General features: G+C 48.0%; 2 protein-coding genes across 2 annotated transcripts in view; one reads left to right on the top strand and one right to left on the bottom strand.

Moving 5' to 3' along the window:
* Positions 1–5,228, bottom strand: part of LOC120299595 (receptor expression-enhancing protein 6-like) — an 18,924-nt gene extending 13,696 nt beyond the window's left edge. Inside the window, exon 1 of the mRNA XM_039324553.1 lies at positions 5,035–5,228. Coding sequence (XP_039180487.1) covers positions 5,035–5,149 — 115 coding nt within the window. The 5' untranslated portion in view covers positions 5,150–5,228. The remainder of the gene's footprint in view (positions 1–5,034) is intronic.
* Positions 5,229–10,621: 5,393 nt separating this feature from the next.
* On the top strand, positions 10,622–52,222 carry PCSK4 (proprotein convertase subtilisin/kexin type 4). Its single transcript, XM_039324555.1, has 15 exons — positions 10,622–10,944; positions 13,532–13,636; positions 15,264–15,359; positions 17,780–17,908; positions 21,930–22,006; positions 23,893–23,981; positions 25,697–25,869; positions 29,233–29,445; positions 33,550–33,650; positions 36,767–36,870; positions 38,855–38,972; positions 40,756–40,944; positions 45,487–45,611; positions 47,856–47,975; positions 51,654–52,222. Exons 1-15 carry the CDS (start codon positions 10,789–10,791, stop codon positions 52,121–52,123), a joined length of 2,265 nt encoding a protein of 754 aa, XP_039180489.1. The 5' UTR covers positions 10,622–10,788; the 3' UTR covers positions 52,124–52,222.
* The last annotated feature ends 18,254 nt before the right edge of the window (positions 52,223–70,476 follow it).

The raw sequence follows: 70,476 nt of genomic DNA, 5'->3' as shown, positions 1-70,476 counted from the left end.
AAGGTTTCCTGCTAGAGCAGGGAGCTGGACTAGATGACCTCCAAGGTCCCTTCCAGCTCTGTTATTCTCTTACTACTCTGTTATTTTATTCTATTCTATTATGTTCCACGATAAACGATGTTGAGACTCTAGAACAGCGGTTCTCAACCTGTGGGTCGGGACCCCATTTGGGGTCGAACGACCATTTCACGGGGGTCGCCAAACAACGCAGTCCGCCATTTTTTCCCCCCTTTCCTTAGCTGTGTTACTCCCTTTTATTCTATTGGCTTTTGAAAGCCAATAGAATAGACTCTCTTGAATAGAGTCTAATTCTATTGGCTTTCCAAAGCCAATAGGAATTGTCCAGGCTGTCTCTGCCCTGCTGAGCCCGCCAAAATTTCCCATTCTGCAAACGGTGCTGCAAGTTGTCTGCAGCGAAGGCGAACTGTCTGGAAGCTTCCACCCCTCCCTGCTGAGCTACTACTAAAAATGTAAGCACAAGAGGGCCAGGGGTGGGAGGTGGGAGGCCGGCGGGCGCAAGGAGGGTTGCTGGCGCGCGTGGGGCCCGGCGGGTGCCTTACCTCCCTTGGGCTGGGCCAGCTGGTGGCCCAGCCGGTGGTCGGCCTGCGCCATAGCTGCCCCTTGCCAGCTATGCCTCGGCCGGCGCAGGGGGCGGTACCACGCATGCGCGGCACTCCCAGGCAGGGAAAGTCCTCGACTTACGACCAGTTGGGTAGTCCTTGACTTATGACCGGTTGGGGGTCGCGGCATTAAAAAGGTTGAGAACCACTGCTCTAGAAAGAGTACAGAGAAGAGCAACAAAGATGATCGGGGGACTGGAGGCTAAAACATATGAAGAACGGTGGCAGGAATTGGGTATGGCCAGTCTAGAGAAAAGAAGGACTGGGGGGTCATGATAGCAATTTTCCAGTATTTGAGGGGCTGCCCCAAAGAAGAGGGGGGGGCAATTTATTCCCCAAAGCACCAGAAGGCAAGACGAGGTGGGAACTAATCAAGGAGAGAAGCAACCTGGAACTAACCAGGAATTTCCTGACAGGGAGAACCGTCAGTGGAACAACCTGCCTACAGAAGTTGTGGGACGCTCCATTTTTTAAAAGAAAAAATTGGGCAGCCCTTTATCTGACCTGATAGGAGACCTGCTTGAGCAGGGGGTTGGACTAGAAGACCTCAAGGTCCCTTCCCAGCCCTAGCATTCATTTCCAGATATGTAACCAATACAATCTTATTCTTCCTTCTAGTTTAGACCATTAAAAAAAGGGAACTTAATGCCGGTTGATATACTTCGGAGAGCAAAGAGGATTATTGGCGTTCCTGTGGCGAGCCGGAGGGGCCTCGTTCGGCTCCAGGATTTTATTTATTCCCTAAATAAAAGAGGGTTTTATTTCTAAGCCATTCTGGAGGCACAAGAGATGGATGGGGTTAGCTCAGCGTAGCAAGGCCAATCCCACATTAAGGAACCTCCTGATGCCTTAAGGCAAGGGTAGGCAACCTTGGCTCTTTTATGACTCGTGGACTTCAACTCCCCGAATTATGCAGTGCCGAAGTTATGCTACTCCAAATAAAGATTCTTTAAGGCAGTGGTTCTCCACCTGTGGGTCGGGACCCCATTTGGAGTCGAACGACCATTTCATGGGGGTCGCCAAACAAGGCTGTCCGCCATTTTTCCCCCCTTTTCTTTGGCCACGCCCCTGGCACCTGGTGATGTATAAGTGGTTCGGGGTCACCACAACATGGGGAACTGTATTATGGGGTCGCGGCATTAGAAAGGTTGAGAACCATTGCTTTAAGGTAAACAATGCCTTGAAGTTCTTTTGAAGAGTTTGATAAATATGCATCAATATGATAAATCTTCAGAGTCAGTTAAACCTACAATACAATGGAAACTAATTGAATAGAAAAATACAGATGGTGAGAGTCAGGAAGAGATTTTATTTATTTATTTATTTATTTATTTATTTATTTATTTATTTATTTATGAGACTTATATACCGCTTTAAGTGCAAGCACTCTCTAAGCGGTGTACACCAGTAAGCAATGTATATATATATTTACATTGCCCCCAACAATCTGGGTCCTCCTTTGACCTACCCCGGAAGGATGGAAGGCTGAGTCAACCTTGAGCCGGTGAGATTTGAACTGCTGACCTGCTGAACACAGTCAGCTAAAGTGGCCTGCAGTACTTGCACTCTAACTGCTGCGCCACCTCGGCTCATATAACATATAATATAATATAAGATATATTATATATTATATAATATAATATAATATAAGAGATAACATTAAGGAAGTAAGATAAACCATATAGGCAAAAAATAACTGGGTCTGAGAAAGGAAGAGGGAAACCATACAATAGATATATAGTTTTTTTTTTTAAAGGAAATGGCTAGCCAGGAAGGACAGGTTAAATGGGAAAGTAGGAAACTATGCCAAATAAGATAAGAAGAGAGGCACACTGAATTGAAAAGCAGGAAAAGAACTTATTGTTTAAAATGGGGACATAAATATCTACTGAGTTTAAAATAACCATTTACATGTCTAATTTTTCTTATTCTTATTGTATATGTGAATGTGATTTAGTATGTTGTCAGGAAATGTGTATAGGTGGACGGAAAGAGTGTAACCTCATACCACCTCAGCCAATGGGGAAAGAGGAGGGCTGTAGCGGCCGGTGATGGGGATGAATAAAAGGAGGAGATATTTTGGGTTAAAAATTTGGAGAGAACCAAGCTTTGATAGCTTCTCTCCCCGCTTATTGCAATAAACAAAACAAAAGGCCTTCACTGTGTCTTGGCTGGTTATTGGTCAGGCGAGCTCGCCTCTGGTCACGAACGAAAGTAGCCAGGAGCACATAACAAGTTTCAACTGTCGGAACCATGACAGCCGTTGTAACTTGGGACGGTCACTAAGCGAACAGCGTTACTTGTACTTTATCAGGGTTACTTCTTGGTACACTTGATAACCAAGTTCTCTCTCTGTCTGGGTTTTCTCCACACCTGCTGGCCACAAAACCTGATCCATGTGGGGACAGGATTCCTCCCCCCCCCCAACCCCCCCCCACAATTGAACCTCTGAAGAAGGGGGGGCAGAGAAACGACACCCCTTCTTGGGGGAGGACAGGGGAGAGACTGAAGACCATGTCGGAGTGCCCCAAATACAAAACTTTGTTAGGTATTATTGAAGATTGTGATAGTAAAGAGATTATTTTAATGTTGAATTTTATTACGGCAGCAAGGTTATTGATTGGGCAATATTGGAGAAAAGACTCTTTGCCTACTATAGAGGAATGTTTTTCTAAAGTTTCTTATTTATCAGAAATGGCAAAAATACCGGCTTATCTGAAAGACCATTCACAAGAGAGATACAACTCTGTATGGAAAAGATGGGTAAATTTTGTTCAGAACAAATATGGGATTAGAAAGTATTATTTAGCTTTTGAATAACTTATTGTATAAAGTTGTTATGGTTAGATTTGTTGATTTTATTGTAATGGAGTTAAAGGGGTTTTAAATTTTTTAGGATTTATGTATAATTGATTGATCTTTAATTTTTTATGTTCTTTTTATGTTGTTTTTAGCTCTGTACTCAGCTCTGGGAAGGGGGGGAGGGCTAATGGGAGGGGGGAGGGAGAGAGGTGGGGAGGGATTTTATTGTAAAATGTTTATAAAAAAATTTAATAAAAAAAAAAACTCCAGGTGGAAGACACACACACACACAGCAGTAGAGTGAGGGAAGCCTAGCCAATTTTTTAACATTTCAAATTACAACTAATTCCTTTTTTTTTTTTTTCAATTTAATCAATTGTTCACTCTGAGTTTTTTAAAAGATCATTTCTCTTTTCCACGGTATTATGTTTCTATCACATTACCTGCCCACACAGCGGCTTTTGGAGCCGGATGGAACAGATGCCCGTAATTTAAAATAAAACAAGCATGGGAATTAATGATCTAAGACAGGGGTTCTCAACCTTGGCAACTTTAAGACTTGTGGACTTCAACTCCCAGAATTCCTCAGCCAGCAAAGCTGGCTGAGGAATTCTGGGAGTTGAAGTCCACAAGTCTTAAAGTTGCCAAGGTTGAGAACCCCTGATCTAAGAAGACCCCCCTTCCCTCCCAGAAGGAAAAGGGGGGTGGACACCTACTGCCCCCTCCCCCCAAATAGACAGATCAATGCCTGTTGAAACAAGCCAACTGCCAAGAAAAGTCACTTATCTGAAACGGTATAGGACAGGTTCTCTGGGTTGAGCAAAGGGGCTGGACTAGAAGACCTCCGAGGTCCCTTCCAGGTCTATTCTATTCTAAGGGAAAGCCCACTTGCAACTCTTCAGCACAGACAGAGGAAGAAGGCACTCAGGCACATGCTCAGAGGCCTTGGTTTCCAGCCCATCGGCGGGCAAAGCGACCATTGGCGGCGGCGGGGGAGGGGTCGTAGGGGCAGCCCCGCAGTTGCTCCCCTCCGCGCTCGGAGCCCGCAAATCCCTTGCTGCTCGCGGACTCGGCGGAGCGCGTAGCAAAACGGGAACCGATCCCGGATCGCGATACATCGAGAAAAGCTGTCCCCTCCCCGGGCAGTTTCCCTCCCCCTCCCCACTTAAAGAGGGGCTCCGCTACTCTCCTTGGGCCAGGCAGCCCCCTCCCCACTTAGAGGAGAAGGGCTCCGCTACTCTCCTTGGGCCAGGCAGCCCCCTCCCCACTTAGAGAGGAAGGGCTCCGTTACCCTCCACGGGGCTAGGCAGCCCCCTCCCCACTTAGAGAGGAAGGGCTCCGTTACCCTCCACGGGATAGGCAGCCCCCTCCCCACTTAAAGAGAGGGACTACCCTCCGCTACCCTCCACGGGGCCAGACAGCCCCCTCCCCACTTAGAGGAGAGGGGCTCCGCTACCTTCCTTGGGGCAGGGCAGCCCCCTCCCCACTTAGAGGAGAGGGGCTCCGCTACCCTCCACGGGGCCAGACAGCCCCCTCCCCGTATAGTTTCCCTCCCCCCCGCCAGCGGGCGGGGCCGGGAAGGAGCGCTGCTGCCGCCGCCCCCGCCGCTCACCTGTGACCAGGTAAGACCTCCTGACGCCGGTCTTGGCTTCCAGCGCCCCCAGCGCGTCGCCCAGCCAGCCGGGCTGGTTCAGGAAGGCTTCGAAGCGGCGCCGGGGGGTCCCCATGGCGGCCCAGGATCCGAGCGACGCCCGGGCGCGCACCTGCTGGCCGGCCGATCAGCCCCGAGAGATGGGCGGAGCTCTGGCCAGGTGGGGCCCGCCTCCAGCCGGCGCAGCCACTCGGGAGCGGGGAGGACAGGTGGCCCGCGGGGCTGAAGGGTGGGGGGAGTGCAAGGGTTGTGAGCCACGTGGATAAGCTCAAGGCTGGGAGCGGAGATTTAGCCCGCAGGTCCGGGTCATCCTCGACTTACGCCCACAACATTTCGGTTGCTAAGTGAGACATTTGTCAAGTGACCTTGGCCCCATTTTACCACCTTCCTTGCCACAATTAAGTGAACCACTGAGGTTGTTTAGTAACACAGTCATTAAGTGAATCTGGCATAATAGTAATAATAATAATAATAATAATAATAATAATAATAATAATAATAATAATAGTTGGAAGGGACCTTGGAGGTCATCTAGTCCAACCCCCTGCTCAGGCAGAAAACCCTCTACCATTTCAGACACTTCCAGTGTTGGAGCATTCACCGCTTCTGGAGGCAGGTTGTTCCACTGGTTAATTGTTATAACTGTCCCGAAATTTCTCCTTAGTTCCAGGTTGCTTCTCTCCTTGGTCAGTTTCCACCCGTTGCTCCTTGTCCTGCCTTCAGGGGCTTTGGAGAAGAGCTTGACTCCCTCTTCTTTGGGGCAGCCCCAGAAGGCTGCTATCATGTCAGCCCTGGTCCTTCTTTTCATTAAACTAGACCAGGGATGGGGGACCTTGGCTCTTTTATGACTCCTGGACTTCAACTCCCAGAATTCCTGAGCCAGCCATGCTGAGGGGAAAGGGAGAGGTTTCCAAGCTCAGCCCTGCTGGCTGAGGAATTCTGGGAGTTGAAGTCCAGAAGTATGAAGGGGCCATAGTTTCCCCTATGCTGGCTCAGGAATTCTGGGAGTTGAAGTCCAGAAGTATGAAGGGGCCATAGTTTCCCCTATGCTGGCTCAGGAATTCTGGGAGTTGAAGTCCACGAGTCATAAAAGAGCCAAGGTTGCCTACCCCTGGACTAGACAGACCCAATTCCAGCAACCATTCCTTATATGTTTTAGCCTCCAGTCCCCTGATCATCTTTGTTGCTCTTCTCTGCACTCTTTCTAGAGCAGTGTTTCTCAACCTTAACAATTTTAAGGCATGTGGACTTCAACTCCCAGAATTCCACAGCCAGCATTGCTGGCTGTGGAATTCTGGGAGTTGAAGTCCACATGCCTTAAAATTATCAAGGTTGAGAAACACTGTTCTAGAGTCTCAGCATCTTTTTTTTTTTTTTCCCTCCATGGACCTTGCTTTTCAGACTCGCAAAAGGGGATCACGTGACTTTGCGACACAGCGACATTCATAAAAATATGAACCAGCTGCCAAGCATCTGAATTTTGGTATCCCATGATGCTTGACAACTGGTTCATATTTATGACGGTCCCAGTGTCCCAGGATCGCATGATCCCCTTTTGCGACCAGCAAAGTCAGTGGGGAAGCAGTGATTCACTTTGTATGTATGGTCGTGAAAGGTCACAATATGGAGCAAGATTCACAACTGCCTCACTTAGCAACTGAATTTTGGGATTCTTAAAAAAAAAGCTTCTCCTTGGATGTTATCAAAAGCAACAAATTAGTGCTGAAGGAACAGGTGAATGGAGACTTACTCCATTGTTAAAAAGTTGGGTCCTTCTTGATGCGTTACTGAATTGTTTTGTTTTGTTTTTGAGGCTTACCGGCCAAAATCTCCTTGTCTTGATTGCAAGTCTCCTCAAATTCTTTGGGGCCTGTTTGTGAGCATCTAATGCTTGGCATCAGATTGTTGAAACTGGACATCACCTGGTGCTTATGAAGTTAAGAGTAACCCCCCCCCCCTAAAAAAAACCAACCTCTTCTAAACATCAAGGTTAAAACAGCCTACAGCTGTCAATAACCAGGATCGTTAGCCACTAAACTCAGCTGGAATTATTTTCAAATAGAATAAATTGATTGCATTATAGCAAGGGCCTTCAAACTTGGCCCTTTTATGACTTGTGGACTTCAACTCCCAGAATTCCTCAGCCAGGCACTGATGAATTCTGGGAGCTGAAGTCCACAAGTCATAAAAGGGCCAAGTTTGAAGATCCCCCTGCATTGTAGGATTGGAGCCAGTAATCTGGCTGCCGTTATATCTTATGATTGGTGATGAATGTATTCTTTATATTGATTGTGATTATGATTTATCCCTATTGCTTGTATGTACAATGAGAGCTTATGCACCGGAGACAAATTCCTTGTGTGTCCAATCACACTTGGCCAATAAAGAATTCTATTCTCTTCTATTGTCGAACAATGCAATTGTCTCAGGTTTTTCCCCTGTGTGTCATGTAAATCCAGGCTCTAAGCTGCAGCTGCCAAAAAAGCCAACTCAGTGCTGGGCTGCATTAACAGAGGGATAGAATCAAGATCACGTGAAGTGTTAATACCATTTTACAAGGCCTTGGTAAGACCACACTTGGAATATTGCATCCAGTTTTGGTCACCACGATGGAAAAAAGATGTTGAGACTCTAGAAACAATACAGAGAAGAGCAACAAAGATGATTAGGTGACTGGAGGCTAAAACATATAAGGAACGGTTGCTGGAATTGGGGATGTCTAGTTTAATGAAGAGAAGGACGAGGGGGGACATGATAGCCGTCTTCCAATATCTCAGGGGTTTCCCCAAAGAAGAGGGAGTCAAGCTATTCTCCAAAGCGCCTGAAGGCAGGACAAGAAGCAACGGGTGGAAACTAACCAAGGAGAGAAGCAACCTAGAACTAAGGAGAAACTTCCTGACAGTGAGAACAATTAACCGGTGGATCAACCTGCCTCCAGAAGCAGTGAATACTCCAACACTGGAAGTTTTTAAGAAGAAACTGGACAGCCATCTGTCCAAAATGGTATAGGGTTTCCTCCCTGAGCAGGGGGTTGGACTAGATGACCTCCAAGGTCCCTTCCAACTCTGTTATTATGATATTCTCTTATTAGGTCAGGATGTGATTTGAGCTGGACAAATAGGTTGAAAAGTTTTTTAAAAATACAAAATAAATAAAAACAAAACAAACAAAAAAATTAATTCCCCCCCCCCCCAGCATTCAAACATTATTTAAAAGAACAGGAGGCCCTTTGCCCTATTACCTCTTTGCTGCCGCTGACCCATTGGAAAAGGGGTTTCTGATTTCTCAGGTTAATTGGATTTTAAAAAAGCTTCATCTCACCGTGAGTTTGCAAGTTACGGCTTACACACACACACCTCTCTCTAAGCAGATGGGATTGAAGGCGGAGGTGCATCTTGATGTGGTTTTTCAGAGTTTCGCCTTTCCCAACAGTTGCGTAAAAATCCTCTACAATGAATAAATAGGTGTGTACGGGCAGCTTTTTTAGAGGGAAGAGCACACTATTTTCTGTTGAGCAGTGGGCCTTGCTCCAAGCCACGATCTCTGCAGCGCCCTCAAGGAAGTAAGCCAAGCCTCCCATCTGCACTTAGGCTCTCTTACCTATAATGGGGCCTCCCAGAATATCAATTAAAGTTGGCATTCTGCTTCTTGGAACCCAATTGCCACAGATCACCGGGTTTCCCTGAAGCTTAAGAAAACAAGCCTTGCAAATTAATTCTTTGTATGCTGGTTTAAGGGCAGAGGTTGGGAGATCAATTTCTAACTTGAAAAATACACACACACACACACACACACACACACACACACACACACGACCACCAGGAGGATCCAAGTAAGGAAATACTTTACTAAAACCAAGCTTTCGTTGGGAACTCCCAACATCATCAGGGCTAAAAGCCAGTTAACAAAGATGACTTAAATAGGTTTAGCTGACATTTGCACTCGGCTCTTAGACCATGTCACCGGCCCTATAAGGGTGCTATAAGGGTGTTGACAAACCCAAGTATTGACAATGAAAGAGCAGGTAAGAAGGTCTGAAAGAACGAGAGAAGAGAACGCAATACAAATATCAAGGAAACATCTGGAATACAAATTGACCGGCTAGGGCCGGTGACGCGGTCTAAGAGCCGAGTGCAAATGTCAGCTAAACCTATTTAAGTCATCTTTGTTAACTGGCTTTTAGCCCTGATGATGTTGAGAGTTCCCAACAAAAGCTTGGTTTTAGTAAAATATTTCCTTACTTGGATCCCCCTGGTGGTTGTATATTATTTATTTTTATTTATTTTATTTTATTTATAAATATGCCCAGGAGTTGTATTTTTACAGATATTATAAAATAAATATGGCCAAGGGTTCATTGGTTTTAGAACAGCACACCACTTTTTTCTTAAATAGAAAAGTGGGTAGGTTTTTTTTAATGTATTTTAAGTTATTTCCAATCTGAACAACCTAGATTTATCTAGAAAACTCTGTGCTACTTTACATGTGGGGAATAAACTATAAAATCTCTTTCCAAACGAATCCATGTGTTTCCTGGTCACTTTGAAAGGAACAGATTATTAATCAGAAATTTCTAATGAATCTAAAGGTCTATAGGAGAAGCCACCAGAAAGTCATAAACTCAAACAAGTTAACTATATACAAATAAAAAAAACAAGTTGCTAGCTAACTGAAACTGCAAGTAGGATAAGGTTTAGAGCTTAAGGTAGCAAAGGTATAACTGCAAACAAATATAGAGATAATTATAAGAATTGAGCTTTGTTAATAGAAAATTAGATGGTGATAGATAGGATGTGCACAAAGGGGCTTCCTGGAACATGGGAAGGACAGTGGTTTTAGGCTGTCTGGATAGTTTATCGATTGATTAGGGAAGGGGCGTTGAGTGCGATAGGAGAGGGGGGGGAATCTGCGTGTGGGGGGTTGGGATATAAAAATGTGTCAAACAGCTCTTTAAGGTGTGGCTGGACTCCTAAGTGTGCTTCAGCTCACCAAGCCTTTACAAATGCTTCTTTTCCAAATAAAACTGTGGCTGGAATTCCACGTGAGTTTGTTTGTTTTGGGCTCTTGAGCCACGTTCCAAACAACTTCATGGACAGTTTTTTGGCACACCCAGTTTATCTCTGCTTTTTCTGGGGTTGTTTCTAATCTAGTCTAGCGCTTCGGGATTTCTTCGTGGTCTCCCATCCCAAGGAGCTCCTCCCCTTTCAACTCATAAAGGAAGAGATGGGTGACGGTGGTGGTCCATTACAATGAAAGTCTATTAGGTCTCACTAAAATGGTGATTAAACTGGGCCTGGCCTTCCCTTGTTAGAACCCTTGGGCTTTTAGTGGATAACAGAAAAAAAATTAAGATAATCCCTTGTTAATTAAGCCTGGTTCTATCACAGAGGCATCTTTCAGCAGGAACCACAACTCCCAGGAGCCCTTGCGGCCAACCCTCCTTTTCCCCCCCCCCGCGCTCGTTTTCCCGCAGCGCCACCCGGCCCGATAATCCCCAATCTCCCGCCTTGGCTTCCCGTCGCCATGGCAACCAGGCGCCTCCGAACACATGGAGCGCGCCTGGCCGCTCCGCGTGTCCCGAAGGCAGCGCTGGTGTGCAAATCGAGGCCCAGGCTTCGAAGGGGCCCTAGGCCGCGTTGATGTATAAGGGGCCGGGCTCTCCCGCCGGCCCGGCCCGTGGCTCTTGAGCGGGGGGAAGACGTGCGGGGAGCCGAAATGGGCGTCTGGATGCTGCTGTTGCTGCTGCTGCTCTGCGGTGGAGCCTCCAGCGCCGCGAGCATCTACCTGAGCAGCTGGGCCGTGCGCGTCCCTAGCGGCGCCCAAGAGGCCCAGCGCCTGGCCCGCAGGCACGGGCTGCTCTACCTGGGCCAGGTGCGTCGCCCTTCCTGGTCCTGGGAAGGGCTGGCAAGGGCCTGCTTGAAGGCAGCGAGATAGCCTCTGAGCATACGTAGAGTGCAGAAAAAAACAGCAACTCCCCAGCCTTTCCCACTTACCCCTCACCTTGCCTCACGTTTTCTATGTCAGTGGGTAGACTGCCCCTGCTCTTGGAGGCTCCATCAAAGGAACATGGCTTGTTTTTTGGGGGGGGGGTTTGAGGCTTTTCTTAGGCGTCCGAAAAGGTCCTGGGTTCGTATTATGGAGCCAGACGGACATTATCAGGCCTCCTTCCGCCCTCCCCTAGCGGCCCCCCCACCCTTTGGACAGCCCCCCCCCCGTGTGCCAGCACTCCAAGATAGACTGCTCCTGAACGTGGAGGCTCCACTTAGTCAGGAAGCCTCTGATGGACTCTTCATTCTCTGTGGTTCCCCCCCTCCCAAAAAGGGTCGCACCTTCAGTTAGGAAAGCTTTTTTTGTTCTATTGGGGGGGCTTTAATTTAAATTTAATCTTTTGAGAGAAGGGGGAATTGGTACTGGGGGGGGCTGTAGCCCCGTTTCTAGCCTTCATGGGGGTTTATTTATTTATTTATGAGACTTATATACCGCTTTAAGTGCGAGCACTCTCTAAGCGGTGTACACCAGTAAGCAATGTATATATATATATTTACATTGCCCCCAACACTCTGGGTCCTCATTTGACCTACCCCGGAAGGAGGGAAGGCTGAGTCAACCTTGAGCCGGTGAGATTTGAACCGCTGACCTGCTGAACACAGTCAGCTAAAGTGGCCTGCAGTACTTGCACTCTAACTGCTGCGCCACCTCGGTTCTTTCTGAGTTGGGGGCAGGTGCCAGGGGGCTTTTCTGAAGCGCGGAGCCCCAGGATGGGACATGGAGACCCCCAACCCATCTTGCAACCAGCAGAAAAAGCAAACACTGCAAGAATTCCTTGCTTGCATGGAGCCTGTGGGTGTATGCATGCATGTATGCATTGTATAAGCTGTATGTATGTATGTATGTATGTATGTGTGTGTGTGTGGGGGGTCACATTAGGGGTCCCCCTGGCAAGGGAAGGTTTTTACTGAATGGATAAACCTGAAAATATTGTGAGACACCAATGCATCAAATGTTGTTTATTATTTTATTTTGGTTTGTCGCACAGTCCGCCAGGTGTTCAGACTGGATTTGGGGCATTCCTGTCTACCTATCAAGTCCAATATTATTATTATTTTTATTATTATTATTATTAAATTGATACGCTGCCCATCCTTTCTATTTCCAGAGGGTGAGAACCGAGTCTTGCAATGCAGAGGTCTTGCATCATTTCTGTTAAACTATTTGCTCCTCCTCCTCCTCCTTAAAAACCAGGCCATCTCCTGCTTAATCAGATTAATGGGATCTATTTTGAAAGATATGCAATCAGGCCTGGGAAAGCAGATCCCAGAGAGAGATGGTTTCGGGGGGGGGGGGGGGGGAAAAGAAGAGGAAGCAGATCCCAAGTGATTTTTCCTCTTATGATCCAAGAGGCTCTTTGCTTATTTTGCAGTCTGTAAGAGAAAGAGGGCTTTGGAAATCCAAAGGAATCAACTAGAGGCCTGGGGTGGGGTGGGGTGGGGTGGAAGGAAGCCATATTGCAGAAGATTGAGGAGAAGCCATTTTAGTTCTGCACAGGTGTTAATACCGTTCTGGCAGCAATTAGGCCATTTTTAAAAAATCTGTCCACCTTCATAACTTTCAGCTACGTGGACTTCAACTCACTGCTGGCTGGGGAATTCTGGGAATCGAAGTCCACTGTCTCAAAGTGGCCATGGATGAGATATGCTATCCTAGAGGCACATTTTAGCCAAGTTTTTCCTCCATCTCTCTGCTTCAGCAGGGGGCTGGACTAGAAGACCTCTAAGGTCCCTTCCAGCTACTATTCTATTCTATTCTATTCTATTCTATTCATTCTGAATTCTATTCTATTCTTTCTGAATTCTATTCTTTCTGAATTCTATATTCTATTCTATTCTGAATTCTATTCTATTCTATTCATTCTGAATTCTATTCATTCTGAATTCTATTCTATTCTTTCTGAATTCTATATTCTATTCTATTCATTCTGAATTCTATTCTATTCATTCTGAATTCTATTCATTCTGAATTCTATTCTATTCATTCTGAATTCTATATTCTATTCATTCTGAATTCTATTCTATTCATTCTGAATTCTATTCATTCTGAATTCTATTCATTCTGAATTCTATTCTATTCATTCTGAATTCTATATTCTATTCTATTCATTCTGAATTCTATTCTATTCATTCTAAATTCTATTCATTCTGAATTCTATTCTATTCTATTCATTCTGAATTCTATTCTATTCATTCTGAATTCTACACTATTCTATTCATTCTGAATTCTATTCTATTCTATTCATTCTGAATTCTATTCTATTCTATTCTGTATTTTTGTTTTCTCTATTCTATTCTATTCTATTCTATTCTATTCTGTTCTGTTCTATTCTATTCTATTCTATTCTGCATTCCTACTCTACTCCTTTTCCTGGCGAAGCTGGGATAAAACTCTGCCCTTCTGCATGCAGGTGATTGCTGGAGAGCCCTACTTCCATCTGAAACACAGAGGCATGGCTCAGAAATCTTTAACCAAGCACCGGGGGTGGCATCTCCGCCTGAACAGAGACCATCAGGTAAGCCCATAGACAAGAGGGTCTCCTGAAGGCCCTCTAGTCTGACCCCCCCCCGCCAATTGCATAATACTTAGACCAGGGGTAGGCCACCTTGGCTCTTTTATGACTGGTGGACTTCAACTCCCAGAATTCCTGAGCCAGCCACGCTGAGAGGAAAGGGAGAGGTTTCCAAGCTGAGCCAGGCTGGCTGAGGAATTCTGGGAGTTGAAGTCCACGAGTCATAAAAGAGCCAAGGTTGCCTACCCCTGACTTAGACCATATTGGATTGCTCTGGCTATTCACACTTTCAGAGTTTGCCCTCTCGCCTCTTTTCTGCTAGTATTGACCGCTCTGGCACAATCTAAAAAAATGCAACCTTACCTGTCCTCCCTCCCCACCTGTTTCTCATATCACTCGACCCCAGGTGACACATCTGTTTTCTTCCTCTTTTCATTGTGTGTGTGTGTGTGTGTGTGTGTGTGTGTGTGTGTGTGTTCCCCCCCCCCTTACTCTGTCAACCCCTTCCCTTCTTTTTGTCTATCACAAGGGTCTTCAAACTTGGCCCTTTTATGACTTGTGGACTTCAACTCCCAGAATTCCTCAGCCAGCATGGGGGAACTATGGCCAAGAAGTTTCCACCCGTTGCTTCTTGTCCTGCCTTCAGGTGCTTTGGAAAATAGCTTAATTCCCTCTTCTTTATGGCAGCCCCTGAGATATTGGAATACTGCTATCATGTCCCCCCTCGTCCTTCTCTTCGTTAAACTAGACATACCCAATCCCAGCAACCGTTCCTTGTATGTTTTAGCCTCCAGTCACCTAATCATCTTTGTTGCTCTTCCCTGTACTCTTTCTAGAGTCTCAACATCTTTTTTACATCGTGGTGACCAAAACTGGATGCCGTATTCCAAGTGTGGCCTTACCAAGGCCTTGTAAAGTGGTATTAGCACTCCACGTGATCTTGATTCTATCCCTCTGTTAATTGCAGCCTAGCACTGTGTTGGCCTTTTTGGCAGCTGCAGCACATGGCTGGCTCCTATTTAGGTGATTGTCCACTAGGACTCCGAGATCCCTCTCACAGTTACTACTATTGAGCATTGTGCCACCTATGCTGTACTTGTGCATTTGGTTTTTCTTGCCTAAATGTAGAACCTTGCTTTTTTCACCATTGAATTTCATTTTGTTAGTTAGTGCCCAGTGTTCAAGTCTGTCCAGATCCTTCTGTATCTTAAGCCTGTCTTCTGGAGTGTTGGCAATTCCTGCCAGCTTGGTGTCATCTGCAAATTTGATGAGTTCCCCATCTATCCCTTCGTCCAAATCGTTGATGAAGATGTTGAAGAGCACTGGGCCCAGAACAGAGCCCTGGGGCACCCCACTACACACTTCCCTCCATATAGATGCAGTTCCATTGAGGACCACTCGCTGAGTACGGTCAGTCAGCCAGCTACGGATCCATCTGGTGGTGGTTCTGTCTACCCCACATTTTTCTATCTTGTCAAGTAGTAGGTTGTGATCTACTTTATCAAATGCCTTACTGAAGTCCAAGTAAATTATGTCCACAGCACTCCTCTGATCCACTAATTTTGTCACTTGGTCAAAGAATGCAATAAGATTGTTTACTTTGATTTAACCTCAACGGTTTTGGCTCTAGATCCCGTGGTTTGAACAGCAGGTGCTGAAGAGGCGGACAAAGAGAACAGCCACCATTGTCCCCACCGATCCATGGTTCCATAAACAGTGGTACATGGTGAGTGGGACAAAGAAGGGGAGGACTGGACCCCCAGCTCCTTTCTAAAACTTGAAAACCTTGTGTGGTCCTTGGTGCTCTCTGAGTTTGGTTGTGTTCTTGCAGACGTTTTATCACCAGACTAGGTAACATCGTCAGTGTTAGAAGGAAGCGGGGTTTGTGGGGAGGAGGGAGGAGGAGGAGGAGGAGGAGGACTGTAAGGTTGTTGGTGCTCTCTGAGCTGGGTGGTTTTCTTGCAGATGTTTCCTACCTACGTCTTCAGTTCTAGAAGGGAGTGGGGTTTGGGGGTAGGAGGAGGAGAAGGAGAAGGAGGAGAGAAGGAAAGGGAGGAGGAGGAGAAGGAGAAGAAGGAGAAGAGAAGGGAGGAGGAAGAGGAGGAGGAGAAGGAGAAGGATGACAAAGAGAAGGAAATGAAGGAGGAGGAGAGAAGGAAAGGGAGGAGAAGGAGAGAAGGAAAGGGAGGAGGAGGAGGAGGAGGAGAAGAGAAGGAAAGGAAAGGGAGGAGGAAGAGGAGGAGGAGAGAAGGAAATGGAGGAGAAGGAGAAGAAGGAGAAGAGAAGGAAGGGGAGGAGGAGAAGAAGAAAGAAGAGAAGGAAAGGGAGGAGGAGGAGGAGGAGAAGAGAAGGAAAAGGAGGAGGAAGAGGAGGAGGAGAGAAGGAAATGGAGGAGAAGGAGGAGAAGAGAAGGAAGGGGAGGAGAAGGAGAAGAAGGAGAGAAGGAAAGGGAGGAGGAGGAGAAGAAGAAAGAAGAGGAAAGGGAGGAGGAGGAGGAGAAGAGAAGGAAAGGGAGGAGGAGAGAAGGAAATGGAGGAGAAGGAGAAGAAGGAGAAGAGAAGGAAGGGGAGGAGAAGGAGAAGGAAAGGGAGGAGGAAGAGGAGGAGAAGAAGGAGAAGGATGAGAAAGAAGGAAAGGGAGGAGGAAGAGAAGAAGGAGAAGGATGAGAAAGGGAGGAGAAGGAGAAGAAGGAGAAGAGAAGGAAGGGGAGGAGAAGGAGAGAAGGAAAGGGAGGAGGAGAAGAAGGAGAAGGAAAGTGAGGAAGAGGAGGAGAAGAAGGAGGATAAGAAAGAAGGAAAGGGAGGAGGAAGAGGAAGAGAAGGATGAGAAAGGAAAGGGAGGAGGAGAAGGAGGAGAAGGAGGAGAAGGAGAGAAGGAAAGGGAGGAGAAGGAGAAGAGAAGGAAGGGGAGGAGGAGAAGGAGGAGAGAAGGAAAGGGAGGAGGAGGAGAAGCAGGAGAAGAGAAGGAAAGGGAGGAGGAGAAGAAGAAAGAAGAGAAGGAGAAGAAGGAGAGAAGGAAAGAGGGAGGAGGAGGAGGACTGTAGGGTCATTGGTGCTCTCTGAGCTGGGTGGTCTTCTTGCAGATGTTTCATTACCCAACTACTAGATAACGGGAGTGGGGTTCGGGAGGAGGAGGAGGAGGCGGAGGAGGAGACTGGGGGGTCCTTGATGGTCTCTGAGCCGGGTCATTTTCTTGCAGACGTTTCATTAGCCAACTAGTCAACATCATCAGTGCCCTTGATAATGAAACATCTGCAAGAAAGCAACCAGGCTCAGAGAGCACCAAGGACCCCACAGTCTCCTCCTCCTCCTCCCGCTCTCCTTCGCCCCCACTCTTTAAGCCACCCTCCCTTCTAGCTCTGACGACCTTCCCTAACTGGGTCAAGAACCATCTGCAAGTGAAGAGTCAAACTCGGAGAGCACCAAAGGACCCTAAAGTTCAACTCCGAGCTACATATAATCTCTTCCACCGGTACGTGTAGACCTTGTCCTAGGACAGGGGTGGGGAGCCTTGGCTCTTTCATGACCAGAATTCCTGAGCCAGGGTAACCCCCTCCAATATATATTGCATAAACATCACACACACACACACACACAGGCCAGAGAAACGACAACAGTCTAATTTAGATGGCTATCTCATGGTTCCGACAGATGAAACTCCTCAAAAGAACTTTGAGGCGTTGTTTACCTTAAAGAATCTTTTATTCAGGAAACAAAGTATCGGCACTACATAGTCGAAGCCCAAAACTAAATCCCCCTCCCCTGGATACAAAGTAACAAAGCACAATTCCCTCCTCCCATAAACAGTCATAAATCACATTCCCCAATCAGCTTGAAGCGAGGGCTTCCTCCCCAGCTCTCCAGCCCGGCCCAAACACTATCAGGTCTGGGCCCGACGTCCTTGGGTTCCCACGGCTGAGCTATTATTGTGATGACTAGCTGGACTCTCATCCCCATTCCCCCTCCCAGCAGCAACTAACTCTAAAAGCAACAGAGAAAAATGGCTGCATTTCCATCTGTTGTCAAAGCAAGAGCGGCCTTGACAGGATACACATACCCGGCGAGAAAAACGAAGAAAGGATCATGGCGGTCAGAAAGCCCTCCTTGAACCCCAATCTCCCCCCAACCGTTCCCTTTTCCGTTGCAGAACAACGATGTCACCCCAGACCTCAACGTCCTCACGGCATGGAGCCAGGGCTACACCGGCTTAGGCGTAGTGGTGAGCATTCTGGACGACGGGGTCGAGAAGAACCATCCTGACCTTGTGGCAAACTACGTGAGTGTATCACACACACACACACACACACACACACCCCTGGTGGAGACAGATGGAGGAGGGAGACCACGGGGCGTGTGTAGAAATGAACTCAATACCACCTTGGGGCAACTTGCAGGCCGCCAAGCGTGCTGGGGGGGTCTGTCCAAGTGCTGTGGGTGGTCTTCAGGCTGATTGCAAGTTCTGGCAGGCCTAGGATGGGGAGGAGGGGGGGGCAGCGGCTGCAGATCGGTGAAGGGTGTTTAATGGAAACTGAGCAAGACTTGGGGGGCCTGCCCCCGAGAGAAGGGAGCCGACCCTCTTCTCCAAAGCCCCCCAAGGCAGGACAAGAAGCAACGGAGGGAAACTCACCAAGGAGAGAAGCAACCTAGAACTAAGGAGAAACTTCCTGACAGTGAGAACAATTAACCAGTGGAACAACCTGCCTCCAGAAGCTGTGGAGGCTCCATTACTGGGGTTTTTTAAGACTGGAGTGGACAGCCACTTGTCTGAAATGGTATAGGGTTTCCTGCCTGAGCAAGGGGGTTGGACTAGAAGACCTCCAAGGTCCCTTTCAAGTCTGTTATTCTGTTAAATGAGGAAGGAAGGAAAGGAAAGGAAAGGAAAGGAAAGAAGGAAGGAAGGAAGGAAGGAAGGAAGGAAGGAAGGAAGGAAGGAAGGAAGGAAGGAAGGAAGGAAGGAATTTCCTGACAGTGAGAACAATTAACCAGGGGAACAACCTGCCTCCAGAAGAAGTGAAGGCTCCAACACTGGAAGCTTTTAAGAAGAAACTGGACAGCCATCTGTCCAAAATGGTATAGGGTTTCCTGCCTGAGCAGGGGGTTGGACTAGATGACCTCCAAGGTCCCTTCCAACTCTATCATTCTGGTAATTAATCAGTGGAACCGCTTGCCACCAGTGTTCCAGCACCGGAGGTTTTTAAGAAGAGACTGGACAAGCGTTTGTCTGAAATGGTAATACGGTCTCCTGCTTGAGTAGGGGCTGGACTAAAAGACCTCCAAGGCCCCTTCCAGCTCTATCATTCTGGTAATTAATCAGTGGAACCGCTTGCCACCAGTGTACCAGCACCGGAGGTTTTTAAGAAGAGACTGGACAAGCGTTTGTCTGAAAGGGCATAGGGTCTCCTGCTTGAGCAGGGGGTTGGACTAGAAGTATTCCAATATCTCAGGGGCTGCCATAAAGAAGAGGGAATTAAGCTATTTTTCAAAGCACCTGAAGGCAGGACAAGAAGCAACGGATGGAAACTGATCAAGGAGAGAAGCAACCTAGAACTAAGGAGAAACTTCCTGACAGTGAGAACAATTAATCAGTGGAACAACCTGCCTCCAGAAGCGGTGAATGCTCCAACACTGGAAGTTTTTAAGAAGAGACTGGGCAGCCACTTGTCCGAAATGGTGTAGGGTTTCCTGCCCGAGCAGGGGGTTGGACTAGATGACCTCCAAGGTCCCTTCCAACTTTACTAATATGAACACCTCCAAATCACCAACTCTGTGATTTAATGAAAAGAAGGACTAGAGGTGACATCATAGCCGTCTTCCAGTATTTGAGGGGCTGGCACAAATTGGGAGGGGGGGTTGTTGTCAACCTCTTCTCCCAGCCACCCGGAAGCAGGACAAGAAACGACGGATGGAAACTAATCAAGCAACCTGAAGTTAGGGAGAAATTTCCTGACCGCGAGAACAATTAACCAGAGGAACAGCTTGCCACCAGAACGTGTGGGCGCTCCCTCACTGGAGGCTTTTAAGAAGAGACTGGACAGCCACAACTAAGGAGGAACTTCCTGACCGTGAGAACAATTAACCAGTGGAACGGCTTGCCACCAGAAATTGCAGGTGCTCCATCACTGGAATCCCAAAGAGGCTTTTTTTTTTTCCAAAAGGCAACTGGACTTTGTTTTTTTTCCTGGAAAACGTTTCGTTTCTCATCCAAGAAGCTTCTCCGGTTCTGACTGAATGGGGGAGGATGGAGATCCGTTCGTCCTCCCGCACCATTCGAAGGGGGTTCATCCCAAAGTGCACCGCTTAAATGTCTACGGAGATTCTCCCTCATCCAGGCCACGGTTGTCCCAAAGGGGCTTTTTTTTCCCAAAAGGCAACTGGATTTTTCTTGCTTTTTTCCTGCAAGACGTTTCGCTACTTGTCCAGGAAGCTTCTCCGGTTCTGACTGAACGGTGGAGAACGGAAGGATCTATGTGCCTTAGCACAGTGGTGGCGAACCTATGGCACGTGTGCCAGAAGCGGCACTCAGAGCCCTCTCTGTGGGCATGCGCACCATGCCCTGGCGATGGCAACTGTCCCTCTCCAATTAGCCGCCCGCTAACTCGCTGAGCTCCCACGTGGCTGGATGCATCCCAGCTGTCGGCCGGCCGTCCAGCTCAGAGGCGGCTTCTCTGAAGTGCTGGCGGTGGGCTGCGGAGCCCCAGAGCGCGCCAGTCGAGGGGCTGGCAGGCTGTGGCTGCTGACGGACACTGTCGGCCCCCATGCGCTCACCGGCTTGTGTGTGCAGGGGCCGATGGTGTCAGGGGCCGATGGTGTGTGCAGGGGCCGATGGTGTCAGGCAGCAGCCACCCCAGCCCGTGCCTCGCCTTGCCCTACAACAGTGGCACCTCCGCCCAGCCTGTATTGTGATTCTGTGCCAGCCTGTGCTCCCAACAGCTGAGTCTGAGGAATCTGAGGAGGAGGTGGAGGGGGCATTTGAAGGGCCATCAGGGGCAGAGGAAGGCTCTGATGAATTACAGGAATCACGGTTTGATGCAGAGCCTGGGCCCTCCAGTCGTGTTCCTGATGAAGCTCAGCTGTGTGAGGAGAATGAGTCAGACTCAAAGGACTCACACCTGATGGACATGCTAATTGATGCATGCACACGTCGTCAATTAGCGAGAGTAAATCAGCAGCAGTCAATACGGCAACTCCAGGGTCAAAGGAGAAGGCACTGAGAGGCAACGCCTTGGGACTGCTGTATAAAAAGGGAAGGTGTGGCGGTGCTGGTTGCTGAAGGCAACCGTTTGCAAAGTGCTTCTTTGGATCCTGGTCTGTTCGTCTTGCTTGTGACTACTCTTCTGTTTGCATCGTGTTTCCTGTGGACTATTTCCTTCCTTTGGACTTGAGTTTTAATCTTTGTGTTTTGGACTATTTGGCAGGTTTGTCACCCATATTAAAAGAGGTTTGTTTTGTTTTAAAGTCTCCAGCCTATTATATCAACAGGGGTTTGGTCCTTGTGCCTTTAACAAGGACGGCTGTAGGCTGGGATAGAACAACCTGCCAGAGCCCCCCCCCAAGCCTGCCCGACCCCCACAAGCAACATGAGGGGTGACTCACCTTGGCCACACCCAGCCAGTCTGTCCTGAGCACAGTCATGCCCGCCCAGCGAGCCCTTACGCCTAGACGTAGGTGCACACTGGGAGTTTATTCGCTTCCTGGCGGCTCCCAAAATGACCGAGGCGGTGATGCTAGGGCTAGCCTGGTTAGACAAATGGAAGCCGTTGATCTGGAATGAGAACCATGAGGCTACCTATAGGGCCTGATCCCCCCGTTGATTCAACAGTTGTTGCAGGGCATCTTAGGCCACCCAATGAGCGAGCGCACCTGGCCGACTCACCGCCTCCGGGCCGTGATAAATAAGTGGGTTTTGGGTTGCAGTTTGGGCACTCGGGCTCTAAAAGGTTCGCCACCCCTGCCTTAGCAGTCCTCTGGTCGTTTGTGCTCCCTCTGAGAGCCGTTGAGGTTGGTCTGCGCCCTCGGCGCCACCCGGGTGGGAGCAGGGTCCCCCCTGGGAGTTGAAGTCTGCCCCTCTTCCAAGTTGCTCAGGTTCACGGCTGGTGCTGTATGGTAGAACCACCCGTCTTCTCATCGGCCTCTCCCCCAGCCCCACCCCCAGCCCCCCCAAAAGGGGGCTCCCGAAACTCTCTGGTCCTCTGCATGTTATTTCTGCTCCTCCCAGAGTTCACCAGTCCCCAAACTCTCCCCCAAAGGCTGTTCGGAGCCTGGCTAGCCCCCCGTCCTTCTGCTCTCTCTCCCCCCAGGACCCTCTGGCCAGCTACGACTTCAACGACAACGATCCGGACCCTCAGCCGCGATACAACCGGTGGAATGAGAACAGGTAGGGGTGTGTGAGTGAGTGTGTGTGCGTGTGTGCTGGGGAGAGGGGGGTTGCGTGTTCGCCCACTCTCTTGGAGACTGGAGCTTCCCTTTTCTCCTGGCCGGCCTGGGAAAGCTGGCCAAGGATTGTGAGGGTTGTAGTCTGGAGTCCCAGTTTAGCTTGCCTGCCCCGATTTAGGAGACTTTTCAGAATAATAAGGTTGGGAGGGATTCTGTGTGGTCCACCCTTCCTTCCTTCCTTCCTTCCTTTCTGTCCTTCCTTCCTTCCTTCCTTCCTTCCTTCCTTCCTTCCTTCCTTCCTTCCTTCTTTCCTGTTTTCTTTCTTTCTTTCTTTCTTTCCTTCCTACCTTCCCTTTCTTTCTTTCTTTCTTTCTTTCTTTTCTTTCTTCCTTCTCTCCCTTCTTCCTTCCTTTCTTTCCTTCCTTCCCTTCCTCTTCTTTCTTTCTTTCTTTCGTTCTTTCTTTCTTTCTTTCTTTCTTCCTTCTCTCCCTTCTTTCCTTCCTTTCTTTTTCTTTCTTTCTTTCCTTCCTACCTTCCCTTCCTCTTCTTTCTTTCTTCTTTCTTCTCTCCCTTCTTTCCTTCCTTCCTTCCTTTTTCTTTCTTTCCTTCCTACCTTCCCTTCCTCTTTCTTTCTTTCTTTCTTTCTTCTTTCTTCCTTCTCTCCCTTCTTTCCTTCCTTCCTTTTTCTTTCTTTCCTTCCTACCTTCCCTTCCTCTTCTTTCTTTCTTTCTCTCCTTCCTACCTTCCCTTTCTTTCTCTTTCTTTCTTTCTTTCTTTTCTTTCTTCCTTCTCTCCTTTCCTTCCTTCCTTCCTTTCTTTCCTTCCTTCCCTTCTTCTTTCTTTCCTTCCTTCCTTCCTTTTTCTTTCTTTCCTTCCTACCTTCCCTTCCTCTTTCTTTCTTTCTTTCTTTCTTTCTTTCTTTCTTTCTTCTTTCTCTCCCTTCTTTCCTTCCTTTCTTTTTCTTTCTTTCTTTCCTTCCTACCTTCCCTTCCTCTTCTTTCTTTCTTCTTTCTTCTTTCTTCCTTCTCTCCCTTCTTTCCTTCCTTCCTTTCTTTTTCTTTCTTTCCTTCCTACCTTCCCTTCCTCTTCTTTCTTTCTTTCTCTCCTTCCTACCTTCCCTTTCTTTCTCTTTCTTTCTTTCTTTCTTTTCTTTTCTTTCTTCCTTCTCTCCCTTCCTTCCTTCCTTTCTTTCCTTCCTTCCCTTCTTTCTTTCCTTCCTTCCTTCCTTTTTCTTTCTTTCCTTCCTACCTTCCCTTCCTCTTTCTTTCTTTCTTTCTTTCTTCTTTCTTCCTTCTCTCCCTTCTTTCCTTCCTTCCTTTCTTTTTCTTTCTTTCCTTCCTACCTTCCCTTCCTCTTCTTTCTTTCTTTCTTTCTCTCCTTCCTACCTTCCCTTTCTTTCTCTTTCTTTCTTTCTTTCTTTCTTTCTTTCTTTCTTTCTTTTCTTTCTTCCTTCTCTCCCTTCCTTTCTTTCTTTCCTTCCTACCTTCCCTTCCTCTTTCTTTCTTTCTCTTTCTTTTTTCTTTCCTTCCTACCTTTTCTTTCTTTCTTTCTTCATTCCTTCTCTCCCTTCCTTCCTTTTTTTCTTTTCTTCCTACCTTCCCTTCCTCTTCTTTCTTTGTTTTTCTTTCTTTGTTTTTTTCTCTCCTTTCTTTTTTCCTCCTTTCCTTCTTTCTGTCTTTATTTTTTATTCTTTCTTTCTCTCATTCCTACCTTCCCTTCCTCTACTTCCTTCCTTCCTTCCTACTCCCTCCCTCCCTCCCTCCCAACTCTATTATTCTATGATTCTATAAGAGTCTCCTGCCTGAGCAAAGGGTTGGACTAGAAGATCCCTTAAGGTCCCTCCCAGCTCTGTGAGTCTGTTATTCTCTCTTTTGCCCTTTCTTTCAGACACGGCACACGCTGCGCCGGGGAGGTGGCTGCCACTGCTAACAACCACGTCTGTGGAGCCGGTATCGCCCACGGGGCCAAAATTGGGGGTATGTGGCCTCTTTGTGACTTTGCGTAGGTTGGAGCCGTGGGGGGCATCACAACAGGGACAAGGCAGGTCGCTGGACGTGCATGGAAAATTCTTGGCCGAGTAAAAATTCCAGATTCGCGTGGGAGAATCTGAATTCCTGAGCCTGGAGTCCAAAAGGGATGGTTTGCTTGCAACTGTCTCTCAACCTTGGCCATTTTTAAGATGGGCGGACTTCAATTCCCAGGATTCCTCTGGCCAGCCATGCATGGCTGGCCGGAGGAATCCTGGGAATTGAAGTCCGCCCATCTTAAAAATGGCCAAGGTTGAGAAACGCCGGTTTTAGAGACATCTATCTCACTTGCCTTTCTTCTCTGCTTTCTTCTGAATTTCAAGCCTTTTAATAAAAGTCGGAGTAGCCGACTGCAACATCCCCGTGGTCATGTGATCAAAATTCAGACACTTGGAAACTGGTCCATATTTATGACGGTTGCCATGTCCCGGGGTCACGTGATCCCTTTTGTGACCTTCTCACAAGCAAAGTCCATGGAGGAGCCAGACTGACTTAACAACCAGGCTACTAACTTAACAGCCGCAGTGATTCAAAGCTGTGGCAAGAAAAAAAAAATGGGGCAAAACTCACTTAACAAATGTCCTTTCGTGGTCGTGAAGTCGAGGATTACCTGTACGTCAACCCATATAGTGTGGCTGCAGTATTATTCTCTATCCTTCTTATTATCTTCTTCTCTTTCCCCATTTATCATTACTATTATCGTTATTATTGACCATCGCACAGTCAGCCAGATGTTCAGACTGGGTTTGGCCATTTTTTCTACCTATCGAGTCCTTACCCAGGACCTGGGATAGGCACATCTGGATGTTTGATGGTGTTACGGCTATCGTCACAGGATGATGATAGAAATAGACTTATATACCGCTTCACAGAGCTTTCACAGCCCCCTCTAAGCGGTTTACAGAGTCAGCATCTTTGCCCCCAACCATCTGGGTCCTCATTTTACCAACCTCGGAAGGACGGAAGGCTGAATCAACCTTGAGCCGGTCAGGATCGAACTGCTGGCAGTGGGCAGAATTAGACTGCAATGCTGCATTCTAACCACTGCACCACCATGGCTCGCCCTTCCTTCCTTCCTTCCTTCCTTTCTTCCTTCCTTCCTTCCTTCCTTCCACCCTCCCTCCCTCTCCCTTCCTTCCTTCCTTCCTTCCTTCCTTCTTCCCACTCTCCTTCCTTCCTTTCTTCCTTCCACCCTCCCTCCCTCTCTCCCTTCCTTCCTTCCTTCCTCCGTCCCTCCCTCCCCTCTCTCCCTTCCTTTCCTTCCTTCTTCCCTCTTCTTCCTTCCTTCCTTCCTCCCACCATTCCTCCCTCCCTCCTTCTTTCCTTCCTTCCTTCCTTCCACCCTTCCTCCCTCCCTCTCTCCCTTCCTTCCTTCCTTCTTCCCACTCTCCTTCCTTCCTTCCTCCCTCCCTCCCTCCCCTCTCTCCCTTCCTTCTTTCCTTCCTTCTTCCCTCTTCTTCCTTCCTTCCTTCCTCCCACCATTCCTCCCTCCCTCCTTCTTTCCTTCCTTCCTTCCTTCTTCCCACTCTCCTTCCTTCCTTCCTCCCTCCCACCATTCCTCCCTCCCTCCCTCCCTCCTTCCTTCCTTCTTCCAAAAACAAGTCAGCACAGACAAAGTACAGCTTCCCCAAATGTCTCCTGCTTCCTTCTCGTTCTCCCTCCAGGCGTGAGGATGCTGGATGGCGACGTGAACGACATCGTGGAGGCCCAGTCGCTGAGTCTCCAAACCCAGCACATCGACATCTACAGCGCCAGCTGGGGCCCCGAGGATGACGGGAAGACGGTGGACGGCCCGGGGGTCCTAGCCAGAGAGGCCTTCCGCAAGGGGGCAGCCAACGTGAGAGGGGGGGCCCCCTCTGTTTTGGGGGGGAGATTGAAGTGCTGTGTCTGTTCCGGAATGGGACAACTCGCCACGGCCATTGCTGCCAATTTGCCATACAGCCATTGGTGGCGCGGTGGTGAGAATGCAGCATTGCAGGCTAATTCTGCATTTCACTGCCAGCAGTTCGATCTTGACCGGCTCAAGTTTGACTCGGCCTTCCGTCCTTCCGAGATCGGTGAAAGGAGGACCCAGATGGTTGGGGGCAAATAGGCTGATTCTCTAAACCGCTTAGAGAGGGCTGTGAAAGCGCTGTGAAGCGGTATATAAGTCTAAGTGTTGTTGTTCTTCTCTCCTTCCTTCCCTTCTTCTTCTCCTGCTTGAGCAGGGGGCTGGACTAGAAGACCTCCAAGGTCCCTTCCAGCTCTATTCTGATTCTGATTCCCTCTCCTTCCTTCACGCCTTTTTCTTTCTACCTTTCTTTTCTTTCCTTCCCTCTACTCTCTCCTTCCTTCTCTTCTTTTTCTCCATTTTCTCCTTCTCTCCTGCTCCCTCCATCTCTTATTTCCCTTCTCTTTTTCTCTCCCTCTTCTTTCTTTCCTTACTCCCTCCTTTTTATTTCTCCTTTTTGTTCTTTCCCTCCCTTCCTTCCCTTCCTTCCTTCCTTCCTTCCTTCCTTCCTTCCTTCCTCTTATAAGAGTTGGGATGGTGCTGTGATTTGAATGCAACATTGCAGGCTAACTCACTGCCCACTGCCAGCAGTTCGATCCTGACCAGCTCAAGGTTGACTCAGCCTTCCATCCTTCCGAGAGCGGTAAAAGGAGGATCTCCTGCCTTGTGCAGGGGGTTGGTCTAGAAGACCTCCAAGGTCCCTTCCAGCTCTATTCAGATTCTGATTCCCTCTCCTTCCTTCACGCCTTTTTCTTTCTACCTTTCTTTTCTTTCCTTCCCTCTACTCTCTCCTTCCTTTCCTTCTTTTTCTCCATTTTTTCTTTCTCTTCTGCTATTTCCATCTCTTATTTCCCTTCTCTTTTTCTCTCCCTCTTCTTTCCACTCCTCCCTCCCTCCCTTTTTCTTTCTCCTTTTCTTTCATTCTCTTCCTTCCTTTCTCTTGTAAAGCGCCGTGGTGACGCAGTGGTTAGAAGGCAGAATTGCAAGCTGACTCTGCCCAGTGCCACCAGTTCGATCCTGACCGGCTCAAGGTTGACTCGGCCTTCCGTCCTTCCAAGGTCGGTAAAATGAGGACCCAGATTGTTGGGGGCCAATAGGCTGACTCAGAGAGGGCTGTAAAGGAGTACGAAGCGGAAGTGCTATTGCTATTCTCTCCCTCTTTCCCTCCCTCTCCTTTCATGCCCTTTTCCTTCTACCTTTCTTTTCTTTCCTTCCCTCTTCTCTCTCCTTCCTTCCCTTCTTTTTCGCCATTTTTTTTCTTTCTCTCCTGCTCCCTCCATCTCTTATTTCCCTTCTTTTTCTCTCCCTCTTCTTTCCTTACTTACTCCCTCCTTTTTATTTCTCCTTTTTGTTCTTTCCCTCCCTCCCTCCCTTCCTTTCTCTTGTAAAAAGCCATGATGGCGCCGTGGTTAGAATGCAGCATTGCAGGCTGACTCTGCCCACTGCCTGGAGTTCGATCCTAAAGACTCCAAGTCAAACTCAGCCTTCCGTCCTTCCGAGGTCGGTAAAATGAGGACCCAGATTGTTGGGGGCAAATAGGCTGACTCTGTAAACCGCTTAGGGCTGTAAAGGCAGCGTGAACTGGTATATAATTATTGCTATTTTCTCCCTCCTTCCCTCTGTCTCTCCTTCCTTCCCTTCTCTTTCTCCATTTTTCCTTTCCCTCCTCCCTCCATCTCTTATTTCCCTTCTCTTTTTCTCTCCCTCTTCTTTCCTCTCCTTTCTTTTTTCTTCCTTCCTTTCCTTCCTTCCTTCTCTTTCTTTCTCTTGTAAGAGCTGTGATGGCGCCGTGGTTAGAATGCAGCATGGTAGGTTGACTCTGCCCACTGCCAGCAGTTCGATCCTGACCAGCTTAAGGTCGAACTCAGCCTTCCGTCCTTCCAAGGTCGGTAAAATGAGGACCCAGGCTCTTGGGGGCAAATAGGCTGTAAACCGCTTAGAGAGGGACGTGAAAGCGCTGTGAAGTGGTATACAAGTCTAAGGGCTAGTGCTGTTCCTACAGCCAACTCACTGTGGCCAACCTGCCGTGGGACAACTTGCTGCAGGACAATTCAATCATTTTATTTAATTATTTAAAATAATTAAAACAATTATTTTAGCTTCTGTCCTTCCCACTTTATTTTATCCCTCTTCCTGCATCCTTTGTTTCATGCTTCTATTCTACCATCATCCGGGTCACGGTTGTCCCCAAAGGTGCTTTTTTTTTTTCAGAGGCAAATTGGACTTTCTTGTTTTTCCTTTGAAGACGTTTCGCTTCTCATCCCAGAAGTTTCTTCAGCCCTGTCTGGATGGTGGGGAAGGGAAGGATTTATACTTCTTGCAGACGGCTGGTCATTTGTCTTCTTTGAGAGAGTCGTTGAGGGCACTTGGAGGTTCACCTGTGTCCTCAGGGTCAGCTGAGTGGTGCAAATGGGGGTGCAGCCTCCTTGCAACTGCTGAAACACAGTCCTTTAACTCAGTTCCCAGAAGGCTGCTCACCCATTTCCACCACTCAGGTGACCCTCAGGACACAGACAAACCCCCAAGTGGCCTACGACTCTCTCAAAGAAGGCAAATGACCAGCTCTGTCTGCAAGGAGTATAAATCCTTCCACTCTCCACCATCCGGTCAGAGTTGAAGAAGCTTCTGGGAGGAGAAGCAAAATGTCTTCAAAGGAAAAACCCAAGAAAGTCCGGTTACATCTTTAAAAAGCACCTTTGGGGTTCACTTGGGTAGTTGGAAGCCCCCCGGGAACGTCACAAAGGGGGATCACGTGACCCCCCGGACGTGGTGAAGACCTGCCAGTTGTCCCGCGCCTGAATTTCGATCCCGTGGCATAAGGGCAGCGGCTACTCCGAAGTCAATTTTCTCAATGCTGTCCAGACTTCAAGCGGTTGTTAAACGGACGGTCGTACATAGCGGATTACCTCTACAGGCAGTCCTCAACTTACGACCATAATGGAGCCCAACGTTTCTGTTGTTACGTGGGAGATGCGTTGTGAATTTTACCCCATTTTACGAACCTTTCTTGCCACCGTTGCTAAGCGGATTGCTGCAATTGTTAAGTTCTCCATTGACTTCGCTTGCCGGAAAAGTCACAAAAAGAGGATCACATCACCCCGGGGACACGGCCACTGTCGTGGGGAACGCTGCAACGGCGATGAACGGTGTGAAAAACGGTGAAACTTGGGACGGTCACTAAATGAAACTCATTCCGCCTTCTCCCCGCAGGGACGCGGAGGGCTGGGCTCTCTCTTCGTCTGGGCCTCCGGGAACGGCGGCCTTCGGAAGGACAACTGCAATTGCGACGGCTACACCAACAGCATCTACACCTTATCCGTGGGCAGCAGCACCAAGAGCGGCCGGGTGCCTTGGTACAACGAGGCCTGTGCCTCCACCCTCACCACCACCTACAGCAGCGGGGCCAAGGGCGAGAAGCAGATTGTGAGACCCCCGGACGGGGTGGGAGGTGGGCAAGGGGATCACATCTCCCCTCCCCTCTGAAAGGCGAAGAGTATCTGAAAGACACAAGCCAGGAAAAAAAACCAAAGGGACAAGTACCAACTGGCTGGGGCATTCTGGGAGTTGAAGTCCAGCCCACCTTAAAGTCGCTTCGGTTGACGCGCGTTGAGGCCGAGGCTGGGAAAATTCCATCCTTCAAATTTAAGCTCATTATTTGGAACAGATAGAATATATCTAGAATATATTCACATGTATTCAGTTCATCTGAGCGTGCCTTTCGGCCTCAGATGCGACCTGGCCCACTTCTAGCTGAATTCAACGGAGGTAAACACGAGGGCAATTTGGAAATAAACCTCTGTTTGGTTATCAATGACAAGACGCTGGCAGATACAGAACTTTTATCATAAACATTAGACCAGTGGTTCTTAACCTTTTTGAACGAATCGCCCCCTTGAGCCAATGAGGAAGTTGTCATTGCCCCCCTCCCCCAACATAACCTCTCAATCACAACATAGGAAATAATTCTTCAATTTATGCAAACACTTTTTTTTTTCTTTAAAATTGTCATCAGGACATATCGATGCAAATAATTTATGTCCAGTCTTTTTCCCATATCTCAATTGTTTGAAAAATTTTGGTGCCACCCGTCACTTTATTCCCAAACTTCATGATACATGTATTTCATTATTATCTTATTTATTCAAGACACTTAAATGTAATGACCACTGAAAACAAAATTTAGTTGCAAGAAAGTAAAATGCCCGAAAAGAAAAACAGTAACATTTAATGATTGAATTACAAGTGAAATTTAAGACGCAAAAAGAAATATAAAAAGGGTAGAGGCGGCTGCGCAACGCGCATGAAGATAAGCGATGCGTATTCACATGTACGGCGTTCTGTACTGATGCTAGCTGGAGGAACATTTGAAAACACAATTCAATCCACTAATAGCGAGCGATCTGATATTTTTGTATGACAGATATGCAGCGATTCACTGTACGAAAAAGTCTCAAAAGTGTCCCCAAAACGTCTCGCTCCATCACCCCCGTATCGCCCCCTTTTCGTTCTATCGCCCCCCTGAAAAATGAAATCGCCCCCTGGGAAGCAATATCACCCAGGTTAAGAACCACTGCATTAGACAACTACAACATGACCTGACTTTTCGACATAATCGCCATTCCAGTGGAGGCCCTCGTCAACGTCTTACAAAGTTTGAAATTCCTGTCGTCATCGCTCAGTGCCAAATCTGGGCTATGGGTGTGTGTGTGATCAAAAACATCCCAATGGAACTGCTTCTGAACTTCTTGGGTGCGTCTAGCGGTGTGCGGGCGAGCATTGTTGTGAATCAACAACACCACACCGGAGGTCGTCAGGCGACGATGCTTGTCATGGGTGTCTTGTCTGAGTTTTTGTAACGTTTCACAGCAGACATTTGAACTGATGGTTGAACCAGACTCCGTGAACTTCACCAGTAGTTACTCCTTTGGCATCTTCGCATTTGGCGGGATTTTCTACGGCACCACGTCCGGTGTGGTGTTGTCGGTGCACGACAATGCTCGCCCACACACCGCTAGACGGACCCAAAAACTTCAGAAGCGGTTCCGCTGGGATGTTTTTGATCACACACTCCCCCTTATAGGACAGATTTGGCGCCGAGCAACGAAATCTTGTGAGACATGATGACGAGGGCCCCCACTGGAATGGCGATTGTGTCGAGAAGTCGCGTCATGTTATAGTTTTCTAATGTACCGTAAATGCCGGCGTACAAGGCGACCCGGCGTATAAGATGACCCCCATCTTTATAGCCGGGCCGCATTCCTAGAACGTCGTCTTATACGCCGGAAACTACCAGTATTTCCAGCGTATAAGACGACTCGGCGTATAAGACGACCCCCGTATTTGGCGCCGATTTCAGCGTTCGCGGAAGTCGTCTTATACGCCGGCATTTACGGTATATAATAAAAGTTCTGTATCTGCGAGTGTCTTTGTCATGGTTCCGACAGATGAAACTCTTCAAAAGAATTTTGAGGCATTGTTTACCTCAATAATCTTTTCAAATAATCTTTTATTCGAATAGCATAATATTGACACTACATAATCGAAGCCAAAAACTGAATTCATGCACATAGCATCAAAGCACAATTCCCTCCTCCAATTAACAGTCATAAATCACATTCCCCAATTAGCAGGAAGCAAGTTCTCCAGCCCAATTCTTTTTTTTTTCAAAGATAATTTTTATTAAATTTTTGAAATTTTACAAAAACAAAACAATCTTCCCCCCAACCTCCCCAACCCTCCCATTCCCTCCCCCGACCTTCCCAGAGCTGAATATAGGCTTAATTAAAATTTCATCAAAAAATCTTTAAAAAAAATATAAACCATAAATGAATCTAACGTTAGTTAGAAATCTAAATACATTAATTAGAAAAATTATAAAATAATTAACAATAGTATATATATAAAAAAACATGAATACAAAAAATAAATGTTTAGAAAGGAAAAGAATAAAAAAAAAAAGAAAAAAAGAAGATCCAGCCCAATTCTTTATCACCTCTGGGCTCAATAACCTTGACTCTCACGCTAAGTTTAGTGTTGTTATGGCTAGCTAGACCAGTGGTTCTCAACCTTTTTAATGCCACGACTCCCAACCGGTTGTAAGTCGAGGACTACCCAATCGGTCGTAAGTCGAGGACTTTTCCTGCCTGGGAGCGCCGCGCATGCGTGGTGCCGCCCCCTGCGCCGGCCAAGGCGTAGCTGGCAAGCGGCAGAGATGGCGCAGGCCAACCACCGGCTAGGCCACCAGCTGGCCCAGCCCAAGGGAGGTAAGGCACCCGCCGGGCCCCACGCACGCCAGCAACCCTCCCTGCGCCTGCCGGCCTCCCACCTCCCACCCTTGGCCCTCTTTTACTTACACTTTTAGTAGTTGCTCAGCAGGGAGGGGTGGAAGCTTCCAGACAGCTCGCCTTCGCTGCAGACCACTTGCAGCACCGTTTGCAGAATGGGACGTTTGGCGGGCTCAGCAGGGCAGAGACAGCCTGGACAATTCCTATTGGCTTTGGAAAGCCAATAGAATTAGATCTATTCAAGAGAGTCTATTCTATTGGCTTTCAAAAGCCAATAGAATAAAAGGGAGTAGCACAGCTAAGGAAAAGGGGGGAAAAAATGGTGGACTGCGTTGTTTGGCGACCCCCGTGAAATGGTCGTTCGACCCCAAATGGGGTCCCGACCCACAGGTTGAGAACCGCTGAGCTAGACTCGCATTCACATGCCCCCTCCCAGCGTCATATAATTCTAAAAGCGAAAGGGAAAAAAGATGGCTACATTTCCATCTGTTGTCAATGCAAAACATCCGATGTTAGCAGCATTGACAGTCTTGTCATTGATAACCAAACGGGTTTATTTCTGAAATTGCCCTCGTATTTGTCCAGAGCAGTGGTTCTCCACCTGTGGGTCGGGACCCCATTTGGGGTCGAACGACCATTTCACGGGGGTCGCCAAACAACGCAGTCCGCCATTTTTTCCCCCCTTTTCCTTAGCTGTGCTACTCCCTTTTATTCTATTGGCTTTTGAAAGCCAATAGAATAGACTCTCTTGAACAGAGTCTAATTCTATTGGCTTTCTAAAGCCAATAGGAATTGTCCAGGCTGTCTCTGCCCTGCTGAGCCCGCCAAAAGTCGCATTCTGCAAATGGGGCTGCACCAGTTGAGTAGTCCTCGACTTACGACCGGTTGAGTAGTCCTCGACTTACAACCGGTTGGGGATCACGGCATTAAAAAGGTTGAGAACCACTGGTCCAGAGAGACAGGCCCAGAAATTGGACCTTCCACCAATCGGTTTTCGAATAAAAGCTGCCAACAACCCTGGTGGTCAATCCTCCTTCTTCCAGCCCTTGGCAGCCCTGGGAAAGTCACCGTCGGAAGAGGAACGGTGGGAGGAAGAGCGGGATGGGAGCCCAGCCGCCGACCAGGCGGGGGAGAGAGATGTAGTCAGAGCCCTGAGGACTAGGCGCTTAAGCGGCGTGAGGCTTTGCAAAGAGGAGGAGGGCTTAAGGTTGCTCCTTCAGTGCTGTTCCACTCTTTTTTCCAGGTGACCACGGATCTGCGACACGCCTGTACCAGCAGCCACACGGGCACCTCCGCCTCGGCCCCCCTGGCGGCCGGCCTGATTGCCCTCGCTCTGGAGGCCAAGTAGGTGCCTTGGGTGGGGCCTTTCCCACAGAATGGGGAATTCTGGGAATTTAAGTGGCCGAGCTTGAAAACCACGCGCCTAAACTGGCCTTCTGGAAGGAATAAGTGGGAAGGAGTGGAGACCATCCCAAATGTTGGCTTCTTAGCTGAGCCCAGATTTTATTTTACTTTTTATTATCCTATCCTATCCTATCCTATCCTATCCTATCTTATTCTAATTCTATCCTATCCTATCCTATCCTATCCTATCCTATTCTAATTCTATCCTATCCTATCCTATTCTAATTCTATCCTATCCTATCCTATCCTAATTCTATCCTATCCTATTCTAATTCTATCCTATCCTATCCTATCCTATTCTAATTCTATCCTATCCTATCCTATCCTAATTCTATCCTATCCTATCCTATCGTATCCTAATTCTATCCTATCCTATCCTATTCTAATCCTATCCTATCCTATTCTAATCCTATCCTATCCTATCCTATCGTATCCTAATTCTATCCTATCCTATCCTATTCTAATCCTATCCTATCCTATTCTAATCCTATCCTATCCTATCCTATCCTATTCTAATTCTATCCTATCCTATCCTATTCTAATCCTATCCTATCCTATCCTATCCTAATTCTATCCTATCCTATCCTATCCTAATTCTATCCTATCCTATTCTAATTCTATCCTATCCTATCCTATTCTAATTCTATCCTATCCTATTCTAATTCTATCCTATCCTATCCTATCGTATCCTAATTCTATCCTATCCTATCCTATTCTAATTCTATCCTATCCTATCCTATTCTAATCCTATCCTATCCTATCCTATCTTATTCTAATTCTATCCTATCCTATCCTATCCTATCCTATTCTAATTCTATCCTATCCTATCCTATCCTATCCTATTCTAATCCTATCCTATCCTATTCTAATTCTATCCTATTCTAATCCTATCCTATCCTAATTCTATCCTATCCTATCCTAGGGCCACAGCATGTATCCTTTCCACCTCAATAAATCTTGTTAAAGAAAACTTTGCAAGAGCAATGTTGGGGGGGAGAAGTCATTTTTTCCTGTTTAGGGGATCGCCAAAGAACTGCACAGTCAAAGACTAAACAGACCCAGATTTTATGAGTTGCGTGTGCCCTTTTTGCAGCTGCTGTGAATTATAGTGATAGGCCTCAAGGAAAGAATGTGGGGGGGGGGAGAAACATAGACTTGCAATTGTGGCTGGACATCCCAGCCTGTCTGCTTTTGCTACTCTGACAGGTAGCCAATGAAATGGGAAATCTGTCGGTCTTGCCTTGCCTTGCCTTGCCTTATCTTACTTACCTTACCTTAATTATTTTTTATTTTAATATTTTATTTTTTATTTTAACTTATTTTATTTTATTATTTATTTTATTATTTTATTTTATTATTTATTTTATTATTTTATTTTATTATTTATTTTATTTTATTTATTTTACTTTACTTTATTATTTTTTCCCCACCTTTATTTTTTTTTGACAAATAAGATGACGAGCATATCCAACACCCTTCCTCCTCTTCTCTTTTCCCCACAACGACAACAACAACCTGGTGAGGTGGGCTGGGCTGAGAGGGTGACTGGCCCAAGGTCACCCAGCCAACTTTCGTGTCTAAGGCGGGACTGGAACTCACCGTCTCCTGGTGATTGGCCCAAAGTCACCCAGCTGGCTTTTGTGGCTAAGACGGGACTAGAACTCAAGATCTCCGGCTTTCTAGCCTGGTGCCTCAACCACTAGTCTAGGGGTAGGCAACCTTGGCTCTTTTATGACTGGTGGACTTCAACTCCCAGAATTCCTGAGCCAGCTGTGCTGAGGAGAAATGGAGGTTTCCAAGCTGAGCCCTGCTGGCTCAGGAATTCTGGGAGTTGAAGTCCACGAGTCATGAGGGGGCCAGTTTCCCCATGCTGGCTCAGGAATTCTGGGAGTTGAAGTCCACCAGTCACGAAGGGGCCATAGTTCCCCCATGCTGACTGAGGAATTCTGGGAGTTGAAGTCCATGAGTCATGAAGGGGGCCCTAGTTCCCCCATGCTGGCTCAGGAATTCTGGGAGTTGAAGTCCACGAGTCATGAGGGGGCCATAGTTCCGTCATGCTGGCCCAGGAATTCTGGGAGATGAAGTCCACGAGTCATGAGGGGGCCATAGTTCCTCCATGCTGGCTGAGGAATTCTGGGAGTTGAAGTCCACGAGTCATGAAGAGGCCATAGTTCCTCCATGCTGGCTGAGGAATTCTGGGAGTTGAAGTCCATGAGTCATGAAGGGGGCCATAGTTCCCCCATGCTGGCTGAGGAATTCTGGGAGTTGAAGTCCACCAGTCATGAGGGGGCCATAGTTCCTCCATGCTGGCTGAGGAATTCTGGGAGTTGAAGTCCACGAGTCATGAAGAGGCCATAGTTCCTCCATGCTGGCTGAGGAATTCTGGGAGTTGAAGTCCACAAGCCATGAGGGGGCCCTAGTTTTCCCATGCTGGCTGAGGAATTCTGGGAGTTGAAGTCCCCGAGTCATGAGGGGGCCATAGTTCCCCCATGTTGGCTGAGGAATTCTGGGAGTTGAAGTCCACGAGTCATGAAGGGGCCATAGTTCCCCCATGCTGGCTGAGGAATTCTGGGAGTTGAAGTCCACGAGTCATGAGGGGGCCCTAGTTCCCCCATGCTGGCTGAGGAATTCTGGGAGTTGAATCCAGGAGTCATGAGGGGGCCATAGTTCCCCCATGCTGGCTGAGGAATTCTGGGAGTTGAATCCAGGAGTCATAAAAGAGCCAAGGTTGCCCACCCCTGCACTAGACCCAGCTGCCTATCCTTATCCCTGATCCGGAGAGGAACTGAAGCTGGACACAGGGATAGCTTCTTTTCTTGGGAGGGGGCTCTCTCAGAGACTCTTCCTGCAGGGCTTTCCCCCCCCCCCGAGTCAGGCTGGTATGGGTCTTCTCTGCCTCCCCCCCACACTTTTGGGGAGGAAAGCCCCCTCATTCTGTGCAATGGCATCGGAGCTCAAAGACCTGTGGACCTGCACCCCCCCCCCTCCTTCCCACCTCACAGGGCACATAGCGAAACTCTGAATGGTTCTCTCTCCCCCCCCCTTTGTGTTTCCAGCCCAGCTCTCACCTGGAGGGACATGCAGCACCTGGTGGTGAGAGCCTCCAGTCCAGCTCACCTGCAGGCGGACGACTGGGCGGTGAATGGAGCCGGGCGCAAAGGTGAGGCCGGGAGCCCGGCGGTTCTCCGGGCACGGCCCTCCCGCTTTCAGGGGGCAGAGGCTGCGTCCTCACAGCCTGCCACGGGAGACCCCCGTGGGGCCATGACAACGAAAGAATCAAGATGGCAGCCACGAATTTTCCGTTGAACTGGGCTTTTTCTGCATCCTCCCGTGGGAGGTCAGAAGAGCCCCAAGCCCGTCAGACTTTCCCACGGCCCCGGAAAACCTGGCTGTGTTCCTGAGAGGAGAGAGGGGGGGGGGGGAACAGAAGGAGTGGGGGAGAGAAATATAGAGGGAGGGAGGGAGGGAGAGATACAGGGGTAGAGTGAAAGAGAAGGAAAGACAGATGGAGGGAGGGAGCGGAAAAGAGAAGGAGAGATGGAGGGAGAGAGAGAAGGAGAGAAAGATATGGGGTTAGAGCAGTGGTTCTCAACCTTTTTAATGCCGCGACCCCCAACTGGTCGTAAGTCGAGGACTACTCAACCGGTCGTAAGTCGAGGACTACTCAACGGGTGCAGCACCGTTTGCAGAATGGGACTTTTGGCGGGCTCAGCAGGGCAGAGACAGCCTGGACAATTCCTATTGGCTTTTGAAAGCCAATAGAATTAGACTCTATTCAAGAGAGTCTATTCTATTGGCTTTCAAAAGCCAATAGACTAAAAGGGAGTAGCACAGCTAAGGAAAAGGGGGAAAAAATGGCGGACTGCGTTGTTTGGCGACCCCCGTGAAATGGCCGTTCGACCCCAAATGGGGTCCTGACCCACAGGTTGAGAACCACTGGGGTAGAGTGAAAGGGAGAGGGAGAGAAAGTAATGGAGGGAGGGAGAGAGAAGGAGAGAAAGATGGAGAGAGAAAGAAGGAGAGAGATGAAGGAAAGAAAGAGAGATATATGGGAGTAGAGTGAAAAGGAGAAGGAGAAAATGTGATGGAGGGAGGGAGAGAAGGAGAGATATGGAGGGAGGGAGCGAGAAAGATAGATACAGGGCTAGAGTGAAAGTGAGAAGGAGAGAAAAAGATGGAGAGAGGGAGAGAAAGAAGGAAAGAAGGAGAGATGGAGGGAGAGAGAGAAGGAGAGAAAGATATAGGGGTAGAGTGAAAGGGAGAGAAAGTGATGGAGGGAGGGAGAGAGAAGGAGAGAATGATGGAGGGAGAGAGAAAGAAGGAGAGAGATGAAGGAAAGAAGGAGATACGGGAGTAGAGTGAAAGGGAGAAGGAGAAAATGTGATGGAGGGAGAGAGAGAAGGAGAGATATGGAGGGAGGAGTGAGAGAAAGAGATAGATACAGGGCTAGAGTGAAAGAGAGAAGGAGAGAAAGAGGGAGAGAGGGAGAGAAAGAAGGAAAGAGAAGGAGAGATGGAGGGAGGGAGAGAGAGAGAAAGCGAGAGACGGAGAGAGAAAGAGAGATGGAAGGAGGGAGGGAGAGAAAGGGAAAGTGCTGTTGTAACCTTCGAACGGTCACTGAACTGTCGTAAGTCGAGGACTGCGTGTCACATATCTTTTTTCATTGTAAACCTCCCAGGATCATTGACTGAGAGGGGTGGATATAGAAATTGATTGATTGATTGATTGAATGAATGAACGAACGAGCAAATAAGTTGAAGCTCTATCTGTACAATTCACTTCTCACCTTGTGATAAGACGGGTGGCCTCTACATTTTATGAGCAAATAAAATAGATAAAAGCAGGCAGAGCTTCCAGGGCCCCGTGGGGGCTGCCCTCTTGACTCTTTAGCCCCCCCCTCCAAGACTTAACGACCGTAACTGCCAGGCTCAGTTATGGTCATAAGTTGAGGACGGTCTGCAGGCCGGCTGCTGTTGTGCAGAGCCCTCGTTCCTCAGCATCCCCAGGGCCATTCTGCCGCCGCTCCTCCTTCGGGGAAAGAGCCCGTGGCTCTGGGCGGCAGGAGGGCTGTTGGGGGGCCAGGGGGCTGGGAGGGTGTCGGGAGGCCGGGAGGGTCTTCCCTGAGCTGGTCCTTCTCCTTCCAGTCAGCCACTACTACGGCTACGGGCTCCTGGACGGCGGGGCCTTGGTGGAGATGGCCAGGCGGTGGCAGAGGAGCTGGCCTCAGCGGAAGTGCTTCCTTCAGGTGGTCTCCCAGCCAATGTAAGAGTATTGGAAGACTCTCTCTCTTTCTCCCTCTGGATCTCCCTCCCTCCCTTTCTCTCTCTCTCCTCTCTCCCTCTACTTCCCCCATATCTCTCTCTCTCCATATCTCTCCTTCTCCGTATCTCTCTCCCCATATCTCTTTCTCTCTACCTCCCCCATATCTCTCTCCCTCCCTCCGTATCTCTCTCTCTCCCTTCCTCCCTTTCTCTACCTCCCCTGTATCTCCCTCCCTCCCTCCGTATCTCTCTCCCTCCCTCCGTATGTCTCTTTTCTTCTCTCTCCCTCTACCTCCCCGTATCTCGCCCTCTGTACCTCTCCCTTCCTCCATCTCTCTCTACCTCCCTTGTATCTCTCTCCCTCCCTCCCTCTGTATCTCTCTCTCCTTCTTTCTCTCTACCTCCCCCATCTCTCTCTCTCTCAGTACCTCTCCCTCCCTCCATATCTCCCTCTGTAGTTCTCTCTCCTTCTCTCTCCTTCCCCCCATATCTCTCCATATCTTTCTCTCCTTCTCTGTATCTCTCTCCCCGTATCTCTCTCCCTTCCTTCCTCCCTATCTCTCTACCTCCCCCTATCTCTCTCTCCCTCCCTCCATACCTCCCTCCCTCCATATGTCTCTTTTCTTTTCTCTCTCCCTCCACCACCCCGTATCTCTCCCTCTGTACCTCTCCCTTCCTCCATCTCTCTCTACCTCCCTTGTATCTCTCTCCCTCCCTCCCTCCCTCTGTATCTCTCTCTCCTTCTTTCTCTCTACCTCCCCCATCTCTCTCTCTCTCTCAGTACCTCTCCCTCCCTCCATATCTCCCTCCGTATCTCTCCTTCTCTCTCCTTCCCCCCATATCTCTCCATATCTTTCTCTCCTTCTCTGTATCTCTCTCCCCATATCTCTCTCCCTTCCTTCCTCCATATCTCTCCATATCTTTCTCTCCTTCTCTGTATCTCTCTCCCCGTATCTCTCTCCCTTCCTTCCTCCATATCTCTCCATATCTTTCTCTCCTTCTCTGTATCTCTCTCCCCGTCTCTCTCCCCCTTCCTTCCTCCCTATCTCTCTACCTCCCCGTATCTCTCTCTCCCTCCCTCCATACCTCTCTCCCTCCCTCCGTATGTCTCTCTTCTTTTCTCTCTACCTCACCCGTCTCCCGTATCTCTTTCTCCCTCCCTCTGTATCTCTCTTTCTCTTTCTATCTCCCCCATCTCTTTCTCCCTCTGTACCGCTCCCTCCATCTCTCTCTCTCCTTCTCTTTCTACCGTCCCCGTATCTCTCGCCCCCTCCCTCCATACCTCTCTCTCCTTCCGTATGTCTCTTCTCTCTCTCCCTCCCCATATATCTCTCCCTCCCTCCCTCCAAATCTCTCTCTCCCCTTCTCTCTCTTTCTCTCCCTCCGTATCTCTCTTGCTGGTACTCAGAAATAGGACTTACGACCATTTTTCAGTTAGGAGCTACGCATCGTCCCCATGGTCACATGATCAAAATTTGGCTGCTGAGCAACTGTGTCATATTCTGGGGGGGGTGTGTGTCACGTGATCCCCTTTGGTGACGTTCTGACAAGCAAAGTCAGTGGGGGAAGCCGGATTCGCTTAACGACCGGGTGGACCAACTTCACAACTGCCGTTGATTCCCTTAACGACAGCGGCGAGGGAGATCGTGAAAAACGGGGCCAAATCCACTCAGCAACCACCTCGCTTGGCCACAGGTGCTTTGGGGGCTCCCTTCTGGTCGTAAAGCGAGGACCACCTTTATTGAAGCCGGAGCCCCCTTCCCCCTTTCCCCGTCTTCCGGCAGGGCCATCGGCTCCCGGCTGTCCGTCTCCGAGAACGTCTCGTCCTCCCCCTGCTTCCAGAGGGGAAACAGAGGCATGCGGTCTCTGGAGCACGTCCAGGTGCAACTGTGGCTCACCTACAGCCGGAGGGGGGATCTGGCCATCTCGCTGACCAGCCCCAGGGGAACCACCTCCACCCTGGTGGACGTCAGGTGAGCGTGTCCCCTCCCACCCACCCACCCACCCGGGTGTTCGTGGAAGCCTCTCTTCACCCCCCCCCCCCGAGACTGCCAGCCCCAGAATCCCCCAGCCCACTGGCACCAGGGTAACTGGCGTCTGTTTATAATGGCTACAGGGTCCTGAGGTCATGGGGGGGGGGGAATGGAGGCTAAAACACACAAAGGATGGTTGCAGGAACTGGGAAAGGCCAGGCTAGAGAAAAGAAGGACGGGGGGGGGGACAGGATAGCAGCATTCCAGTATTTGAGGGGCTGCCACAAAGAAGAGGAGGGGGTCAAATTATTCTCCAAAGCACCAGAGGGCAGGACGAGAAACAACGGGTGGAAACTGATCAAGGAGAGAAGCAACCTGGAATTAAGGAGAAACTTCCTGACCGTGAGAAAGATTAAGCAGTGGAACAGCTTGCCACCAGAAGTTGTGGGTGCTCCATCATTGGAGCTTTTTAGGAAGAGACTGGACAGCCATTTGTCTGGCATAGTCTCGGACAGGGGTAGGCAACCTTGGCTCTTTTATGACTCGTGGACTTCAACTCCCAGAATTCCTGAGCCAGCAGGGGGGAACTATGGCCCCCTCATGACTCGTGGACTTCAACTCCCAGAATTCCTGAGACAGCATGGGGGAACTATGGCCCCTTCATGTCTTGTGGACTTCAACTCCCAGAATTCCTGAGCCAGCATGGGGGAACTATGGCCCCTTCATGACTCTTGGACTTCAACTCCCAGAATTCCTGAGCCAGCATGGGGGAACTATGGCCCCCTCATGACTCCTGGACTTCAACTCCCAGAATTCCTCAGCCAGCATGGGGGAACTATGGCCCCTTCATGACTCGCGGACTTCAACTCCCAGAATTCCTCAGCCAGCCTGGCTCAGCTTGGAAACCTCTCTCTTTCCCCTCAGCATGGCTGGCTCAGGAATTCTGGGAGTTGAAGTCCACCAGTCATAAAAGAGCCAAGGTTGCCTACCCCTGGTATAGGGTCTCCTGCCTGAGCAAGGGGTTGGACTAGAAGACCTCCAAGGTCCCTTCCCGCCCCATTATTCTATCTTCCAAAACTAGCAGAGCGCATCCATGAACACCAACTAGCAATCAGAAGACTTGCTGAAAGCACAAAACAAATGTCCAAGCTCCCTTCCCAAGGTAAAGTACAAAATGCAATACTCAAAAAAATATATATCCCCAAATACCCCCCCCACAAAACCCAGAACCATGAAAGCATAAACAAAGACATCATACAGATATTATTCCTCGAGCTGAACACGGATTAATATATTACTACAAAATTAGTTGCAAAACAAGCCCTCCCCAAAGTTTTAAACGACGCAATCGATTGGCAAGTCGTTGGCCTGCCATCGATATATTACATTAATGACCAAGTAGTTAACAGGAAAAAAAAAACAATATTAGTCAAACGAAAACAAAATTAACGTTTCAAAATTCTCTTGTTAACAGACTGTTATGGTGATCCACTGGTCGCGGGAAATTTGCCAGGGCCTTTTGCCCACCCCAAATCATCCCAAACGTTACAAACAGATCATCCAAGGTCAAATAAGATAAGATGAGATAAGACAGTGGTGGCGAACCTTTTAGAGACCGAGTGCCCAAACTGCAATCCAAAACCCACTTATGCATCCTCGAGTGCCAGGTGGGTGTAGCCCATTGAGTGGGTGTGGCCTATTGGGTGGGCATGGCTGCAGTGGAAATGGCAGACTGGGTGGGACTAAAAAGTTCAATCAATCAATTCTAACTTTGCAAGATCTTTTTTTTTCCTGTGAGAAGTTGAAGTTGACTGATTGACTGAATCTTTTTTTTTTTTTTTGCACATGGCGGCGGAGGCCTAAAGCAAAAAGGTTTTATAAAACCCAGCCGAAGGCCCAGGACTGGGGCGACGGCGCGCGTGCCCACAGAGAGGGCTCTGAGTGCCGCCTCTGGCACCTGTGCCATAGGTTCGCCACCACTGAGATAAGATAACCTTTATTGTCATTTTTTTTTTTTACTGTGGGCACAAAGGCACACATCAAAAATGAAATTGAGTAGCCCGCTCTCAAAGTGAAACACATACATGACTCACACCTAAAACATACTATATACAACATATGTATAGACCCACCCCCCTACATATACATAGCAAATAAATATTAAATACTGTCCATCTTGAATATATAATGGAAGGAGGAAGCTTGAGAGTTTGCAAGGTTAATGCGGTATGGAATGAAACTATGGCTGAATCTGGATGTTCTGCTACGGATACCACGAAGCCCCCCGCCCCTGGAAGGGAACAAGGAAAATAGGTTGTGAAGGAACCTATAAGGTTCAGTTATATAACCGAATATATATATAACCATATAAGGAACGGTTGCTGGAATTGGGCATGTCCAATTTAACGAAGTGAAGGACAAGGGGGGACATGATAGCAGCGTTCCAGTATCTCAGGGGCTGCCCCAAAGAAGAGGGAGTCAAGCTATTCTCCTGAAAGCAGGACAAGAAGCAACGGGTGGAAACTCATCAAGGAGAGAAGCAACCTAGAACTAAGGAGAAACTTCCTGACAGTTAGAACAATTAACCCGTGGAACTCCTTGCCTCCAGAAGCGGTGAATGCTCCCACACTGGAAGTTTTTAAGAAGAGACTGGACAGCCATTTGTCCGAAATGGTCTAGGGTTTCCTGCCTGAGCAGGGGGTTGGACTAGATGACCTCCAAGGTCTCTTCCAACTTTACTACTATTATATATTTAAGAGGATGTCTAGTGTCCCAGATAATCGTACGGACTCTGCTCAAGCAGCGCTTCTGTGCTATGTCCTGGATGGGAGGGAGGGAGCTGCCAATGATCTTTTTGGCCGTCCTCACCACTCTCTGCCCCGCCTTCCTGTCTGAAGCAGGGATGCCTCCAAACCAGACTGTGATGCTCTATGACGGGATGCTCTCCATCCTCCCCTTGTAGAAAGTGGTCAGGACAGGGGAAGGAAGATGTGCTTTTCTTATGCGATGCCGAAAATGCAGATGTTGCTATGCCCGCTTCACCAGTTTCTCACTGTTGAGCAACCAAGCCAGCCTATAATAATAATAATAATGATGATGATGATGATGATGATGATGATAAAGTTGGAAGGTACCTTGGAGGTTATCTAGTCCAACCCCCTGCTCAGGCAGGAAACCCTACACCATTTCGGACAAATGGCTGTCCAGTCTCTTCTTAAAAACTTCCAGTGTTGGAGCATTTACTGCTTCTGGAGGCAGGTTGTTCCACTGATTAATTGTTCTCACTGTCAGGAAGTTTCTCCTTAGTTCTAGGTTGCTTCTCTCCTTGATGAGTTTCCATCCGTTGCTTCTTCTTTTTTTTTATTTATTAAAAAGTTTTTATTTTCCATTTATTCCTACAAAATACAATTCAATTAAAATAAATTCCTAACCATTGGTACCGCCTGCCCATTCCCCCCAGGCTGCGTCCACCCTCTCTAATCCTTTCCTACTTCCCTCCTCTTTCTCTCCTCCCCTCCTACTCTCTTCCCCTCCCCTTCTCCTCTAACCATCCTACTTCCTCCCTACTCCTTCCTCCCCTCTCATCCCTCTCACACACATGAACGCAGCATAGGGGAAATGCCCAAGCGTTTGCCATGACTATATTATCATTACCCACCCACTCACCCACCCACCCACCCTCAACCCTCCCCCCCTCGCTTCCCAGAGCAGAGTACAGGGTTATTAATAAGAAAGTTAACAATAATAAAAAAAAGAAAAAAAAGGAAGAAAAAAGAAAAAAAAGAAAAAAATAACATCATACTTAACCTTTAACTCCCCTTAAATTAAGTCATATAAACAAATCTCTACAACAGTTACAATAAAATTTACTCATAAAATAAATGAAACTTTATAGTCCCATATTTTTTCTGAATATAATCTATCCATCTCCTCCATACAATAATATATCTTTCTTGCGTATGATCCTTCTAATAAGCAGAAATTTTTGCCATTTCTGCAAAGTTAGAAACTTTAAATATCCATTCTTCTAAAGTAGGCAACGAGTCCTTCTTCCAATACGAGCCTACTAATAACCTTGCTGCAGTTAATAAATTCAACATTAAAGTAGTTTCTTTGTCATTTAAATCCACAAAAATACCCAATAGGTATTTCTCCTTGATTAGTTTCCACCCGTTACCTTGCTGCAGTTAATAAATTCAACATTAGTTTCTTTGTCATTTAAATCCACAAAGATACCCAATAGGTATATCTCTCTCCTTGATTAGTTTCCACCCGTTGCTTCTTGTCCTGCCTTCAGGGGCTTTGGAGAATAGCTTGACTGCCTCTTCTTTGGGGCAGCCCCTGAGATATTGGAAGGCTGCTATCCTGTCCCCCCTCATCCTTCTCTTCGTTAAAAGCCTACTCGTTAGCTGCTTTGTTTCTTAATCTCCATCTCTAGTCAATTCAGTGTAGTAAATTCAGTCTCCAAACATTCTCACAACTCGCAGGGGGGGACGGAGGGAGCAGATGTGATGTTAACTGTCATGTTTTGCTCACTGCTAGGCCCTACGACACCAGCAGGGACGGCTACAAGGACTGGGATTTCATGTCGACACATTACTGGGATGAAGACCCCCGGGGTGTCTGGACCCTCCTGCTGGAAAACAAGGGCGACGTGTATAACAGAGGTAGATCACGCAGCCGATCCCAGTTTGGATAAAAGTCTGCTGGCTTCTTATTGACTTACTGAAAAAGCCAACACAACCCTGGGTTGCGTAAAGAGAGGTATAGAATTAAAATCACGCGAAGTCTTAGTCCCGCTTTATAAAGCCCTACTCAGGCCACACCTGGAACACCTGTATACGGTTTTGGTCACCGTATCACAAAAAAGATGTTGAGAGTTTGGAAAAAGGGCAGAGAAGAGCGACTAAGATGGTCGAAGGCCTGGAGGCTAAAACGTACGAAGAACGGGATTTGGGAACGGCCAGTCTAGAGAAAAGAAGGATGGGGGGGGGACATGATAGCAGCGTTCCAGTATTTGAGGGGCTACCACAAAGAAGGGGGTGTGTGTCTGTGTGTCAATGTATTCTCCAAAGCCACCAGAGGGCAGGATGAGAAACAATGGTTGGAAACTGATCAAAGAGAGAAGCAACCTGGAATTAAGGAGAAAGTTCCTGACAGTTAGAACAATTAGCCAGTGGAACTACCTGCCTCCAGAAATCATGGGTGCTCCATCACTGGAGACTTTTAAGAAGTCTGAGATGGTATAGGTTCTCCTGCTCAAGCAGGGGGCTGGACTAGAAGATCTCCAAGGTCCCTTCCAGCTCTATTCTATTCTATTTCTGGAGATAAAAGGCCTGGAGGCTAAAACATACGAAGAACGGCTGCAGGACTTAGGTTTCACTAGTCTAGAGAAAAGAAGAAATAGCAGAGACATGGTAGCAGCGTTCCAGTATCTGAGGGGCTGCCACAAAGAAGAGGAGGGGGTCAACTTATTTTCCAAAGCACCAGAGGGCAGGACAAGGAAACTGACCAAAGAGAGAAGCAACCTGGAACTAAGGAGAAACTTCCCGACAGGGAAGAGAATTAACCAGTGGAACAGCCGGCCACCAGAAGTGGTGGCTGCTCCATCGCTGGAGAGTTCTCAAACAGAGATTGAACAGCTGTTTGTCTGAAATCCTATACGGTCTCCTTGGGCAGGGGGTTGGGCTAAATGACCTCCAAGGTCCCTTCCGGCTCTGTTCTGATTGATCCAGCTGTTTCCAATGTGCTGTTTCGCAGCCTTGACAAATTTAAGTTGTGTAGTTGCCGGCCTGGGAATTCTGGGAGTTGAAGTCCACAAGTCATAAAAAGGACCAAGTTTGAAGACCCCTGGTCTAGGGCATCTAAACCATTGAAATGCAGCATTTTTTTATCTGAAAAAAGATCAGTTCCAGGGCTGGCATAAGCCCTTAGCCGGTCGCGTTGTGATCTACAATTTGATGTGAGACTCTGCAGTCAGACTGAGGGGTGCAGGGGGCTGTACCCCATTTATACAAGGAATTCCCGCAGGTGCCACGCCGGGTGGCAGTTAAAGAACCTTGTCAGAAGTAAAAGGAAGGAAGGTAAAGTTGGTTGGTTTGATCCTGATTAAGATAGGACACGTTTTTAGATGAAGCTCTGATAGCTCTTTAGAGAGAAAGAGAGAAAAAAGAGAAAGCGAGAAAGAGAGTCACCGAGGCAGAAGGAGAGAAAGAGGGAGAGAGAGAGAGAGAAACAAAGACACAGAGAGAGACAAAGAAAAAGAGAAAGGGATAGAGACAAAAAGAAAAAGAAAAAGGGAGGGAGAGATAGGAAGAGAGAAAGAAAAAACAGACAGAAAGAGACGGGGGCAGAAAGAGAGAAAGAGAAAGACAGAAAAAGAAGACAAGCCAAGTGAGACTGACTTAATCGCCGTGCTCCTGGCTCAGGGGTCTTCAAACTCGGCCCTTTGATGACTTATGGACTTCAACTCCCAGAATTCCTCAGCCAGCAACGCTGGCTGAGGAATTCTGGGAGTTGAAGTCCACAAGTCATCAAAGGGCCGAGTTTGATTGCTGGCTGAGGAATTCTGGGAGTTGAAGTCCACAAGTCATCAAAGGGCCGAGTTTGAAGACTCCTGCACCAGCCGAACCACTGCAGTGATTCGTTTAACAACTGTGGCCCGAAAGGTCGTAAAACGGGGGCAGCTGCCTCGCTTAGCAACAGAAACTGGGCTGAACCGTGGCCGCAGGTCGAGGACCACCTGTGTATTGTCGTGCGTGTAGATTTCTCTGTGCCTCCCTCCCCCCCCCACAGAGCCCACCTCCTACCTTGCCGGCCTTCGCACCCGTGTCAGCGGTGCTTTTGTGGTGTCCCCCTCCCGTCTTTCTGGAGCCTCACCCCCCCCTTTTCTTCTCTGCCTCCGTCCGAAGGTCTCCTCCGGCACTTTGTGTTAAAACTCTACGGCTCTGAGGAAGACATGACAGCGCGGCCGGCAGCTCCCCCCGTGGTGGCCCAGTGCGTCCGGCGGAACCGCGACGGGACATGCCAGGGTGAGTTGTGGGGGGCGGGGTGCAATCAAGGGATCCCCCCCTCCCAAAGACACTCCGCTAGCACTGACAGGGCGAGCCCCTTGTCTATAAGCAGAGGCCAATCTCCACTGCCTCCGAGCACGGATTCTGATGATGTCACCGAGCTGGGTCACGAGACGTCTGCAAGAAAACGGAGGACCCCAGCCCTTCGGCCCCGAGTTCGAAATATTCCCTTCTGTCGGCCTTTGTCTTGGGCACGTCGCTCAGATGGCCACGCGTCGTGTTTGACGGCCGCTGAGCCTGTGGAACTCCCTGACACCAGAGAGCAGTTGCATGTTTTTAACTTTTTATTTGCACGCTGCCCAGAGTCTTTCTGTGAGGGAGATGGGTGGGTTCTAAATGAGAGACAGAAAGAAAGACATAGATGGAGGGAGGGACAAAGAGAGGGAGGGATAGATGATATATATTGATATATCTAGGTAGATAGGTAGGTAGGTAGGTAGATTAGAGAGAAATATTAGAGATACAGATAGAGATAGAGATAGATAGACAGATTAGAGAGACAAATATAATTGGGTAGGTAGGTAGGTAGGTAGGTTAGATAGATCAGTGGTTCTCCACCTGTGGGTCGGGACCCCATTTGGGGTCGAACGACCATTTCACGGGGGTCGCCAAACAACGCGGTCCGCCATTTTCCCCCCCTTTTTCCTTAGCTGTGCTACTCCCTTTTATTCTATTGGCTTTTGAAAGCCAATAGAAGAGACTCTCTTGAATAGAGTCTAATGCTATTGGCTTTCAAAAGCTAATAGGAATTGTCCAGGCTGTCTCCGCCCTGCTGAGCCCGCCAAAAGTCCCATTCTACAAACGGTGCTGCACCAGTTGAGTAGTCCTCGACTTACGACCGGTTGAGTAGTCCTCGACTTACGACCGGTTGGGGGGTCGCGGCATTAAAAAGGTTGAGAACCACTGAGATAGACAGACAGACAGACAGACAGACAGACAGACAGACAGACAGACAGATAGATGATAGATAGACAGCAAGGGTGTCAAGCTGCCGATGCGACATGCTGAAACCACACCCACCCCATTGCTGGCAATGGAAAAAAAGTCGCAATACGTCGCGGCACATCACGTGATGTTGCGAGTTTGACACCCCTGATATAGAGTGATAGTGATATAGAGATTAGAGAGGGAAAGATGGCTGGATGAATAGACATAGACAGATGGACAGACAGATAGATAGATGATGGATTGATAAGGGTAGGTAGGTTGTTGGTAAATAGATAGACAAACAGACATTAATGACTGTTTGAAGTTAGGGTTAGGGGGAAAAGATGGATGATTGATAGAAAAACAGACAAGATAGATAGATGATAAATAGATAGATAGATAGATAGATAGATAGATAGATAGATAGACAGACAGATAGACAGACAGACAGATAGACAGACAGACAGACAGACAAATAGACAGATAGATAGACAGACAGACAGATATAGATAGACAGACATAGATAGATAGATAGATAGATAGATAGATAGATAGATAGATAGATAGATAGATAGATAGATGATGAATAGATAGATAGATAGATAGATAGATAATAGATGATAGGGAGACAGAGATGGATGTATAGATAGATGATAGATATAGATAGAAGATAGATATAGATAGACAGACAAATAGATAGATGGATGATAGGTAGGTAGGTAGGTAGTTAGGTAGGTAGGTAGGTAGGTAGGTAGGTAGGTAGATAGATAGATAGATAGATAGATAGATAGATAGATAGATAGATAGATAGATAGATAGATAGATAGATATAGATCAGTGGTTCTCAACCTTTTTAATGCCGCGACCCCCAACCGGTCGTAAGTCGAGGACTACTCAACCGGTCGTAAGTCGAGGACTAGTCAACTGGTGCAGCACCGTTTGCAGAATGGGACTTTGGGCGGGCTCAGCAGGGCAGAGACAGCCTGGACAATTCCTATTGGCTTTTGAAAGCCAATAGAATTAAACTCTATTCAAGAGAGTCTCTTCTATTGGCTTTCAAAAGCCAATAGAATAAAAGGGAGTAGCACAGCTAAGGAAAAGGGGGGAAAAAATGGCGGACTGCGTTGTTTGGCGACCCCTTAAGTGGTCGTTCAACCCCAAATGGGGTCCCGACCCCCAGTTTGAGAACCGCTGATATAGATAGATAGATGATGGATAGATAGATAGATATAGACAGACAGACAGACAGACAGACAGACAGATAGATGGATAGAGTGATAGTGATACAGAGATTAGAGAAGGAAAGATGGATGGATGAATAAACATAGACAGACAGATACCTACTCCAATTACAACCATTAATGACTGAAGTTAGAATAACTCTAAAAAAAAAAAAAAAGGGACCCGGCACCCCCGCAGCTTCCCCCCTGGTCACATGATCAAAACCCCAGGACTTGGCCATAACTGCCACGCGCTTATGACAGTTGCAACCTCCCGGGGTGTGTCTGTGTGTCTGTGTGTCACCTGACCCCCCCATTTGCCAGCTTCCGACAAGCAACCTCCATGGGGGAAGCTGGCTTTGCTTAACAACCACGTGGTTCACTTAACGCCGGCAGAGATTCGCCTGACAGCCTCGGCCCAAAAGGCCATCAAATCAGACGGGGGCTGCTTCTAACCACCCCGTGCTCAGTAGCGGAAATCCCGCTCTCCGTCGTGGCCGTTAAGCCGAGGACTATCCGTACGTCAACAGATTGATCTTGCCTGCCCCTTTTCGTCCTTGAGGGCGTCGTACGGGCAGTCCTCGACGGACGAGCACAATGGAGCCCAAACTTTCCGTCGCTAAGCGAAGTATTTGTTCGAGCGAGTTTCCCCCCCCCCATTTTGCCTCCTTTCCTGCCACGGTCGTTAAGCGAATCGCCACACTCGTTAGGTTTAGTAACCCGGTCGTTAAGCGAATCCAGCTTCCCCGTTGACTCTGCTTTTTGGAAGGTCGCCAGAACGGATCACCCGACAAACACACGCGCACACAGACACACGGGAGACACCGCGACCGTCGTAAATACGAGCCGGCTGCCAAGCGCCTGAATTTCGATCCCGTGACCCCGGGGGGGGGGTGGGCTGCTCCGACGGTCGTTAAGTGTGAAAAACGATCCCAAGTCACTTGGGATGTGTCTCACTTTGAGAGTGGGCAACTAAATTTCGTTTTGGATGTGTGCCGTTGTGCCCACAGTAAAAAAAAAAAATGACAATAAAGGTTATAATATAATAGTAGTAAAGTTGGAAGGGACCTTGGAGGTCATCTAGTCCAACCCCCTGCCTGGGCAGGAAACCCTACACCATTTCGGACAAGTGGCTGTCCAGTCTCTTCTTAAAAACTTCCAGTGTTGGAGCATTCACCGCTTCTGGTGGCAGGTTGTTCCACTGGTTAATTGTTCTCACTGTCAGACACTACTCAATGCCGCGGTCACTAAATGAACTAGTGAACGGTCACTACATGAACTAAGCCGGGGACTACCTGTATTTTAAAAATAAAACCCAGCCCAGTCAATCGCCCGGCCTTAGGATACCCATCACCCACAGCCGTGCCTTCTGGCTTCTTAATTTTATTCATTTGTTGATCACATTGACCAATCCTTGCCTCGTCTCCCTGTGGCTGGCTGGCCTGCCTCACAGGGCTCCTTGTTGTTGTTCTTGTTGTTTTTTTCCCAGAATGCCCCAGCCCGCTCTTCGCGGTCCGGCACCTCTGCCTCTCCTACTGCCCGCCCAGGTACTACCGCCTGTCCCGCCGGGCTCTCGACCCCAACGGGACCCAGCGCGCCATCCAGGCCTGCTCGGCCTGCGACCCCTCCTGCTACACCTGCCTGGCGGGGTCGGCCCGCAATTGCAGTGCCTGTCCGTCCCACAGCACCTACGAGGAGCGCTCCCACACCTGCCTGCCCTCCCCCTCCTTCTCCTACCTGCCCCGGGGAGGGGCTTTTGCCCTGGGAGACAGGCCTGTGTTCCTCCTGGCCCTGGCCGTGCTGCTGGCCCTGGGCCCCGTGGCCTGCTGCCTCTCCTACGCCTTGTGCCGCACGAGGCAGAAGCGCGCGCGGGCCGATGGGGAAACCGAGGCCGTCAGCCTGGAACTGCTCTACCTCCACCGTCCCGGGGCCGAGGAGAGCTTGAACCGACTTTCCTAGGAACCAAGACTGCTTTAATGACCTGAAACCCTCTCCCCCTCTTGTTATTTATTTCTCCGAAATGGTTCCTGGATGATCCACAATAAATGCTCAGCCTGATGGGGTCTCTTGTCCTTCTTGGAGTTTGCAGTGAGACCCGCTCCTTAGGTCCCTGTGAGTCTCAATGGATTCGTCGGAGGGCATTTGGGGCCAAGAGACATCGCAGGGATTTGAAAGATACATGAATCCATTTGGGGATGGGATAGGATAGAATTCAGACTTAGAAGAGAATAGAACAAAACAGAATATAGAACACAGTAGAGAGTAGAATAAAGAGAACAGAATATAGAATAGAATAAAAATAAGAATGGAGTAGAATAGAATAGAATTCAAAATTAGAAGAGAAGAGAATATAGAATAGAACAGAAAATAGAATAGAATTCAGAATTAGAAGAAAATATAGAACAGAAAGTAGATTAGAATTCAGAATTAGACTATAGAATAGAATAGAATAGAATAGAACATAGAGTAGAGTAGAATAGAATAGAATAGAATAGAATAGAATAGAATAGAATAGAATAGAATAGAATAGAATAGAATATAGAATAGAATGGAGAGTAGAAAATATGGAATAGAAAATATGGCATAGAAAATATGGAATAGAATAGAAATTAGAAGAGAAGAGAAATTAGAATAGAACGCAACAGAACAGTAGAATAGAATAAGGAATAGAATAGAATAAGGAATAGAATAGAATAGAATAGAATAGAATAGAATAGAATAGAATAGAATAACAGAGTTGGAAGGGACCTTGGAGGTCATCTAGTCCAACCCCCTGCTCAGGCAGGAAACCCTACACCATTTCAGACAAATGGCTGTCCAGTCTCTTCTTAAAAACTTCCAGTGTTGGAGCATTTACTGCTTCTGGAGGCAAGCTGTTCCCCTGATTAATTGTTCTCACTGTCAGGAAGTTTCTCCTTAGTTCTAGGTTGCTTCTCTCCTTGATTAGTTTCCAACCATTATTGTCAGAATCCAATCATATTTCATCTTTAATTATCAAATATAGAAACTCCCAATTCTGCCTTCTTTGGATTCTGCCATAAGAGGGAGAGAAGGGGGAGAACAAAGGGGTTTTATGGCCCTCACTTCCTTCAGTAGACTTCAAAGAGCTGAATGCTGAATGTGTGTTTATTGTAACCTATTGTAACCTCAAAGTGTTAGCACCAGAGAACATTAGCATTAACAAAGAAGAGTATTTGCCTTTCATGTAGTTATCTGAAGTCTCCATCCAGACGGAAGAAAGAAGAAACGGGGTGAAATTGGGATACTTGAAACTATCACTGGAAGGGGGGTTGATTGGGTGGGACTACTGGGGAACCCCTTAAAACCTTGAATGGGAGAGCTTGGACCCCAAGTCCTGTCTAGCATGCCTGCAACCATTTTCTCTTAATAAAGGATTCCTGTTGGAAGAATTATTCCAAGAGTTCTGTCTTCTTAAGATGCAAAGTGGGGTGGTCCTTACATTAGACAGGACTTGCAAAATTAATCCACCTGGAAGGAAGACCCTTGCCGGGGGATTTTGCAAAAATTTACCATGTCAGACAATGGAGCAAGAGAGGGGGAAAACTCCCTGGAAAGAGAGCCGCTGACCCAGTTGGAACCTTGCCAGATGTTGGGATCCGAGAGGCCAGATTCCTCAGGAGAAGAAGTGGTGGAGACACAGGACCACAAGCCTCGCTGGTCGATGGGCGTTGGAAAGAAAAGTGAGTGGGGAAAGGAATCAAGAAAGGTGACCCTGAGACGGGGGACCAAGCAACCAGAATGGAAGCAGGAGATGGAGAAATCCCTGCACGCAAGTGAAGAGGGAGGAAGCTGGGCACCGTACTCAGACTGGATCCTAGAGAAAGCTATTGACCTGATGAAGAGAACTCTCAGCTCCCTAGGAGAGGAGAATACTGAACCCTACGGCTGCCCCAGTTCCTGGAGCCGCAAAGGGAGAGACACCGAGGGGGACGTGGAACCTGCAACCCCAGGGACATCTACTGATCCAGGAGCTCCCACCCCCTACCGGACCACAGATGGCAATCTGGACGGAAGGCACTACCACCCACAACAGAGGCACCGATCCATTCCAAGACGTCCACCGTTGGAAGTGAAATTCAAAGGGGAGCCAACACGCTTGGGGTTTTTTCTAACCCAAGTCCTCAGCTACATGGAGGAATATGGGCAGGATATTCCCAGCGACAAAGCCCGCATCCGGATCGTGCAATCTGCCCTGGATGGACCAGCTGCAGATTGGGTGGTGAACTTGCATGACTCCAATGCCCCAGAACTCAGTAACTTCAACCGTTTCATGTCCTCTTGAGAAGACGATTTGAAGACCCCCTGGCTGATCGCAAAGCCCGTGAAAGAATAACAACGATGAGGCAGGGCAAACGCCCAGTGGCTGAGTATACACAAGAATTCCGGGCCATTGCCAGCAAACTGAATTGGCCAGAAGACATCCTCCTTGGCCGTTTCAAAGACGGACTAAACTATGATCTATATGATGCTTGCCTGCCCCGAGGGACCCACATCGACTTGAGGAATGGTACGTCTTGGCAGAGGAAGCAGAGATCGACATATTGAAGAGGCACCGCCGAGGAAAACAATGGAGCCGCCCCCCGCCTGAGCTGACACACCAACCGGTGAAATCATCGGATACAGCCAAGAAGCAAATGAGATGTTTCAAGTGCGGAAGAGAAGGGCATCGAGCTGTAGAATGCCGCTCAAAGGCCCCCCAGCACAACCCAGACAGATCCCAAATCAACAAACCCGGAAAGTATTCAGCTAAGCCAAAAGAAACGGCCATGAGAATGATGGAAATTGCAGAAACCCCCACCTCTGCTCACCAAGGGGAAAGGACTCCAGCCTACACCATAGGGCCGGTGGATGCCTCAGATGACAGCTCGGAGGGCGAACCCCTGGTAAGTGGATGCATCACACCCATCTTCAAAACAGTGACTATATTAATCCCCCCCATGCCCGAAGCTGTGAAGGTGAAAGCCTTAATAGACTCTGGCTGTACCCGCTGCCTCATTAGCCCAACACTAGTGGGGAATCTGGGCATCCCATCCAGGAGACTGGAACAACCAATCTCATTTGGCCAGCTAGATGGATCCATAGCAGGGGGGGTGCCAGCTACCCTAGCCACTTTGCCAATACATCTCTCCCTGGGCACCCATGAAGAGGACTTAACGTTTGTGGTGACCCCAGGTATGGAATGCCCAATGATTCTAGGGATGGAATGGTTGAAAAAATGGAACCCCTGGGTAAATTGGAGGACGACAGAAATCAAATTCCCGAAGGGGGACCCTATGGACTTAAAACCCCAAGGGAGGCTACCAGAATCAAGAATAGAAAAAGCATCCATAGGAGAGGAAAAAAGATTAACAGAAATACCAGAGGAATATAGGGACCTTGCTGAAGTCTTCAGTGAGGAGAGGGCGAATGAGCTTCCCCCCCACCGACCCACAGACTGTACCATTGAATTCAAGCCTGGGGCAAAACTCCCGAAGCCCAGATTATACTCCATGAGCCCAAAGGAGAAGGAGGAAATGGAAAGATTTATAAAAAAAAACCTGGAGAGAGGTTTCATTGAGCCAGCCAAGCCTAAAGTGGCTGCCCCGGTCCTTTTTAGAGAGAAGAAGGATGGCTCTTTACGTTTATGCGTGGATTATAGGGCCCTGAATACAATCAGTGAAAGCAACCTATACCCGCTGCCCCTCATGAAAGACATGCTGTCACACCTATCGAAAGGGAAAATTTTTTTCTAAACTAGACCTAAGGGAAGCTTACTATCGCGTGAGAATCAAGGAAGGGGACGAATGGAAGACTGCATTTAACTGCCCCATGGGGTGCTATCAATTCAAAGTCTTGCCATTTGGATTACAAGGGGGCCCTGCAGTCTTTATGCAACTAATCAATGACGTTCTAAGGGAGCACCTGTTTAAGGGGGTCCTTGTTTACTTGGACGACATTCTTATCTTTACCGAAACAAAAGAAGAACACGTCAAACTTGTCAGAGCGGTTTTAAAGAAGCTGCGAGCCGCTCACCTATATGCCAAACTCTCAAAATGCGAATTCCACCAGGAAAGGATAGACTACCTAGGCTATCGCATATCCCCACAGGGCATTGAAATGGACCCAGAGAAGGTCAGAGCAGTATAGAATGGGCACCACCCCGCACAAGAAAGCAACTACAAAGTTTCCTGGGCTTTGCAAATTTTTACCGCCAATTCATCCCCTCATTTGCACAGATAGCCTTGCCCTCACTAACTTACTAAAAACGAAGGGAACATCCTCAGTAAAACCTAGCCAGCCACTAACATGGACAATGGAGTGCCAAGCAGCGTTTGAGAGACTAAAGAGACTTTTTTCTGCCGAACCAGTACTAAGGCACCCAGACATGGACAAACCCTTCATAATACAGGCAGATGCAAGTGATGTGGCAGTGGGGGCTGTGCTATTACAAGAAAATGATGATGCAGTATTGCAACCCTGTGCATATACATCTAAGAAACTCACGAAACAGAACAGCGCTGGCCCGTATGGGAGAAGGAGGCTTATGGGATACGTTGGGCATTACTCACGTGGCGACAGTTCCTGGAAGGCAACAAAATCCCCTTCCAGGTATGGACTGATCACAAAAATTTAGAAGCCCTGAAAACTTCCAGGAAACTCAATCCCAAACAAGCCCGCTGGTCCCAGCATTTTCACCAATTCCAATTTAAGCTCAAACATTTACCAGGAAGAAAGAACTTCCTGGCAGATGCACTATCTCGCATGCCCCAATATAACAGCGCACGAACCACAGACTCTAGACCAATAATGGCAGAGTCACAACTGGCAGCGCCAGTAACCACAAGAACCCAAGCCAAAATAAAACCACAACTGGACAGCCAAACTGGGATTGAATTCAGAAAAAGTTTGGAAACAGATGATTGGTTCCAGAAAAACAAACATGTGTGCACAATGAGAGACGGATTGCCTTGGGTAGGGGAAAAGTTATATATACCAACAACTCAAAGACTAACTTTCATGCAACTTTGCCATGACACAAAATCAGCAGGGCATTTTGGATTTGTAAAAACTTTACACTTAATTAAACGGCAATTTTGGTGGCCATCAATAAAAAAGGACATAGAAAGTTATGTTGCCAGCTGCCCAACCTGTGCATCAGCAAAGAGGTTGCAGGGGAAATCGCCAGGGCTGTTACAACCAGTGGCAAGTCCCTCAGCCCCCTGGAGGGAAATAGCCATGGATTTTATAGTGGAATTGCCTGAAAGCAATGGGAATACTGTTATCTGGACAGTCACGGACCTATTTTCCAAACAGGTGCACTTTATCCCTTGCCAAAAAATTCCCACTGCAAAGGCCTTAGCAAAACTTTTCATCCAGCACATTTACAGATTGCACGGGGCACCCCAACGCATCATCTCTGATAGGGGAGTGCAATTTACGTCTGCATTTTGGAAGGAATTTTTATCCCTCTTAGGGACCACTCAGGGATTGACATCTAGCCACCACCCTCAAGGAGATGGTACAAGCGGAACGGTGCCAGTCGGTACTTGAGCAATATTTGAGATGCTTTTTAAATTTCCAACAGAGTGATTGGACGGACTTACTTCCTTTTGCAGAAGTTGCCTACAATAATGCAGTCCACTCCAGCACAGGCTACACTCCTTTTCAAATAGCCAACGGCCAAAGTTTCAACCCTATGCCAGAGTTAACCCCAAAAGAACCAACGATCCCTTCACTGAAAGAATGGATGGAAACCTACAAAACACCTGGCCAATAGTCAGAAAATCACTAGATGAAGCTAGGCGGGCATACAAAGCACAAGCCGATAAAAAAAGGGTTGAGCCTACACCATTCATTATAGGAGAAATGGTGTACTTATCTACAAAATACCTAAAGTCCCTACAGCCCTGTAAAAAACTTGGACCAAAATATATAGGACCTTTTCCAATTAAAAGGATCATAAATCCAGTAACAGTAGAATTAGAATTACCCAAAAACCTCAGGCAAATACACCCAATTTTTCATTGCAGCTTGCTGAAAAGAGAGCATCAGTCACCTCTACGGCCAAAAATCCCCCCCCCACCACCTCCAATCATGGTGGAGGGGGAACAACACTTCGAAATAAAAGAGATCCTTGACTCTAGGAGATATCATGGAACAACTCAGTACCTAGTTGCCTGGAAACACCTCCCTGCCTCACAAAATGAGTGGGTCCATAAACGTCACGTCAGAGCCCCGAAGCTATTGAAGAAGTTTCACACAGAGTATCCTAACAAGCCTAACTAAATTTTTTACTTGTGTTTTCTTTCAGGTGGATCTCTTTTATTGTTAAGAGGGGCCGGATGTCAGAATCCAATCATATTTCATCTTTAATTATCAAATATAGAAACTCCCAATTCTGCCTTCTTTGGATTCTGCCATAAGAGGGAGAGAAGGGGGAGAACAAAGGGGTTTTATGGCCCTCACCTCCTTCAGTAGACTTCAAAGAGCTGAATGCTGAATGTGTGTTTATTGTAACCTATTGTAACCTCAAAGTGTTAGCACCAGAGAACATTAGCATTAACAAAGAAGAGTATTTGCCTTTCATGTAGTTATCTGAAGTCTCCATCCAGACGGAAGAAAGAAGAAAAGGGGTGGAATTGTGATACTTGAAACTATCACTGGAAGGGGGGTTGATTGGGTGGGACTACTGGGGAACCCCTTAAAACCTTGAATGGGAGAGCTTGGACCCCAAGTCCTGTCTAGCATGCCTGCAACCATTTTCTCTTAATAAAGGATTCCTGTTGGAAGAATTATTCCAAGAGTTCTGTCTTCTTAAGATGTAAAGTGGGGTGGGTCCTTACAATTATTTCTTGTCCTGCCGTCTGATGCTTTAGGGAATAAGTTGACCCCCTCTATGTGGAAGACTGCTATCATGCCCCCCCTCCCCCCGGTCCTTCTTTTCTCTAGACTGGACATTCCCAAATCCTGCAACCGTTCTTCAGATGTTTTAGTCTCCAGGCCTTTGATCTTGCTCTTAGTTGCTCTTCTTTGCACTTTTTCCTAAAGGCCCAACATCTTTTTTTGTAACGTGGTGACCAAAACTGGATGCAGGTGTGGCCTTACTAAGGCTTTACAAAGCGGGACTCAGACTTTTTATGTGACTTTGATTCTCAACCCAGCATTGTGTTGGCCTTTTTGGCTGCTGCTGCACACGGCTAGCTCATACTTAAGGGACTCCAAGGTCCCTCTCACAGTTGTTGCTCGTGAGCCAGGTTGCAAATTACAATCCTTGCCAAATTTCGCCTAACTCCCAGGATCTATTTGAAGCACATAAAGCAGACGTGTCAAACCCAAGGCCTGGGGGGCCGGATGCGGCCCGCCAAGTGGTTTCCTGTGGCCCGCGAAGCCATCCTGGAAACAGTGAGGGAACGGCCCCCACTGCCTTATTTACTTATTTATTTATTATTTATGTATTAATAAAATTTATATGCCGCCCAATCCCTAGGGACTCAGGGCGGCGTACAAAATTAAAACAATAAATCTAACAATAAAAATGAGTGCATTCACACAGCATGTCCCAATCGTGTCCTGCCCCCCCCCCGGGGACATCAACCCCAGGCCTGCCGGAACAGGAGAGTTTTAATGGCTTTCTTGAAGGCCGGCAAGGTGGGAGTAGTTCGAACCTCGGGGGGGGAGTTGATTCCACCAGGTCGGAGCCACCACAGAAAAGGCCCTTCCCCGAGGGCCCGCCAGCCGACATTGTCTGGCCGACGTGACCTGAAGGAGGCCCAATCTGTGAGACCTCACTGGTCTCTGGGAACTGTGCGGCAGAATGCGGTCCTGTAAGTAACTTGGGCCTTGGCCTTGGCCCGGGCCAGCCGGGAGCCAATGTACAATTTTGTGGTGGGCATCTAGGCTGAAACGCATTCAGTCTTAGCTCCACAAGGCCGTCTGGAAACAGCGAGGAAGCAGCCCCTGGATGCATGTCATCCACGCCCCCTGGGTGCATGCTGGGGAGGGGTCACCCTTTGTGGGGAATGAAGAAATGCACCATTGCCTGGAAGTGGCCAACAAATGGCCCTCGCCTACTACACGTATCCGGCTTGATGGGCTCCAGAGGAGGGTTTTCGGCAGGCAGTGAGGCTCCTCCAGTGGACCATGCCTTGGTGTTTGCCCCGGTCCCACCCCCTTCTGCCAGAGACCCCCAGATCTGTCCCACTCCTGCCCAGGCCCCCACAGGCACCCTTGACGCGAATGATGTAGAGCTGGCCATGCCCACCCAATAGACCGCACCCACTATGCCCACACCCACCCAATAGGCCACACCCACCCGGCCCCCTGAGGGCAACCACAATGCTGATGCGTCCCTCAATGAAATTGTGTTTGATACCCCTGACACAAAGCAATTGCCAGACGCTACGTTGATTCCTGGATTCCTCAGAGGTGGAGAATTTATTTATTTATTTATGAGACTTATATACCGCTTTAAGTGCGAGCACTCTCTAAGCGGTGTACACCAGTAAGCAACGTATATATATATATATATATATATATATATATATATATATATATATATTTTACAGTGCCCCCAACAATCTGGGTCCTCATTTGACCTACCCCGGAACGATGGAAGGCGGAGTCCACCTTGAGCCGGTGAGATTTGAACCACTGACCTGCTGAACACAGTCAGCTAAAGTGGCCTGCAGTACTGCACCCTAACTGCTGCGCCACCTCGGCTCTTGTGCAGGGAGTCCTCCAACCACAGCCATTCCTTTAGTGACCATTCAAACTGACAACGTCGCTGAACAGAGTGACTTGTGGCCGTTTTTTCACACTCCCATGACGGTCGTGGCATCTCCGCAGTCACGGGATCAAAATTCAGACGCCGGATTCGTATTTATGACCGTCACAGCACCCTGGAGTCACTATGATCCCCTTTTGCGGCCTTCTCACAAGCCAAGACAATGGGGATGCCAGAGTCGCTTCAGGACCGCGTCGCTAACTTAACCACCGCGGAGATTCATTTAATGACCATCGTAAAATGGGGCGAAACTCACTCACAAATGTCCGTCAGCAACATGGCGGTCATCAGTCCAGGACAGTGTTTCCCAAACTTGACCATTTTAAGGCATGTGGACTTCAACTCCCAGAATTCCACAGCCAGCGTTGCTGGCTGTGGAATTCTGGGAGTTGAAGTCCTCATGCCTTAAAATGGTCAAGTTTGGGAAACACTGGTCCAGGACACCCTGTGTTTCCATTTCTATAAGACTCATTTTCCATTTCCAGGGGGAAAAAACACTAAAGGAGCTGTTTCTCCTGCATGTGGGGCTTTCTTATGCCTCGTTCTTTCTGTCTATCCGTCAGACTTCCGCAATATCCCTGTAGGGCAGCCACAACTTTATGGGGCCAGAGCCAAAACCTGGGGTGATGGTATAGGCCACCTTGTTTTTAAAACTCTCAACAGAACTCTTATTATTACTCATGATTTATTCATAAAACAGACTTAGACAGCCACCCGTTTACCGGAAGGAACGGCTGAGTGGGATCGGAAAAGAGTGCATTTCAAAACACAATTTAAAAGCCGACAACACCATTGCTTACCTCTTCCAACTGCTCCATCAGACTCTATGCCTTCCAGAAAACAGAATAGAATAGAATAGAATAGAAAAGAAAAGAATGCAGAATAGAATATAGAATAGAATAGAATAGAAAAGAAAAGAAAAGAAAAGAAAAGAATGCAGAATAGAATATAGAATAGAATAGAATAGAATAGAATAGAATAGAATAAGAAATGGAATGGAATGGAATGGAATAGAATAGAAATTAAATGAATAGAATAGAAATTAAATAAATAGAATAGAAATTAAATGAATAGAATAGAATAGAAATTAAATAAATAGAATAGAAATTAAATGAATAGAATAGAATAGAAATTAAATAAATAGAATAGAAATTAAATGAATAGAATAGAATAGAATAGAAATTAAATGAATAGAATAGAAATTAAATGAATAGAATAGAATAGAAATTAAATGAATAGAATAGAAATTAAATGAACAGAATAGAATAGAATAGAATAGAACAGAACAGAACAGAATAGAATAGAATAGAATAGGAAGGGACCTTGGAGGTCTTCTAGTCCAGCCCCCTGCTCAGGCAGGAAACCCTGTACCAGTGGTGGCGAATCTATGGCACGGGTGCCAGAGGCGGCACTCAGAGCCCTCTCTGTGGGCACGCGTGCTGTTGCCCCAGCAGAGTTTGCCAGAATAGGGAGCACGTGGCGTTTGGAAGCAACAGGGCAGGTGAGCGAGCAAGCAGTGTTGCCATCCCGGGATGCCCCGGTGATGGCGAGTGACTGGCCCCGGACACGCGCACGCAGTCTGCCGTGACCACTGCAGCTACGCCCCCACAATGCTCCCCCTGAGGGCATCACAGTGCTGATGCAACCTGGCACTTTGCAATAAGTAAGTGGGTTTTGGGTTGCAGTTTGGGCACTCGGTCTCTAAAAGGTTTGCCATCACTGCCCTAGACCATTTCAGACAATGGCTGTCCAGTCTCTTTTTAAAGACTTCCAGTGTTGGAGCATTCACCGCTTCTGGTGGCAGGTGGTTCCACCGGTTAATTGTCCTCACTGTCAGGAAGTTTCTCCTTAGTTCTAGGTTGCTTCTCTCCTTGATTAGCTTCCATCTGTTGCTTCTTGTCCTGCCTTCAGGCGCTTTGGAGAAGAGCTTGACTCCCTCTTCTTTGGGGCAGCCCCTGAGATACTGGAACGCTGCTATCATGTCCTTCTCTTCGTTAAACTGGACACACCCAATTCCAACAGGCGTTCCTTGTATGTTTTGGCCTCCAGTCTCCTGATCATGTTTGTTGCTCTTCTCTGAGGGAGAATATATCACTAATAGACTCTGGGTAGTTTACAAAACTTAAATACCTAATTAAAACCATTCGAAAGGTAAACAAGCAGGGAGAACAATTAACCAGTGGAACAACCTGCCTCCAGAAGCAGTAAATGCTCCAACACTCCAAGTTTTTAAGAAGAGACTGGACAGCCATTTGTCCGAAATGGTGTAGGGTTTCCCGCCTGAGCAGGGGGTTGGACTAGATGACCTCCAAGGTCCCTTCCAACTCTACTACTACTAAAAAAAAAAGCATAAAAGGGAACATGACAGCACGGACTAAAAACAATGATAATGATAAAAACGTAAGATTCCCATATCTCCCCCCCCCCGCAGGACAGCCTCCCCCCCCCGTGAGACCCCGAAGAAAAATGGGGGCTCAGCCGGGGACAGCGACGCCCCCCCCCTCCAGCTCGTGGCCGCTTCTGCTCTGGAGGCTTGGACGGAGGCAAGACGGGGGTCTCTCCCACCGCCCCCCCCTCCGAAGAAAAACAACGAGGGTTCACTCTAGCCGCCCTCCCCATCATCCCCAGCCAGCCCTCCAGGAGGAGGCGATGGGAGGGGGAGTTCCATACGGGAAAAGGGGGTCTCGCCCTCCCGTCGCTCCGGTTGGCATCGCCGCCGCGCCCGCTGAAAAACACCCCGGGGGTCCCGAAGCGAGAAGCCCCGGGGTCCTTCGCCTCCTCTCCCACCCCCCCCCCGCCGACTTGGCCCCAAGATGCACCCCAACTTCTCCCGGGAAAACGGGGTCCGGCCACTCCGGCGCTGGCGCGATAGCGGAGGAGCGGAATACGGGCCCCGGGGCCCGGACTGATGCCCTCCAGGGCCCCCAACGCCTTCCCGGACCCTCCATACCAACGCCAGACCTGCCGCCGCCGCCGCGTGTTCGGCCTGCTCTTTCCGCCGGCTCCGATTGCTGGAAGGGGATGGAGCTCATTTGGGTCGGGCCAGGGTGGAGCCTGCCTCTGAGCATGGGCAGAGCGCTCGGAGGGGGGTCTTCCGGGCCAGGGGGCTCGTTGTGCCACTTCGGGCTGGGCCACCCGCCGCCTCTGAGAGCCTGCAGAAGGCGAAACGAAAGAAGCCGCTTTGCCACGCCTGGAGAAGGTCCCAGTTTGAATCCCGCTCCCGCTTTTGGGGTTCCACGAACTGTAAATGAGACGTTGAGACTCTGGAAAGAGGGCAGAGAAGAACAATAAAAGATGATTAGGCGGCTGGAGGCTGAAACAGATGAAGCACGGTGGCTGGAACTGGGTAGGTCTGGTTTCATGAAGGGGATAGCCAGCGTCCAGTTCTTGAGGGGCTGCCCCAAAGAAGTGTGTGTGGGGGGAGGGGGGGGGTCAACCTATTCTCCCAAGCACCAGAAGGCAAGACAAGAAAGACCAAAGAGAGAAGCAACCTGAAATCAAGGAGAAACTTCCTAACAGTGAGGACAATTAGCCAGTGGAACAGCTGGCCACCAGAAGTGGTGGCTGCTCCATCACTGGAGGTTTATTTATTTATTTATGAGACTTATATACCGCTTTAAGTGCAAGCACTCTCTAAGCGGTGTACACCAGTAAGCAATGTATATATATATTTACATTGCCCCCAACAATCTGGGTCCTCATTTGACCTACCCCGGAAGGATGGAAGGCTGAGTCAACCTTGAGCCGGTGAGATTTGAACCGCTGACCTGCTGGACACAGTCAGCTAAAGTGGCCTGCAGTACTGCACTCTAACTGCTGCGCCACCTCGGCTCTTTTTAAAGGTTTTTAAGAAGAGATTGGACACCCACTTGTCTGAAATGATATAGGTCAGAGGTAGGCAACCTTGGCTCTTTTATGACTCGTGGACTTCAGCTCCCAGAATTCCTGAGCCAGCATAGCTGGGAGTTGAAATCCACGAGTCATAAAAGTGCCAAGGTTGCCTACCCCTGGTATAGGATCTCCTGCCTGAGCAGAGGGCTGGACTAGAAGACCTCCAAGGCCCCTTCCAGCTTCTATTCTATTCTATTCTATTCTATTCTATTCTATTCTATTCCATTCCATTCCATTCCATTCCATTCCATTCCATTCTATTCTATTCTATTCTATTCTATTCTATTCTATTCCATTCCATTTCTATCTATTCTATTCTATTCTATTCTATTCTATTCTATTCTATTCTATTCTATTCTATTCTATTCTATTCTTCTTCATTCTATATTCTATTCTATTCTATTCCATTCCATTCCACATTTTCTATTCTATTCTATTCTATTCTATTCTATTCTATTCTATTCTATTCTATTCTATTCTATTCTATTCTGTTCCTTATTCTATTCTATTCTATTCTATTCCTTATTCTATTCTAGTCTAGTCTAGTCTAGTCTAGTCTAGTCTAGTCCATTCCATTCATTCCAATTTCTATTCTATTCTATTCTATTCTATTCTATTCTACTCTACTCTACTCTATTCTATCTCAATTCCATTTCATTAATAAAGATGATTAGGGGTCTGGAGGCTATAACCCATGAAAAACAGTTGCAGTAATTGGGTATGTCTACTCTAAAGAAGAGTAGGGGAGAGTTGATAGCAGTCTTCCATTATTTGAGGGGCTCCTTCAAAAGGGGGGGGGGTCAAACTGATTTCCAAAGCACCAAAAGGTAAGACGGAGAAGCAATTATTATTCTGAGGGAGAATATATTGCTAATAGACTCTGGGTAGTTTACAAAACTTAAATACATAATTAAAACCGTTCAAAAGGTAAACAAGCATAAAATGGAACATGACAGCACGGACTAAAAACAATGATGATGATAAAAACATAAAGATTCCCACCAATACATAATATATTAACCCCAGGCCTGTGAGAGAAGCTAGGTCAGTGATGGCGAACCTTTTAGAGACCGAGTGCCCAAACTGCAACCCAAAATCCACTTATGTTATCGTTGGGTGCCGGGTGGGTGTGGCCCATTGGGTGGGTGTGGCCCATTGGGTGGGCATGGCTGCGGTGGTAACAGCAGACTGGGTGGGACTAAAAAGTTCAATCAATCCATTCCAACTTTGCAAGACCTTTTTTTTTCCGCGAGAAATTGAAATTGACTGATTGATTGAACCTTTTTTTTTTTTTTTTGCACACGGCGGCGGAGGCCTAAAGCAAAAAGGTTTTATAAAACCCAGCTGAAGGCCCAGGACTGGGACGACGGCGCGCGTGCCCACAGAGAGGGCTCTGAGTGCCGCCTCTGGCAAACGTGCCATAGGTTCGCCACTATGGGGCTAGGTCTTAAGGGCAGCTTTTATCGCTAAGAAGGTATTCTTCCTAATGTTTAGACAGGATCGATCAAGCCTCCTAAATTCTCAACCTGGCCCACTTTACAGGATGGTGGCTGGGGGAATAAAACAATGGCAAATAAAATGGAGAAGGGGGAAAGGAGGAGGAGGAGATGAAAGGGAAGATGAAGGAGAAGGTGGTGGAGAAGGAGGTGATGTAGGAGAAGGAGGAGGAGAAGTTGGAGGAGAAGTAGAAGATGGAGGGAAGATGAAGAAGGAGAAGACAGGAGAAGAAGGAAAGAGAAAATGGTGAAGAAGGAGAAGGAAGAGGAGGAGAAGGAGAAGAGGAGAAGATGGAGAAGAAGAAGACGGAGGGGAAGATGGAGAAGGAGAAGGTGGAGAAAGAAAAAAGATGATGAAGAAGGAGAAAGAAAATGGAGGAGAAGGAGGAGAAGAAGATGGACAAGAAGATGGGGAAGAAGGAGATGGAGGAGGAGGAGGAGGAGGAGGAGGAGGAGGAGGAGGAGGAGGAGAAGAAGGAGAAGATGGAGGAGAAGATGGAGGAGGAAAAGATGGAGGGGAAGATGGAGAAGGAGAAGATGGAGGAGGTGAAGAAGAAGAAAAAAGAAAAGATGGAGAAGGAGGAGGAGGAGAAGGAGAAGATGGAGGGGAAGATGGAGAAGGAGAAGATGGAGGAGGTGGAGAAGAAGAAAAAAGAAAAGATGGAGAAGGAGGAGGAGGAGGAGAAGAAGAAGGAGAAGATGGAGGAGAAGATGGAGAAGGAAAAGATGGAGGGGAAGATGGAGAAAGAGAAGATGGAGGAGGTGGAGAAGAAGAAAAAAGAAAAGATGGAGGAGGAGGAGGAGGAGGAGAAGGAGAAGATGGAGAAGAAGAAGATGGAGAAGAAGAAGAAAAAGAAGAGGAAGAAGAAGAAGAAGAAGAAGAAGAAGAAGAAGAAGAAGAAGAAGAAGAAGAAGAAGAAGAAGAAGAAGAAGAAGAAGAAGAAGAAGAAGAAGAAGAAGAAGAAGAAGAAGAAGAAAAAGGGGAAGATGGAGGGGAAGATGGAGAAGGAGAAAATGGAGGAGAAGGAGAAGATGGAAAAGGACGAGGAGAAGAAGATGGAGGAGAAGACGCAGGGGAAGATGGAGAAGGAGAAAATGGAGAAGGAGAAGGAGAAGATGGAGAAGGAGACGGAAGGGAAGATGGAGAAGAAGAGGAAAGAGAAAATGGAGGAGGAGGAGGAGGAGGAGGAGGAGGAGGAGGAGAAGAAGAAGGAGAAGATGGAGGAGAAGATGGAGGAGGAAAAGATGGAGGGGAAGATGGAGAAGGAGAAGATGGAGGAGGTGAAGAAGAAGAAAAAAGAAAAGATGGAGAAGGAGGAGGAGGAGAAGGAGAAGATGGAGGGGAAGATGGAGAAGGAGAAGATGGAGGAGGTGGAGAAGAAGAAAAAAGAAAAGATGGAGAAGGAGGAGGAGGAGGAGAAGAAGAAGGAGAAGATGGAGGAGAAGATGGAGAAGGAAAAGATGGAGGGGAAGATGGAGAAAGAGAAGATGGAGGAGGTGGAGAAGAAGAAAAAAGAAAAGATGGAGGAGGAGGAGGAGGAGGAGGAGAAGGAGAAGATGGAGAAGAAGAAGATGGAGAAGAAGAAGAAAAAGAAGAGGAAGAAGAAGAAGAAGAAGAAGAAGAAGAAGAAGAAGAAGAAGAAGAAGAAGAAGAAGAAGAAGAAGAAGAAGAAGAAGAAGAAGAAGAAGAAGAAGGGGAAGATGGAGGGGAAGATGGAGAAGGAGAAAATGGAGGAGAAGGAGAAGATGGAAAAGGACGAGGAGAAGAAGATGGAGGAGAAGACGCAGGGGAAGATGGAGAAGGAGAAAATGGAGAAGGAGAAGGAGAAGATGGAGAAGGAGACGGAAGGGAAGATGGAGAAGAAGAGGAAAGAGAAAATGGAGGAGGAGGAGGAGGAGGAGGAGGAGGAGGAGGAGGAGAAGAAGAAGGAGAAGATGGAGGAGAAGATGGAGGAGGAAAAGATGGAGGGGAAGATGGAGAAGGAGAAGATGGAGGAGGTGAAGAAGAAGAAAAAAGAAAAGATGGAGAAGGAGGAGGAGGAGAAGGAGAAGATGGAGGGGAAGATGGAGAAGGAGAAGATGGAGGAGGTGGAGAAGAAGAAAAAAGAAAAGATGGAGAAGGAGGAGGAGGAGGAGAAGAAGAAGGAGAAGATGGAGGAGAAGATGGAGAAGGAAAAGATGGAGGGGAAGATGGAGAAAGAGAAGATGGAGGAGGTGGAGAAGAAGAAAAAAGAAAAGATGGAGGAGGAGGAGGAGGAGGAGGAGAAGGAGAAGATGGAGAAGAAGAAGATGGAGAAGAAGAAGAAAAAGAAGAGGAAGAAGAAGAAGAAGAAGAAGAAGAAGAAGAAGAAGAAGAAGAAGAAGAAGAAGAAGAAGAAGAAGAAGAAGAAGAAGAAGAAGAAGAAGAAGAAGAAGAAGAAAGGTGGAAGATGGAGGGGAAGATGGAGAAGGAGAAAATGGAGGAGAAGGAGAAGATGGAAAAGGACGAGGAGAAGAAGATGGAGGAGAAGACGCAGGGGAAGATGGAGAAGGAGAAAATGGAGAAGGAGAAGGAGAAGATGGAGAAGGAGACGGAAGAGAAGATGGAGAAGAAGAGGAAAGAGAAAATGGAGAAGGAGGAGGAGAGGGAGACGAGGGAGTTAGAAAAAGAGAAGATGGGGAAGGAGAAAGAGATGCAAACTTTGCAATATGAATGTAAAAATCTAAGTGATTTTTTTTGAGAATCTGAGCATCCTCTGGTCTCCACCGACTATTTCTATTGCAGAAGACGAGGAAGGTCTAAACTTTGAGCAACCAAATGGCATAAAATTCTTTCCAACCCTCTCCAAGATGCCGGGCCTGGAGCAACCGGCGTTTTAAATATCCCACCATGCCCCGGAGCGATCCCAAACCAGAGAATTGTGAGGAATTTAAGCAGAAGAGAAGATGCAGCGGATTAATAATGAGGGAGCTACCGGTGGGTTTTTAAAGGCGCTCCCTGCTCCAGCCACTAGAGGGTAGGCCACGCTCTCAAATGAACCAGCTGGACCTCTACCACTCGGAATAGGCATAAGAGCTGGAAGGGACCTGGGAGGTCATCTAGTCCAGCCCCCTGCTCAAGCAGGACCCCCCCCATCTCATTTCAGACAAGTGGCTGTCTGAAATGATACAGGGACTCCTGCCTTTCCAAGTTCTTCTGCCATCAACCGTCAAAAAAAAAGATCGCAAAATACGCTGCAGAGACTGGCGCTTGGTGGGGCAGCCATGAAGGCCTTGAAAAAAGGGATCCAGATCCTGTCGCTGTCTAGAGCAGGGCTTTTCAACCTTTTCACCCATTGTACCAATTTTAGGATACGGCAACATCCGAGGACCACCAGTCGCCTAGCAAGGGGTCAAAAACTTGACGATCAAAAAAAAAAAAAAAAGAAAAAAGAAAAAAGTGATGAAGTACAAGTAGTCCTCAACTTACAACAGTTCGCTTAGTGACTGTTCAAAGTTACAATGGCACTGAAACAAGTGCCCCCCCCAAGCCACAGCTGAGCAAGACGCCTGCCTGCCCACCCGTCCATGCTCTTCCTCCTGTCCGAGGTTTCCATTGTGAGCATTTCTGTTGGGGATTGGCAGCAGGGGTGGGGTGGGGGGTGTTTGGTTTTTATCCCCCCCCCATCTGCTGGGTGGTTGCAGCAGGTTTTGGTCACTCCGCATGACCCGGGGACACTGTGACTGTCATAAATATGAATCGGTTGCCAAGCCTCTGAATGTAAATCACAAGACCCTAGAGAGGCTGCAACATTCCAGCTGATCGGCGCTTCTTCTGGGCTCAGCAGAAGCCCCAGGATCAGTGCTGCTGTCCAGCTGATTGGTGCTTCTTCTGGGCTCAGCAGAAGCCCCAGGATCAGTGCTGAGCTCCAGCTGATCGGCGCTTCTTCTGGGCTCAGCAGAAGCACCAGGATCAGTGCTGCTTTCCAGCCGATTGGTGCCTCTTCAGGGCTCAGCAGAAGCACCAGGATCAGCGCGGAGCTCCAGCTGGAGCCCGGCGCTGATCCTGGCGCTTCCGCTGAGCCCTGACAGCCCTGCAGCTCCAGCCGTCTCTCGCTCAGGCTTGTGCGGTGCTGCCCCCGGTTCAGCTCATTCCCCTCCCCTGCTACCCCTTTTCTAGGATG

Source organism: Crotalus tigris, unplaced genomic scaffold (assembly GCF_016545835.1).
Source record: "Crotalus tigris isolate CLP2741 ecotype Arizona unplaced genomic scaffold, ASM1654583v1 scf7180000024302.2721777, whole genome shotgun sequence".
NCBI classification, from domain to species: domain Eukaryota; kingdom Metazoa; phylum Chordata; class Lepidosauria; order Squamata; family Viperidae; genus Crotalus; species Crotalus tigris.
The sequence above is the reverse complement of the archived record's forward strand: the minus strand, read 5'-3'. Positions and strand labels throughout refer to the sequence as shown.

Bases quoted from the DNA above. Each gene is read 5' to 3' on its own strand.
- PCSK4 (XM_039324555.1), top strand. From the start codon at position 10,789: ATGGGCGTCTGGATGCTGCTGTTGCTGCTGCTGCTCTGCGGTGGAGCC. The intron at 25,870-29,232 runs GTGAGAGGGGGG...TTCTCCCCGCAG, and splicing joins TCCGCAAGGGGGCAGCCAAC to GGACGCGGAGGGCTGGGCTC. The intron at 36,871-38,854 runs GTGAGGCCGGGA...TTCTCCTTCCAG, and splicing joins GAATGGAGCCGGGCGCAAAG to TCAGCCACTACTACGGCTAC.